The following is a 72,089-nucleotide window of genomic DNA, read 5'->3' on the forward strand; positions in this document are numbered from 1 at the left end:
TAAGCTATGCTAATTAAATATATCGCCATGAAAGTAGCGCCCTTGAGTTGTATAAGCAGTTAAACCTATCTCCCGCAGAATTACTTTATCTTATCAGGTATATTTCATGTCCCCCGAGAAGGACTGTCTGACACATTGGCGACGTGATACTTCACTATACTGCGACTTGGTATATGTCCAGTCGAAACCCGTTATCTCGAATCTCTGGGAGCCTTGTTGATATTTCGAGATGTTCGAACATTTGAGATAACAGAAGGTCATCATGTAGACTCACAATGACATGAACATGTGGTAGATGCATGGCAGCAAGGTTGCATGAAAGTGTGGTAGATGCATGACAGCAAGGTTGCATGAACGTGTGGTAGATGCATGACAGCAAGGTTGCATGAAAGTGTGGTAGATGCATGACAGCAAGGTTGCATGAACGTGTGGTAGATGCATGACAGCAAGGTTGCATGAACGTGTGGTAGATGCATGGCAGTACGAGTGCATGAACAATATAGTGAAGAGCCAACGCCTTAAAGCAATTACAAATTGAAAACATTCTGACAGAAATAGCAGTTACTGATTACATTTGTGACAAGGCGTGTAGAGTGTGCATGTCTTATCATAGTATCTGAAGGCAGCAACATTTCTTCACTTCACTTAAGTGATAAGGTGCTATTTTCTTGTTATGTTTTTCAGTTGTCTTTTCACCCTGGTTACATGTCATCGGATTCAGATTTTTAACTCAAATTCGAAACACAAACAATCAGATACGATAGACGCATATCTATTGATATACATTCCTCAAAAAGCATCACGTGTTTTCATGGTAATATTGTTATCAATCTCAATAGCGACGGCATGTGACTGAAACTGTCAATGCAAATATCCAAAGAATACATAACATCTAGTGACTGTCAAATTTATCATGAATATGCTCATGAATATGCTCCACATTTTATAAATGCAGTTTAAAACATAGAATCTTTGAATGACATTTAGAAGTGATACACATAAAGGCAAGGGATTTTTTTATGGATGACAACTTCTTTATTGTGAAGAGTCACGACGTTTCGAAGTAAATTCTTACTTCTTCATCAGGTGAATGAAGCAATGGAGTACAACAAGCTATTTACGTACATGTAGAAACAACAACAATATGACAACGGAAGCCAGTAGCATATAGAATGGCCTGCAAGGTCACCTGATCTTAATCCCACTGAACATGCTTGGGACGTATGTTAAAGTCGTGTTTACGGTGTCCATGTTCACTCCTAGACTCGGATGAGCATGAACTTTCTTTACAGAGAAAATGGAACAACATTTTAAAGGCTCATTTGGTCAATGCAAAGATGTGTAGAAACTTCGTGCTCATGATGGTCATACGTGTTACTGAATACTGCTTCACTGTCAAAAACTGACTTGAACTTTAATGTAATCATTTTACTCCATCAATGTAAAACATTTTGCACGACTGTTTGCTCTGTACCATTTCATTTCATTTTGTAATCATGTGTATATATGTTTCCCATTTCTATTAAATCATTTCACTATTTGCAGTATCAATAATGGAAATGTAATGAGACTAAAAGTGTTGTGTTGCTTAACTTTTTGTGAGGAGTATACATAACGTAAACCGTATTACCAAGCATCTCGCATACGCACAACCCAATGCAATTGTATGCAAAGGTCACTGTCTCTGGCCTACGTTCAGGGCCAAACATCGGGGTCTGTAGGTAGGATGTTTTGCGTCAGTGTTGTTTAATGCGGTGTGCGGCGAAGTCTGTTAAATGTGGGCCTGCAATAACATTCAGGTGATACGCCATCAACAGTGCTAGTTACTGAAACATATATTGCACAGAGTTATGAGGAGCCCCCTTGAAGGCAACGGACGTTGACAATGGATTTACAACATAGAACAGTAGAAACCATAATGCCAAATTGAATGAAAGTCCAAATGAAGTTTCAGAATTATTCAGAATATCAAGATTGTTCTAGTAAACAGACACTGCAAATTCGCTCGTTTTGTCATGAAACTGATGGTTTAATAGATCACTATGATTGTTTGGCTTTCAAAGGGTGGGAACCTGCACGCCTTCCTCTACTTGTCCCCGTATATCTGTCCGTCGGACAATAATGATCTCAATTTCTCAGGATATTCTTGCTCTGAATGATCAAAAAATGATCAAAAGATTTCAGACTGACACCTCCCCACTACACAAAACTAAATCCAGTTTAGTAAAGTTAAATCATATGGCTCAAGACAGAAGTGCATGGAGTTTAAACAATTGCAACATTCGTTCCTTAACGTTGTATGCATTAGAATACCTGTCACAGTTATGTCAAACGTTACGGCTTCTGTACTGTATGTTAGTAGATGATACATACATGTGTATTGTAGATGGCCCTTAAGGGTTACTTCCCCTACCACACAATTCTGATTCTGGCTCCAAATTGCGCGACCGCCAAAATGGCTTTAGTAGATCGGATCACGTGCTTGAGTGACAGTTGTTTTTCCTGCAAATAATACGGGTTCCGTACTGACAACTGACAACCATGAGATCATTCGAAAGGTATGCGTACTTTTCTCTATCTGTATCATTCTGACAACCCATGCTGTTCTCTAACTTTAACTATAGCGACCATGGGCTTCATGCAATGTAGAAAACGTGTATGAACTACTGAGTAATTAACACGAATAGTTTCACAAATACATTCATTTTGAGCAGATCTAATAAAGCGGACGCAATATTTCGTAAACTCTCTGTAGCTTTAATGTAGAATTTTACTCTGTTCAAAATGTAAAGTATGACTAAAATGAGATTCAGGTGTCATAAATTAGCAAACATAGCAAACACGATAACTGGTTTGGTGCATTGACGGGTTGTAGGAAATAGACTTTACTTTGGATAAATGATACGGATTTGTACATGTCAAGTAGCTTTTCTTAGTCCTGTCTGTAAACATGACTCCACAACTAAGTTATCCTGAATATGTGTTTATGGTAAGTTATATATTATTTACACGTGTCACATTCGTACAAGAATAACAATGGTGGCATGACATTACAATTTCTTTGGTCACAACTGTCAGGTATTCCAAACAGAAATATTAAACTCCTCACCATATGTTCTTTGAGCGGCGTGTTTACAAGTTGATGAATCAGATATGGAAAAACATTATGGATGAACAACTTATCTCTACCATAAGCAATGTTCATAATGAAACACTTATTCATGAAACTGTGTAAAGACCAATGGTTTTGTCCAGTGATAAATATTAACTGGTTGTAGAACAAAATTGTTTTACACTTCATACTTGCTGCCTTGTATAATGATGCTCTGTGAACTATGCACTATGACATAGACAACCTTTCAGGATCACACCTATTACTGTGCAGAATCTTGTTCAGTTGTCAAGCACGGATGGTGCAAGAATCTGTACAAGAACGTCGCTCCCACAATATAAAAGAATTTGCTATTCATAAAAGTTGTCATAGTGTATTTCTCAACTTATCTAAAAAATTCTCAAAATCACCTGTGAGTTTCTTTCTTTTCATTTCTTTCCTTTCTTTTTTTTTCTTTTTTTCTTTTCGTTTTCTTTTTTTTAAAGATCGTACAACGTTGTTTGTCTCTCTGGGTGGGCTGGGGAAATGGTTTTCATACATATTCCCATGTGGGGAATCGAACCCGGGTCTTCAGCGTGACGAGCGAACGCCTTAACCACTAGATAAAACTGTTTTGTGATGCGGCTAATTTTGACTCTTCAAGTGGAAAAGAGAATCCAAGCGTTGGCGACCTCCCTGAGGCACTACATCGTTAGCCTGGAGATCTATTTCGCCAAGATAAACTAACACCAGACAAAGATGAATTGATACCAGAAGAGCTTTAACGGATGACGCGTCAGACTTTCATTACCAGTGTCTGAATACATACATATCGCCTGAACAAACACCTATCTAGTAAGTGGTGGGCGCACATAGATCGCATCCCAGTGGTCAGTCCACGTGTGGTCAGATCAAGGGCCCTGCACTCATCGGCAACGAAAGATGTGAACTACTATTTCAAGTGCTGCGGTAGTTTACTAGCATTCCTTATGAAATATTAACTTACTGTTATGTGTTTAAGGCTAAATTTGATTTTTGTTAAGGAGGTGAGAATGTTACTGGCACAGAATTATTCCAAACAACCTTGTTTCTGTTTAATTCAATCATCAGTAAAGATTTTATTGAAGAGCTACATTCCATGGAAAGCAATAGTCAAAATAAATAAATAAATAAATAAATAAATAAATAAATAAATAAATAAATAAATAAATAAATAAATAAATAATGACAATATATGTAACGAAAGCCAAACTAATGCAGTTATATTAACATGATGTTATAACACAATATTAGTATCGATCAGTCTCGGAGGAGGGAGTAAAGCCACTGTCACCTATCGACAAGCCTGTGTAAATTACAGCTGACGGCACGTACATTGCACACACCTGGGGCATTAGAAAATATGTAATTGATTACTACTGGGTGTGATATGCCAGAGGTGTCTTGACGAGATTTGCAATGTGTGACGGATAAGTTATGAATAGATGTCGGTTTCCGTGTATGTTTCGGGTGAAACAGACGCCAGCTGGATAAAAGCATGTAATGACGACATGTATTACATCGCCAACCTTTCAAAGGTCTGTCAGTTAGAAAGTTACAACCGAATATTTCCTCATAAAAGATCACATTATCAGTCAGACTAAGAAATACGAATAAATATAGTAAAAGAAACAAGTAAAGGAACACAGAAAATTCAAGCGTCCCTTTAATTTTTTCCAGTTTTCATCGCCAGCTTTGAATAGCGATTTGTACGAAATCTGTCAATAAATAAAGGAACACTGCCATGGAGTGGTGTTCCCTTATTTGTTTCCCTCAGTATTATGTGGTGAACAGCTTGTCTTTGTTAATGTCACATACAGCAAGCGATGGTTTTAGATCAGATCGTCTTTACTCTTCAAATGGCATTTCTTTGACAATTCTTTGACGGGTCGCGCTTTAATGTGAAGATGGTATAAATAATTAGAATGTGGTCTTATTTTGTGAGGAGTGTTCTGTACCGACAATCAGCATTTAATGCTTTCGTAGTCTTTTATAAAGCATACCTTTTTAGTATCCCTAATCACTGTGCACGGTGTCAACAATCGCTGTACAAAGCATCAACATCCCCCGATCAAGACACAGTTTGCAGTCATTTCGAATGCATTGGTCGTGTATGGTTCGGTAGCGTTTGATATTTTGCTTCAGTGAAGCCCATAGTTCTATTTGTATCTGTTTGTGACTATGCCGGATAGCGTATGTGCTGCTGGAGGAGAACCAGGAGACGGCAATAACAACATCTAATAAGAACGTCTAAAACGCCAATTATGAATAGATAATGGACTCCAACCCGACAGTAAGGACAGACATAGTCACCGGTCTGCGTCTCCAGGCTTGGTCCGTCCACAAGTGGACAACACAGCACATGCACATAATCTGTCTCACAGTCCCTGAACCACAATACATTCCCATGTAGCCTAACCCTCTCTGCAGTGTAGTCTGTCTCACAGTCCCTGAACCACATTACTTTCTCAACTAACCTAACCCTCTCTGCAGTGTAGTCTGTCTCACAGTCCCTGAACCACATTACTTTCTCATCTAACCTAACCCTCTCTGCAGTCTGTCTCACAGTCCCTGAACCACATTACTTTCTCAACTAACCTAACCCTCTCTGCAGTGTAGTCTGTCTCACAGTCCCTGAACCACATTACTTTCTCAACTAACCTAACCCTCTCTGCAGTGTAGTCTGTCTCACAGTCCCTGAACCACATTACTTTCTCAACTAACCTAATCCTCTCTTAAGTGCTGAAGCCCTAATGAAAGCAAGGCTAGATTTCCACAGGTTCTGAATCTCTGGTCCCCCTGGGGCTCATTTTCAATTTAAATGAGTCAGTTTGTTATTATCAAAATTATATACATTGAGACACTGAGCGTTAGTTTAGCATGCTCGGTGCGCCCTCCCTGCACTACGGCCCGACCATTCTAATCTTGATATATGCTTCCTTGACTCTTTTCATCCTTACTTAGATGGCATGGACTCTGTCGTCATGTTTGTTTGTCTGGACCAACTGGCTTGAAAACAAGGAAATGTATATTTTTTCCCCGGCGAATCTTGCTTGTGTTGGCGTCTGCCCTGTCTGCTTTGTGGAATATCTGAAAAAAAGTATACTGTATAGCTCATATTCTATAATTGATAAAAATAGCTCCTATCGATACCACCTTCAAGAATCAATACAAGATAACCAACACACCAAAGTGCATCGAATTCAGAATTTCTTACACTTAGCGAAACTTTGACTGTGGAGGTAAATGTGAGCACCTATTAAGTTGATGCCAATTCTAATCCTATTTTGTATGTTTTCGCGACCCAAATAGCCTGAATAGTACACATAGAAGGGAAAAATGGACACAGTGGTCCTGAAATAACCACGTAAGTGAGCTCCGTTTCATGGGAACTGACAAGAACGGATCAAGGCTAATAGCTCTTCCATCGTGGCATTCTCATTAACATTAATTAGCAGAGCGAGACACAGTCCTAGGTGGATGTGTTTGTTTTCATCCATAATGGTTGTACAGTTGCAGATGATGGGTTGATACATTCTGTCGCCAGAGTTATATACAGCCAGTGGCTATTATTGCTGAGTGCACATTGCGTCCTGCTGTGACGGGCTTGTACAGATAGCTGTGTTTAGCGTATACGTGCTCCGTTCGAGATTCATGGCATATTTGTTCTCACTTATATACAGTGGGTTATCGTGACCCGTATCCAACATTATTCGCTCGGCATGATTCTACTTTTAAATAAAACCCCATATATTTCACTTATGGTACCATTCCAAGTACTTGAACAATCAACTTGACTTCTCAGCCCGCAGTTGGCCTTATCCAAGTATCTGACACATTTTTATTCAATTACATGCCGTTGGTGAAGTTAATGTGATGTTTGCCACAGCATAGTATTTACGTATTCTTCTCATCACCTGGTTGTAGGCACTTTTAGCTTGATAACGATTTAAAAACCTACATCTGTGCAATAAAAAAGGTGTCGTTCATAAGCGTGTATGCGTCATACCTTGACAGTCACCTAACGCACAGGAATGCAGAGTAAGGATTTGTGCTAAACATCATTCGTTCCAGCCCCAGCTTTAGTAATGTGTCTATGTTTGTCAGCACATCAACAAGGCGGACAGAGAGACAGACAGATGATATATTTTCACCTCATATATGTAGTAAAAGTAAATAAAATAGGTAAACAATAACAACATGAGGAATATATGAGGTACGAGAGACTTGTATATATACAAGCTAAAACGATTGTAAGTCTACTTCAGTACCCGTGGGCTTGCACCGCACAATACCCCCAATATATACCACACAATACCCCTAATATACTGCACAATACTGCCCAATACCCCCAGTATGCCGCCCAATACTCCCAATATACCGCCAGTACTCCCAATATACCGCTCAATACCCCCAACTTAGCGCCCAGTACTGGATATTTGACCTTAAATATAAAATGTTTTATCCCATGTAGTCTTGTGATCACCAAACCTTGCAGGCAAACGACTACCTTCTGCAACGAATGTTCTGAATTAGTGAGATGTAACTAACTCAAACATACTGTTCATTAAGCAAACAGTCACAACGACCATGCTTATGTAACTGTTTATATTGTCAACAACTTTCACTTAGCAGATATTTATCCTATATTTCCTGTGAAACAAAAACAAAGTCTTTGAATAAATTAAGCTTCATGTCTGAATAAAATAAACCCAGAATTCAAACAAAAAGTATCCTGAAGCCAAATGAGTAAGTGAGGGACTATTCTGGCAAAGCCATGCGAGAAAAACAAAATGGCTAAGTTCATTGAGCAATTGGGAGCCTGAGCATACTAAAGAAGATATAACCTAGCTCCCATTTTCTGAAGATGTCGGCGTAAACATCCCTAGATCCCAAGTAACAAACGAGCGTCTACCGCCATCACAATTAGATTTTCTACAAGCAGTAACTGACCATTAGGTCAAATAGCGATAAAACTAATTTTCTTCATCTAGTTGAACTCTCTAGTACTGGTCCTTGTTCAAAGCGGTCGATCACTACAAGGCGGGGAAGTGTGTTGTTGTCCTCTCCCGAACTCTTACTGCCTCCAGAATGTTGAAAGGGGGTAATTTGTAGATCGGCACGGCCTCCACCTCTGGAAGTGATACAACCTGATGATGGGAGTGCCGTCGAGGTCGCCCACGCCGTTTGAACAGGACGTAGGGGAAAATTACAAGTCAGTCACAGAGCGTGGATAACTGAGAGCATTAAACAAAATCAGTTATTCTCCTGCACGAATTGGTGTAAATGTTCCACTCATCTCAACAATGTATCGCCAAATCTGCTCGGAATTCATAGTGAAGACACAGACACTTGAGGGGAAAATAATGGCATGTCGTCATTCAGTGCACATATCTGTACCGCTCTCTGTACTGTCCACATCCTCCCATGTTGGATAGCATGAGGAGTAGGTAGATCCTTATCATTAGTTCCACCCATCCAATCCTCCATTGATCTGTCTCGTCATTCGACCCGTGAAGGGTAGAATAGGTCTTCAGCAACCCATGCTTGCTATGAAAGGCGACTATGCTCGTCGTAAGAGGCGACTAACGGGAATGGGTGTTCAGGCTCGCTGACTTCGTTGGCACATGTCATCGGTTTCCAGTTGCGCAGATCGATGTTCATGTTGTTGATCACTGGATTGTCTGGTCCAGACTCGATTATTTACAGACCGCTGCCATACCTGGAATATTGCTGAATGCGGCGTAAAACTATTCTCACTTACTCACCATCTTGTCATTCAATGCACATATCTAAACCGCTCTCTGTACTGCCTAGATCCCCCCATGTTACCGTAACAGCGGAATGCCGCAATCACACTTCCGTGCAGCCGTCAGTCTGACAAGGCTGCATCCACGAAAAAAAGCAGCAGTACACCCCACATTACTCCCCAGCACGCCCTCATATTCCATCAAACTGACTGCATTTGTGTACATGTTAGTGAACAGCATTTCTTTCATTTGTCTTTAAGAGTCAAACATATCTAAAATAGGCACTCGTACAAGATATTGACACAAACATCCCCGAATAGTTCATGCACGGTATATCATGACAATGCACGTGTGAACGTAACTTTGCTTCTTTTATCAACCAGATGTTACGCACTGCATTATAGCAGGTATTGTAGCTTTGAACATTTGGAAATATCGTTATGCGTACTATATAATGCATCATGCGAATTATCCCTCCATCTTATGTGTACCTATCTGTATATTTGTACGTCATATGTCGACTATCGAACATACCACATGCAACACACATACATGTCCACATGCAACACATATACCTGGCCACATGCAACACACATATATGTCCACATGCGACAAACATACATGTCCACATGCAATACACATACATGGCCACATGCAACACACATACATGTCCACATGCAACACACATACATGTCCACATGCAACACACATACATGTCCACATGCAACACATATACCTGGCCACATGCAACACACATATATGTCCACATGCGACAAACATACAAGTCCACATGCAACACACATACATGTCCACATGCAACACACATACATGTCCACATGCAACACATATACATGTCCACATGCAACACACATACATGTCCACATGCAATACACATATATGTTCACATGCAACACACATACCTGTCATATGCAACACACATACTTGTGCACATGCAACACACATACTTGTCCATATCAAACACACATACATGTCCACATGCAATACACATATATGTCCACATGCAACACACATACCTGTCATATGCAACACACATACTTGTCCACATGCAACACACATACTTGTCTATATGCAACACACATACATGTCCACATGCAACACACATACATGTCCACATGCAACACACATACATGTGCACATGCAATACACATATATGTCCACATGCAACACACATACCTGTCATATGCAACACACATACTTGTCCACATACAACACACATACCTGTCATATCAAACACACATACCTGTCATATGCGACAAACATACATGTCCACATGCAACACACATACATGTCCACATGCAACACACATACATGTCCACATGCAACACATATACATGTCCACATGCAACACACATACATGTCCACATGCAATACACATATATGTCCACATGCAACACACATACCTGTCATATGCAACACACATACTTGTCCACATGCAACACACATACTTGTCCATATCAAACACACATACATGTCCACATGCAATACACATATATGTCCACATGCAACACACATACCTGTCCACATGCAACACACATACTTGTCCACATGCAACACACATACCTGTCCACATGCAACACACATATATGTCCACATGCAACACACATACCTGTCCACATGCAACACACATACTTGTCCACATGCAATACACATATATGTCCACATGCAACACACATACATGTCCACATGCAACACACATACTTGTCCACATGCAACACACATGCATGTCCACATGCAATACACATATATGTCCACATGCAACACACATACATGTCCACATGCAACACACATGCCTGTCCACATGCAATACACATGCATGTCCACATGCAACACACATACCTGTCATATGCAACACACATACTTGTCCACATGCAAGACACATACATGTCCACATGCAACACACATACCTGTCCACATGCAATACACATACATGTCCACATGCAACACACATTTATGGCCACATGCAACACACATACATGTCCACAACACACATACCAGTCCACATGCAACACACATGCCTGTCCACATGCAACACACGTCCACGTCCACATATTACACACATACATGTTCACATACAACACACATACATGTCCACATGAAACACACATACCTGTACACATGTAACACACATACATGTCCACATGCAACACACATACCTGTACACATGCAACACATATACATGTCCACATGCAACACACATGCACGCCCACATACTACACACATACATGTTCACATACAACACACATACATGTCCACATGCAACACACATACCTGTCATATGCAACACACATACCTGTACACATGCAACACACATACATGTCCACATGTAACACACATACATGTCCACATGCAACACACATGCCTGTCCACATGCAACACACATACATGTCCACATGTACTGGTCTCTGTTTCGTCTATCATATGATGAATAATGATCTGATTTGGTCTCATTCCCTGTGTCAATCTTTCTTTTCGTCGTCCTCTGCTGTGATGTTTCAATGGAAGACTATTCTGCCTCAACACTAGGAAACTCGTATGGATGGATGTGTATAAGCTGCATGTGGACATGTCATGATCCGTGGGAGGTATCTATGACTCACCACATTTTTTCTTAAAACCAAGGACATTTACTTGATAAATGAATGAAGTAGTCATGTTGGGCAGACATGAAGGTGACATCAAGTAGCAAACATTTTTATGGCGTGGGAGTAACTGGGCCAGGCACACATGAAGTATTTCCTAAACAATATATCGATTTCCACATATATCTGGCAGCTCTTCACCCACTGAAGATCGAGAGAGCCCACCGCCGGACATCGGCATTGACCACCCACACCTCTTCACGCTAACAACAAGGCAGTCGATGCCTATTGCGCAGGCAGGGTCTCAGCTGGAGATCAGGATTTATCACTGTTGATAGAAACTCCAGACAGCGTCATTAGCGAGAAGAAAATGGTCTATTTTGTCCCGGATCTGAAGAGGTGTCCTCCAGCGCTTCTCCAGTCGTCATTGTGACCACTACAGAGAATCCACTCACCTCACAGGGGCATCTGAAACAGCCTTGAGCTGTATCTCAGGGGCTGGCCAATTATTTCGATTGCTGTCCGATTCGTATTGACTGAATGCTCAAAGCAACGTGAAATGACAGGGATGCGTTTCGACAAGGTTTACCTTCATGACTCAGACTTAAAAAGCATTCTAGCTTGAAGACACAGATAGCTATTTAGCTATTTTCAGCTATTCCTCTCCGGTGAGTCTGATGGGAACTCTGGTTGTGCCTGGTACATAATAATGACACTGTATTCATCATACTACATTTTGTGTTTACGGTGTGTCTTAATGGCAACAATTAGCGCGGAGGCGGAAAATGTAAAAGTAAGAAGAGCTGCCGGTTAATCAGTCTTTTCATGTATAAATGTAAAGATGAGTATGCATGTTCAAAATGTTCTTACGGTGCAAAGTCTCCTAATCAATGCGAATAAGGAATCGAATGTTGAAAACGAAATACTCTATCAGGGCCGAGTTTCACAAACCCATCAAAGCGCTACGAATGTCATACCTAGATAGACTCCCGACAATCGTAGCGCTACGAATGTCATACGTAGATAGACTCCCGACAATCGTAGCGCTACGAATGTCACACCTAGATAGACTCCCGACAATCGTAGCGCTACGAATGTCATACGTAGATAGACTCCCGACAATCGTAGCGCTACGAATGTCATACCTAGATAGACTCCCGGCAATCGTAGCGCTACGAACGTCACACCTAGATAGACTCCCGACAATCGTAGCGCTACGAATGTCACACCTAGATAGACTCCCGACAATCGTAGCGCTACGAATGTCATACCTAGATAGACTCCCGACAATCGTAGCGCTACGAATGTCATACCTAGATAGACTCCCGACAATCGTAGCGCTACGAATGTCATACCTAGATAGACTCCCGACAATCGTAGCGCTACGATAGCTTTGTGAAAAGGAGTCCTCGGCGTGGATTTTCGAACCTCTATGAGCGCTAAGATTGTCGTAAGTGCCATACATTAACATTAACTTACGACTATCTCAGCTCTAAGAGAGCTTCGAAAACCTACAAGCTTAGCCAGCTCTTGTGTCAAACGATACTCGAACTATGTGACGGAGGCCTGTAAATGCGTACGTCTGGACTAGACGATCTGGTGGTTGATACAAAGAGCAAGACTCAGTCGGGGTACGCTGACACCGTCATCAGTTACCATCCAGTTCTCTAAGGGGTCTGAAAGGACTAGCATATCCCTAAATGAGAACGTCGTGACTACTTCTAGTAAGTATATTAAACTGTAGTAAAACGTAGTACTACAAGCACGAACATGAATATTAAAGGACTAAAATTAAAATTCAAAGCAAGGGCAACTCATATTACCACAGTTGAATGTAGAAACTTGGGCTTATGTTACTCGCTCATGATAGTCCCGTGGTGTCTTTCGTGAGTACGAAACACAAAACCACTTGGTATAACATCTCCAGTTGAAGGGCCCCTGTAAATTATTGGACTGATGATATACATGTCTATTCGCTCTTCACGTTGTATGAAAACGCTGAATAATCAATTCAAACATGTATACTTGTGTATATTTTATGAATATGTTTCAGGAGTTTTGTATTTTGACACCTCAAATAAATACTTAATACTCAAATGTGACCGGTGTGCTACTGATGAACACCCTAGACTACAGGAGACGGAACACTGCTAAAGGTGGAGCAAAAACCGGTCATTCATACAAATATACTTATACCCCTGAATACCAACAACAGGCATGTCACCGGTCAGGACGTGTACACCTAAACACTGTACTGGCTTCCATGTTCGCCTAGTACATTTATGGTTTCGACGTGCGGAGATTGTTTGTTCTCTCAAGATCAAGAAGATCCTATTGTTGTTGAATCCTGTATAAATTATGGCGGGCTTCCGCTAATCGTCAATTGCATCTCAGATAATATCTCAGATCTCACACGTCACCTAAAGTTGGAGATAGTTTCCATGGGATTCATTGGTGGCCTTGGTTACATGTTTAAACCTTAACACGTCAATGAGTTATGAGTTAGTGTTCAGAAAGTGGGCTCATGTTGTATGTCTAAACGTAACAGAACAGAAAAAGCACCAGAAAATCAGGGTGCATCCGAAACGGCAACATGCAATTGCCATATTCTGAAAAAGCTTCCAATGACAACCTTAAAACATAAAACCATATACCTCCTACTTTCCGTGGCAGCTGTTGTAAGTAACACACTATTCATCTATGTATTCGTGTGTTGCGGTGCTATTGACGTTCGGACGTCAGGCAGTACATCAACCTACAACAATCCCAACCTGAAAGAAAAACATCTTCTACGGGATGCTTCCTTCGTGTGATGCTACATAGAAGATTGCGGTTAAGCCAAAGAGCTCCAACTGACGTGGTAGTAAAGCAACGTGGTCCTTTACCGCCGTCCATGACGTCATTGCTGATTTGAAGATCGATCCCCTATCCACCAGCCAAGAAGGAATCTGTGATAACCGCTAAACCCCTCATTGATCGCAATGTTCGACAACGGGCGCTCAGGGGCTTTTGATGTGCCCCGGTTGTTTTGCTATTCGGGCACTGAGACATGTCTGTAGCTGATGATGTTCTCATTATAATGTGTGCTGTTTAATTAACATCTGAAGACGTGCACGCTGCACGTAATGTTTGATCCTGAAAGAAACAAAACATTATTTTTCTGCTGGATTTTCCGAATCATGTGTCAACCATGATTACTACTGAAATTTACTTCTAATAAATGCCAGCTGAGTCGAGCCTCGAATTTATATCTGAAATAAAAAAAAAACATGTTTGAATTTCAGTCCTAAGTTTTGACCCTATCTTACCTGCAGCTGTTTTGGGCACATCATGCAGCAACAGGATTACCGCTGATTCCGTACACTGTTCATCTCCACATCGACATGCTGCAACCCTGGTAGCTTGCTGACACTCCTATGTATTGGACCCTAATAAAAGCAGTATTACTTGTGCAATGCGTATTTAAACTCAATTTTGAACTAAAGGTAGAGGGTCTCTCTGGATCTGACTTGCCGCATTCCAATATCTCGCATGAAGGAGAGGGACGCTGTAGAGCTCCGCTGATCACCCACACGCCGTTGGTCGATTACCCCCAAATCAGAAGACGCTGGCTCGCTCCCAAATAAACTAGATTAACTCGAATCAGTTTATCCTTTCCCTGTTTGGTGTGTAGGTGTGAGTAAACAATTTGTTCTTGGATGGTTTAAGTACGTTGTGTTCGTATTTTCAAGGTGGACTGGTACTGTTTGTAAACGTGTTGTTTTCATCGGAACTGTGGTAGTCTTTGTAATTCTTTGTAACCAAACCAAACAATAACATTTTAGTGGCAGTGACATGAGGTCCTTAACAAGGTTGTAATTGTAAAGGATTGTGTTTGCTAACGTTCTATAGATGGAAAAACGTAAGATACAGTTTAGTGAGCGAGTTTAATTTACGTCAATTATTTCATCACACACGTCATTGCTATCGCCAGTGCTCGATCGATTGTATTTCAAACTGTCATTGTGATTGTATTACAATTGTCTTTTGTATCAGCCCTCTGTAATGCCTTATTAGACCCTTATATTGAAGTTTTATAATACAAACGTTAATTGTACAACAAGCCTTAATAATTTGATGTTGCTACACGTCGGGCGCACGTTTAGAGGGACGGGTAAGAATCCTGCCTCCTCTGAATATGATGTACTGCTCATCAGAGTACGTTGTATAGTATTACTCTGGTGCCCCCGCCACTCACAAGTGGAATATTGACGCTAGCTGTGTAAACCTGAACGTACACACTACATCCCTCTGTCAAACGGCCTGTGATACTGCCTCCGTGAATAGCAGCATCTGGGCGTGTTAACCTGCTGAGTACTGTACTTATTGTTCTGATTGTGCGACATGTGCTATTCATGCATTGTGTGTAATATGTTTCATACGAGTGAGACAACAGTGCCGATGAGAAACTGGTACACCAGACCCAGCTACAGATATGAATGTTATTACACCGTCATGCTTCCGTTCTCAAACCTCCAGGAGGATCTTATTAGTGCGTTTCATTTTCGTGTAATGAGCTAATCCTTCGCACTACGATATTTTGGCAAGGCGAGGGATCGAAACGTTGTGTTCACTCCTCTAGCACTCTAGCTAGTTTACCGTCTGTGTTCTATGATTAACAGCTGAACAAATATTTCGATATCGACCATATTCCCCGGAATCGTATGCATGCGTGCATTCGGTTGTATATTAACGATGTTTCGAATGTATCGCAGAACATGATTATCAATGAAAACGTGATCCTACGTAAAGGTGCCATGGTAAGCTTGTGACCTCTACTTTACATCGGTGGTATCACTCTTGTCTTTGCTGCAGTCATCCCGATGTATGTATTCTGTCATGATGGTCTTGGATATTAGTGATTACCGTTCTGTCAGCAACCCACTATTTGCTTGAAAAAAATTGTCTACCATCAATTTTGGTGACAAAGAAAAACACTTGAAAGACTTCAAGAAAATCCGCAAGTTATTACACAAGTTTAACCTGTAAGCCGTAAAACAGTCAGAAGGTGTTTGTCCCTACCCTATTTGTCCTATTATAAATCCTTACGTGGCTGTGTGTCCTAGACTGTTCAACAATGTCCCCAAATCAATCATTACGTGGCTGTGTGTCCTAGACTGTTCAACAATGTCCCCAAATCAATCATTACGTGGCTGTGTGTCCTAGACTGTTCAACAATGTCCTCAGATCAATCATTATGTGGCTGCGTGTCCTAGACCTTCAACACTGTCCCAGAATCAATCATTATGTGGCTACGTGTCCTAGACCGTTCAACAATGTCCTCAAATTAATCATTACCTGTCAGCGTAGCTTGATCCACCTAGCATTCGTCCAGCATCATTCACGACGCGTAAATGTGCCCACTGGCACTGATGTCTCACCGCCAGTCATTACGTGTCTACGTGTCGAGGGACAGTCAGTAATGTCCAAACATTAACCAGTCAGTGTCTGTGTGTCCAGTGCAGTCCACCAATATCTCAACATCAATCATTATATGTCTGGGTGTCAAGAACCGCTCAACATTAATAATACATCAGTCATTACGTGTTCAAGTGTCTACAGCTGCACGACAGTGTCCCGTCATCAAACATTACACGTCTATGTCTCAAGCGAACTACGATGGCATCACAACAGCGCATGTATCCCTGACATGCTGCTTCCGTACATCCGATACTGTAACCTTCCAAGGAGAGAATTCCTGCTTTTATTCGTAGCAATGCCCAAGGCTTTTCAAGCCCTGTCAACACACCATAGCACGTGTTCTGGGCTGCTGGTTCTGGCTGTAGCAGACAGCAGGAAACTGGAATGTCAATGTGACGGAAACATCTTTCAGTCCAGTTGAATGTTTGCTGGACACGAATGGTGTGTCCCTCGCTGGAGAACTGCAGAAATATCCCTCTTCTTACAAGCGATATTTAAGCTTATCATCACTACTGATCAACCCATTCAGTTCTGCTTCGACTGAAGGTCTCATCGGACGGACTTTAATTCTATTTGTGTTCGTTGTGCCCCAACGTACGGTTTGGCGCCGGGATTGGCGATAAGTACATCACTCCTTTCTGAATCCCATAGTTTTCTGCGCAATAACTGCTATTATATTAGCGCCAAAGGTAAACCTGAAAGTGATGTACCTTTGATGAATTATTAACGCGATTTTCACGTCTTCTAAATTTCCATTCAGAGTAAGCGATTAAAGGCCATAACTTCACCTTTACTCAGATGTGTTTTGAGTAACAACCATTTTATGAGAGAGAGGAGATGCTTTCCTCAACACATCAACGCGCCACCGAGCCCTAATGAGGTTTACAGATGGCCAAGAGCCATCCAAAATACAGGTTTAGCCAAGACCGTCATCACGGATGATTAATGTGTGCTGAAAGCGTACTTTATACGGCACCATTTGTAGATATCAATGACTCCCCGTCGATTAACAACAACTATGCATGATTTCAGAATATTTTACATTGCGTCGCACAATACATCTCAACATTCGCTCATACAAACAATACACATATTGCACATATTGAATTAACATAAGGACACGAGTATGTATGCTCAAAGAGTGGCTTTGCATATCGTATAAATGCAAATTTAAGTTGTCCAGATTGCATCAAGGACGTTTATTGCTCTTGTACCGGGGACGCATAGAGGGACTTTGGCTTCAACAGCATATTACAAGACATACTAGAGGGACTGTGTCACTTCTACAGCATCATTTGAACAATAGGCAACACTGTATGAAACTTTCCACTTCAACTTTATGTACAGTTCATGGACTAGTAAAACGCACCTACTATCGTTAGTATAGTTACGTATAAAACATGGTTTTAAAAATGGCAGCAAGATTTGGACGACTTGTTGAATAAAATTCATTTGAGGTCATTGTGATCCTTCGAGGCACCAAGTTCTTTTGGAAGATGGTCGACAAAATACGGATGTAAAGTATCGCAAAATTCCAAATCGAAAACGTGAACGTGGAGGACTGAAGTGAACATTTCACTTGGGTGGGAGATATTTTCCTCATTTACTAATAAGTGATCTTAATCCTTGAAATGCTTGGTAAAGTAAGCATTCGGTTGTTTTCATTAACTACAATTATGTCATAGAAACATATGATAATACTCATCACAACGTGTTCATGGTTGAATGTTTGACATGTGAATTATGAATATTTGTTCCCAAACCTTCATTAGGAAGAACAGAATTAATGGCGTGTTCTGTCTTGGACTTCTCTTGGCAGTAAACCTACACCCAGACAATAGAAGTAACAGTATCACAATACACAATGATGATGGCCATGAACACCGCTCCGCCCAGCAGCAGAACTAGCGGGAGGAACACATGTCTCAGGATATAAAACGTTGCTGACGTTACATTGCACAGTATGGTTCGTGGTGAGAAGGTTCCTCGATCTAGTCATAATGCTAGTAGCCATTCAGAAATCCTTCTCTCTCGAAGTCTTTTATCCACTTTAGTTTCAATACCATGGTCCTGGAGAAGATGGCTGAGTTCTTCCATGTGGTCCGTGTCCGAGCTGCACTCACCCTCATCCTCGCTACTTGGACCTGCTCGAGCTGGGATCATCCACTCGTCACTCACGTATTTAAATATCTCCTTCACAGAGCACCGACGCTCAGGCTTAATGTCCAGTATTTTGCGGAAGAATCTGAGGAGACGGGGAGTAAATCGTCTCCACTGGGATGGAATTTTTGTCGTTTTTCGTCTCTGCCACAAGACGAACTCGTTGAAGTACATGTCTCCAATATCTGCATTTTCCCATGGAAAGTTACCAGTCAACATACAAAATAACAGAACACCGAAGGCCCAGACATCTCCACTGCTGCTGACTTTAATGCTTTCGTTTCTGACCGCTTCGCATATTTCGGGAGGCGTGTAGGGGATGCTACCGTTCGTCTTACGTATGACCGTACCATCCTTCCGTGTCATCCCAAAGTCCATCAGTTTCACTTTACTAAAGTCTCGGTTAAAGAGGAGAACATTTTCAGGTTTAATGTCTCGATGGACTAGTTGTTTGCTGTGCATGAAATCCAAGGCAGAAGCGACTTGCTTAATGATACATTTCGAGGCACCATCATCCATCCCTATTTGCGGAGGTATAGCATCAAACAGGTCGCCCAGGGGGGCGTATTCCTGCGCGAAAACGTAGGATGTTCTTGTTTCAAATGCAACATTGTATGTGTCGACGATGTTGCTATGAGGGGAGAGGAAGTAGCTGAAGTGGAACTCTCTCTGGAAATCACGCAACTTTGTGCTACACTTTGGAAGTATTTTCAGGGAAACTTTGGTGTCGGTTTCCCGACATTTAGCAAGGACAACCTTTCCGTACGTGCCGCGACCCAACTCACGGAGAATCTCGTAATGCTCCTTCAGACTGAGTTGCTGGAGGTTATCGGAGGTGCTGCTGCGAGGGGACCTCTCCATCTTGTCTAAAGTTTCCATGGCACATGGGACGCCGAGCCGCTCACACCAGAATCATCTTCACTTTGTGTCTGGACTCCATAATCCGATGCTGAAACAAAGAGGGAACATCGTTATCATCATCATATCTGATTTGAGTGAGTGAGTGAGTGAGAGTGAGTGAGTGAGTAAATATTTAACGTCACATCGGCAATATTTCAGTCATATCATTTAACACTGAAATGGAAGATATGTGAATTATAAAAAGGACAGTAAAACAACTAGAATATCACAATTAGCATTAAAACTAGCGTAGAAAGTTAAAACTAATATAATTATATGTGCAATACAGTATAAAAGAACAGGCTAAAGATCGCCAGTAATTGAAGGTAGATCACCACACAAGGCACCATGGGAACATACATATCTGATTTGACCGTTAATGTAGGTGGCCTGACGATAACTACTCCCAGGTTAGACCACTGGCTATGAATAGTGGTCACTGTTTTACGTCTAACGTCGATGACTACTTTAAACATTCTACCGTCCCAGATTCGCTACATGTTAGACGGTTAGACATTAGAAGTACTGTTTCACATAATTCATTTCATGGGCAACAGGCACTGTCCTTCCTTTCCAACAACTGTCTCCCATCAGACAATTCCTGCTTATCAGTGTTGTCGTATTGCTTCCGCTTATATATCCATAAACCCTCTGCCACGACTCCCCGTCTTCCGTCAGGGGAAACATAACGCTTTACTTGTTAATTCCGGTAAACGAATGACGACGAAAAGTTGTAAAAAGCTTAGTACATACGTGGAAAAAGGCAATAATAGACAGTACAGACAGACTAAATCTACCTGCTTCCATCGACCACCTCCGTGAAATAACAAATTAATCTGGAGTGACGACAATAATTGTAGTGGGAAATGAGTTATTTTGACTGACGTCCTCTGATTCGTTCACCGGTTGCATTCAGCGGACATCTCCCACACTTGTATGTTTGTAATGACTTGCTAGCCTCATGTGTAGGTGGAAGGATGGTTCTTCAGGCACATACCGCAACCTTCACGATACATGGTGGCTGGGACATTCATGTTTGTCTAAAGTATCGGATAACGATACGCATTTTCAAAATGTCATTAGAAAACTATTTTCAGATATGTATTTCTATACCTGTATATTGATCAGCTTCATTATTCATGCTTCTATTTCTAAACTCAGATTGACAAAAATGGGTTTAATATATTTGTCTGAAACTACACCAGGATTCCTTGATGCCAATAAAGTCCTTGTGCGTTATATTTAAAGGCCATTGATTATTCTTGCCTTATAGCATAAATAAAGAACGATTATTACAGTCTAGGGAAACGTTCATACTGATGAAGAGACGTATCTTCCGACATCACTGACGTCATGCATGTTCTCAATGTTTAAACATAAGACGAAGACATGAGTCCTACGCCGAATGGCGTTACGCCGTTTTTCTCACAAAAGACGTCTAATCTGCATTCTCATTTGGTGGTTTAGTAGGATTGGTGGGATGGCTGATACTGTTACCACACTCTCTTATAGTTTCAGATGCATACATACTCTTGGCACTAAGGTAAAGACAACATCAGTTCGGTTAATATCGTTAGCTTACCTTTGTGGATTTGTATTCTGTAAGTTTCAGTTTACCCTATGCGTGATGACGTATGCCATAACGCTATATACTTGTCATGCAGGTAACAGTCATTTGAGACAAACCTTAGTGCGACTAGTAAGATGATGATTGCCACAGCGTCAAGGAAAATACAGTAAGATCCATACACGTGTAGTCGATATTCTACTGACGATACCTGTTATCCTCGGTTCGAATATCAGGAGATAAAAGGGCCAGGATTGACACACCTGTCGCGAGACAGAAACAACGGTCAACATGTACATGTACCAGTTCTAACAATACAGTACTAAGGTCCCTCAAGCGGCACCGTTGTTAAACTCCATACAAAGGTAACGATATATAGTCAATCGGCTTCATGTAAATGTAAAGGTCTGATTTATTTACACCCTAAAACATAAATGACTTCAATGGACAAAACGAAAGATGTAGGTACCAAGCCTGGGATATTACCCACTCCATCAAAAACAGATTACTAAAACCAACCTCGACAAAATAACATTACATAATCTAATTGTTCATTTTTATCTATGCTGTATTCATGATGTCAAACAAGTAGTTGACATCGCACACTGGGTCGTTGTTTGCCGTATCCCCAGAGGGTATTTACATGTATTACAACCACGTCACGGTGTTGGAAACGTGGCAGTCAACTTCACATTGTATCTGTCACAGGTATCTCACGGTTATTGCATATGTTTGCTCATACCAAATCCCCCAAACAACGTACTTACTCACAACCAGAGGAACAAGTATGACAGTGACGCTTTCCTTACGTGCTGTGTACCAACTGAGCACAACTGACTCGAGTAGAATAATGTATTGATCTGTGTTGCTAGCTCCGGACACGAGGCGTGTTGCGAGTTCAGCCCCACATGTTACACTGCACAGATGACAACATCTCGACCATACGTAGCCCTGTCACTCCCCTCACCTGTCAATCTGCATAACGTTACAAATAAACGCTAAAACGATGGTCGTCTGAGGTAACACTAAATAACGGGTACCCTCTTCCAAAACCAATCTATAACAGCGAGTCTGTTTAGAACATTACGTACATAACATTACGTTCTTTCCTCAGCTAGCATTATTCTAGGCGAAAAATATAAAGCACAAACACAACCGCATCATATTATGTGCTTTGACGTTAAATGTACACATTTATTACTATTGTAATGAAAATGCATAATAAACAAACACTGAAAAGTGGATCACTTGAGGCAATATCATATATGATGCCAGGCTACATGCTGTCATCCTACAACAGGACATTATATTGCACATATACCACACCAAAAAAAAATAATAATAATAAATAAAATAAAATAAAAACACCAATAAAATAGCATATTGCTTGGCCGGAATAACATGGACTTTATCGTTTTAAAGGCATCTGTATGGAAATGAACGGATGCAGTTCACCTAATGCAACAGTATTCTAGAATATCAGGTCATTAATACCTCAAACGAAGCAGACTGTGCGGCATGAACATATTGCTTTATGGGATATAATCCATACACAGTGAGGATTCTGAATGGCAGCACTACACATAGATTCATTGTAACATTCTATGCATCATGTTTATCCAAGCTGCGTTTCCAATGGGGCGTATACCATTGACAACAGCCTACTGAAGGTGTCATGATATGTTACACGCAAATATCCGTTCCTACGTGAAGGCAAGCATGAAACAAGAAATGGTTAACTCGTGGCGTCCTACCTAACACAGGTATCTTTGGTATATGTCTTTGGACCCTAAGCTGGCCTATATTCTATTCACTTTGCCTTGCAGTTTCTGATATGATAAGCAGTGAGGTAGCTGAGCGGTAAAAGCGCGGGCTTGTCGCGCAATAGGGCTAGGCTCGTTCACGGGCATTCTTCAACGAGAGACATAAAAGACGTCTGTTGAGACTGGACAAAGAAGATTGGTTCAGGGATCTAAGAAATGACAAAGATAGTGTAAACTGACACAAGCTCAGGACTTACATATTATTTATATAAAATCGACACCAAGAGATATACTTAAAGACTATAGTGAACAGAAACACAAGACGAAATCTCACCACATAATGCTGCGCTAACCTTGCTCTCAATGTCGAAATGCAATAGTGGAAGGAATGACTTCCACAACATTTTAATTAAATTTGTACGACCTATTACGGCCCGATAGACTATATAACGTTATATATACGTTTGTGAACACTTCGTTAACAATCAGCTATTGATGGTGTTATTTCCACGTTTCATTCCAACACCACATGCAAAGTATAATATTCGACATTGAGGTCGTACTGCCGAGAGCCGTGCCTAGAACCGCGATATGACAAGAAACGCATGAAAGCTGTCAGTTTCACAAATCCTTTGAAAAGAAATATTTCTTTTTTGGACGGCAAAACACCAACAACATCCTCTCACGTAACATATACCTCCTCTTCGCCGTTGACGTAGAGGTCAAGGGTACTACGTAAGAAGTGTCCTTCGTGCAACGCACAGTAACGTCTGAAAGGTACCACGCGAATGTTGTCCGCCGACTAAGCTGAAACGTAACAGCCTTGTCACACTAAATAACTGCCTTAAAACCAAGCAGGATTCCTTGCTTAAGTTGACGTGTATTACTGAAGAAAGGTTCGACGAGTTTTCCCGCTAACACGATAAAGTAAGCTCCTTATGACGAACGTCCACACAGTCTAGCGTCCCGCCTGCAGATATAGGTCTTCAGAGACGATCACGTAAACACGGCACTAACATCTAAACGCCTGCAGGCAAGCTAAAGAAACTATTTCCTGACATTAAAAATGATCTGACCTATAGACAGCCCCAGTTAGCAAAGAGATTGTTGGTAAAGAGAGAGTGTAGCATTATACTCCTGAAATACACTTGGAATTAAACATTTAAGGTAATTGTTACAGCAACGGAAGGCATACTTGTCGATATTGAGGCAGACAGACAGACAGCCACACACACACACACACAGACACACACACACGCAGACACAATATTTATGGCCACGTTTACAAACGCTCTCGTCCCCAAACACTGAGACATAATAAGTCCTGTTCTATCACATGATGTGGTATGATTGCGGCAATAAAGAATATCAAAAATGCTGATTTACCAGCGTTTCAATCTCAACTGTACCAAACCTGTTACATACACAATGGAATTTCATAACATATGCCATGTTGGTTTCGATAACGGGCGGAATAGGTTAAGATCCGTAACGCTGAAGTTGGAAGTTTAAACAACACACACTGCAGCATTTCGTTTCTCATAAAGGCTACCAAGTTCAGTCATCACAATACCGTTGTGCTGTAAACATCGGCACAACACAAACTGATCATGTGCATACACTAGGTGTACTTCTAAATGTAGAAAATACTGAAGGTAAGTGGTAAAGCATTTGTAAATTGCTACAACCTCATCTTCATCATCATCATCATCATCATCATCGTGTAAACTCAAATGGTAACCCTTACGAGTAAAGTTCCACCATTCCATGTTGATACTCAGTACGGTAGACTATTGCCATAATTGATAAACGTTCAGAGCTGACTGTTAAAAGGGTTTACCTTATAGACATGGAGAAAGGTGCTCCAACCTCCGTATCCTAGCAAGTATAATGAGCATGTTTCTCGCCAAGGTAATGCTTTACAACCAGAAACCATGGAATACAACCCATTTAGGTTATCATCGTACGTGAGACAGGCTCGACAGCCTTACACAGGTATTGGTGCTGTAGGCAGACAAGCCAACGCCAGTCACGTCTCTCATCCTCTTTGGCTTCATGCCAGACCAACCAATGGTTCGCCAGCTTTCTTCCCTAAGCTGTTTAGATCGCTCGCAAGTTCGGCGCATGCGGTGCTATTATTAGAAGGTGTTTACGTCAGGTTATGCGGGAGAAATAAATCTTTATTTTCCTGGGGTTTCTTTTCGTCTTTATACTGGTGTGTGGAGTGTATTTGGAATCGATGCCAAATAAACCGTTCAGGGCAGTGGGATATGGAAGTAACACACTAACTATAACCAGCATTCATCGTCGACAGGTAAACATTCCACAACACAGTAGAGGAGCGATTAATATTTGATGTTGCAAACCACTGATTCAGATTTCCAAGTTGGCCTTTGTGACTTGGCGTGAGAAATCAGTTGTTATAGTGTTTATCTGGCTCGCTGAGTCTAACAGTATGTATCAGATGGCATCTGACGTTTCTGCTCTGATAACTTACAGTCTTTGGATAGCCGTCGTTGTTGTTCCCGTTCTCTCCCCGCCGTAATGACACGGTATCCCGACCAATATACACACCACATGGTGCTATGACTGCCGGGCTTCCTTGTATTTCAAACAAGATATGTGTCGTTATATAATTATTGAAAATGCCACTGAACTTTGGCAAATGTTTTGGAATTCTTTCAATAGCATTGGCCACTGTATGATACAGCGATATCGGTATGTAACGTTTTTAAACGGTTTTGAAACGGGATTCTTACTCTTTAGTATTTTATAAGCCTATTTGTTCCATCTACCTTGAAACTGTGCCAACAGGAGGAATGAAAATACTTCCACCCTTCTCTCTTATTCTTTTTTATTTATGTTCAAGAAGTTAATGAGTGAAGAAGCCTGGGCACATGGAGGCCAACGTTTGGTTTATTACGTTGCCAATATAGCTTTTTTGCATCGAAACTAGAGGACAAAGCTGGAATCATAACATACGGAAAAAAATGGCACACTTGGAAATGCAACACTTTGGCAGGGACACTCTTGCAGTGTTGATATCGGGAACCTGCATGATAAAGTCCTTAAAACATACATCTTATCACTTCTCAAATACAATGTATACAGTCATAATACTTTATTAGTTTAAACATAAAAATAACTAATTCTAAGTATTCTGTGCTCAGATTGTGATAGGATTTTGTTCGTAAGAAAAGCATGTGTTTACAATTCACGATATGGTGTGGTGGAACGAGGTATGGAGAGGTAGGTTGTACAGGTAAACATTCCACATTACAGGAGGTAACACGTCTACAACATGTGATGTTCCTTACAGGAAACTACATCATCCAGCTCGTGCACGTCTTTGACCTGAGTCACACCTCCAGCATCAGGGGCCCCTACAGTGACGTATCAGAATTACTATTTAAGCCAGACTCCTACATCGATATATTGTATAGAAACCAGCAGTTCATTATATGATAAAAATGGCACAGGCGATAAAAATACAAGACATCCATATTCATGGACTTTGGTGACGTACGACTTCAAGATATGAACTGGGTCTAGCATCATCATGCTATGATACACACGTATAAACATAAGTGGCAAACGTATTTCCCCTCTCTAACGTGTGATAGTGGATATTCATCACGGCAAAATGACAGGTTTCCTTCCTTGCTTTGCTATTGATTTCCGTGTTCCTCATAACATTGCGGCATTTCCCTGTCTGTCGCTGTAATGAGCTCAGAAATCTCGTCATCACAGGTCCTCATTAAATGAATCTGACTGTCATTAAAGTGAAACAGACCTACAGTCACCCACCATCAGCTGTACAGCATCGATTCCATTATAGAGACATTGCTACGCCCTACTGGGGTGCTCGTGATAATGCAATGTTGACGTAGTCGCAAACACACTATTTATGATGAAAATATTTATGAAAAACACAATATCTCCGATGCATACATAGATACAGATATAAGAAAACTCTCCAGATATTCGGATGTAGGCAGGCTCGACCGATACAGTGCCCTGGGCAGTGTCTGCCAAGTGAATCGTGAATCAAGTGGGCCTTTGTTTGACACATTACCGTGTGGTCAGGCGAATATTTACAGGATAACAATTAGAGTCTTGAGTTAAGCATTAATTACATAAAACATTATCGTTGCATGAATGATAGGCACAAGGAATGATGCACGCCTATAATGGTCGCTGCACACACATATCAACACCTGGGGTGGCAGCATACCTACTTGCACACAGCATGTACCTCACCTCGGTCCCACTGAGAAGACCTTCCGACAAAAACATTGTCACCAACTCGTTAGTATCAGTGATTCTTTATAGTTATCCTCTCTAACCCCGTGACCCTTAGTTAAAGTAAAACTTTTATAATATTAAGTGATTGGTTCAAGCATGTTTACGTGTTAACGGTGCATGGCGTATACATGAACCAATATTCTGAAGAAGCTGGACATTTTCCCTTAAGGTCGGTACACAGAATGTTTAAAATGTGGGACAGGACATCTACTCAAGTGGGACATTTGGCTCCTTAGACCTGCATACTGTGGACAGATCAGAAGAACATGATTTTCATCTTGAATTTATCGCTGTTACAGATTTCGCAGGATTGGTTCTCAGTAACTCGACGTGATTTTCAAAAATACGTGAGATCATAATAACCACATCGAAACTGTAGCTCCTCTTACTTTTCTTACAGCCGTAACATCTTAAACTCCATGTCCTGTCCATGTATATCTAAGATCCAGTTGGCACAATGTTTTTTTGGTTTTTTTTTTAATGTACGTTGACAATTTGTTTATTTCCAGCATCAACAAAATGCATTAACATCTCATAGGTTTTTGATGAATAGCAGCGCGGACACATTTAGATGAGCATCAACCAATATACATAAAATGTTAGAACGTTTCAGAGCCAAGATATAGATTGCGTATCTTCCACATTCATCTAGTATAGTATCGCTAGTTGTGGATCTGCGGATGAAAACATTTACGTTTACTATTCAAAATATTCGTTACAACAGTTGAGATGCAATCAGAATGTAACTTTATAATGTATGTGATGACAATGGCATCGGTAGTTAAACAACGGAGATATTCCGTGCTGGGTAGCTAGACTTTACAAATCCTGCATAGGTCCTTGGTAGTTTGACTGGCACGTAGCGTGACATCACATGTATTTGACCAATGGTGCCTGACTGTTTAGAACCAAAGCATGGCTTGACATGCAGATGAAGAAAGGTGCCTGGTTTTTTAGAACCAAAGCATGATGTGACATGTAGATGAAGAAAGGTGCCTGGTTTTTTAGAACCAAAGCATGATGTGACATGTAGATGAAGAAAGGTGCCTGGTTGTTTAGAAACAAAGCATGATGTGACATGTAGATGAAGAAAGGTGCCTGGTTGTTTAGAAACAAAGCATGATGTGACATGTAGATGAAGAAAGGTGTCTGGTTGGACTGGTGACATTGTTTGAAGTATGTCCTCGTTCTCACGGCAGTGAAAGGGTACCCGGTAGGATATTAAAGGTCGTGCGGCCATTGTGATAGATATCATAGTATTCCGACCTAGAGAATAATCATCAAGAGCACATGGATCCACTCATCATATTAATGATAGTTAATATTACAATGGGTATAGTACAATATGCCTGCCATCACGCTAGTGTGGAGTCAGCGGCTGTTTAGAACCAAAGGATCATCACAACACGTTCACGGTGCGTTCATCTGAATTCTTTAAGTTTCACTGGGAACATCGTGGGGACTACAGCATACAGACGCCACCTGAATGGGCGATATTACTGGGAACATCGTGGGGACTACAGCATACAGACGCCTCCTGAATGGGCGATATTACTGGGAACATCGTGGGGACTACTGCATACAGACGCCACCTGAATGGGCGATATTACTGGGAACATCGTGGGGACTACAGCATACAGACGCCACCTGAATGGGCGATATTACTGGGAACATCGTGGGGACTACAGCATACAGACGCCACCTGAATGGGCGATATTACTGGGAACATCGAAGGGACTACTGCATACAGACGCCACCTGAATGGGCGATATTACTGGGAACATCGTGGGGACTACAGCATACAGACGCCACCTGAATGGGCGATATTACTGGGAACATCGTGGGGACTACTGCATACAGACGCCACCTGAATGGGCGATATTACTGGGAACATCGTGGGGACTACAGCATACAGACACCACCTGAATGGGCGATATTACTGGGAACATCGTGGGGACTACAGCATACAGACACCACCTGAATGGGCGATATTACTGGGAACATCGTGGGGACTACAGCATACAGACGCCACCTGAATGGGCGATATTACTGGGAACATCGTGGGGACTACTGCATACAGACGCCACCTGAATGGGCGATATTACTGGGAACATCGTGGGGACTACTGCATACAGACGCCACCTGAATGGGCGATATTACTGGGAACATCGTGGGGACTACAGCATACAGACACCACCTGAATGGGCGATATTACTGGGAACATCGTGGGGACTACTGCATACAGACACCACCTGAATGGGCGATATTACTGGGAACATCGTGGGGACTACAGCATACAGACGCCACCTGAATGGGCGATATTACTGGGAACATCGTGGGGACTACTGCATACAGACGCCACCTGAATGGGCGATATTACTGGGAACATCGTGGGGACTACTGCATACAGACGCCACCTGAATGGGCGATATTACTGGGAACATCGTGGGGACTACTGCATACAGACACCACCTGAATGGGCGATATTACTGGGAACATCGAAGGGACTACTGCATACAGACACCACCTGAATGGGCGATATTACTGGGAACATCGTGGGGACTACAGCATACAGACGCCACCTGAATGGGCGATATTACTGGGAACATCGTGGGGACTACTGCATACAGACGCCACCTGAATGGGCGATATTACTGGGAACATCGTGGGGACTACTGCATACAGACGCCACCTGAATGGGCGATATTACTGGGAACATCGAAGGGACTACTGCATACAGACGCCCTCTGAATGGGCGATATTACTGGGAACATCGAAGGGACTACTGCATACAGACGCCCTCTGAATGGGCGATATTACTGGGAACATCGTGGGGACTACTGCATACAGACGCCACCTGAATGGGCGATATTACTGAAATACCCATACAGCTTCCTAACATCAGCCTTGCATGTCAACATCAACTGGATCATAGGGAGAGCTGGTTCTGCTTCATAGGCGGAAGTACTCAGTATTCATTATATATATGCTGTTTAACTGGTTAAACGATTTGTTTACGGTATCAACACATTGGGAGCGTTAGTGGGTGTTCAGACAATTTTAAGAATAATCAAATAATATCATTGCAAGATTAGAAATGAAACATGCTGGTTACTACACTGAGGATCTTTTCCATCCCCATGTCCCGCTGACCCGACACAGAGAAGATGTGCAATTTCACCATGTACTCAACTACAACCGATCCCTCCATTTACAAAAACGCCAGTATTCGGTTGAACACAAGTCATCGAACCACCGTACAATTTGCTATGGTCGGAAGAACTTGATTCCCACGACTATCGATTACCCTGGTCAGATCAGCATCCCTCCACCTAAACTAGGCCTCCATCCTCATCCGCAGCCAAATTTTTAATTTCCCAGTGATCAAATTTCGACTGATATTGTTCCTGGTGTATAACCAAAATGTCAAACGATGCTGGGTATTGATTATGGCTGAACCCGTCAGTTTTGGGACGCGGAGACGCGAAGATAGCCTACTCCTCCAAACTTTTCAGAGCAACACGTGCTCGACAGGCTACTACGCCATCAGTCTCCAATGTTCCACCGACGAGTACTTCATGACAAGAACCTGGGCGGAGGACGTGATGGCACACCTTTGTTATTAATCTAATATTTCTCTGATGGGATGCAGTAGTAATCGCTGGGTAGGTAATACATTCCTCAACAGTAGGATGTCGGAACACATATAACAGGCCTTTCGTAAATACACACGGTCGAATGGGTCAGTAATACTCCAGATTGTCTGACAGACATTATAATAACTGGCAGCAGTAGGTGGCCATAGGGGGAAAATAAAGATGCCTTAAAATGATCGATGCAAGGGGTGGGTGTGCACGGCTGATGGTGACGATTTAAACTCTCTATACGGATATATCAAGGTGTCCCTTTTGATGTCTCCAAACCTGACACCGCCACTGAAGTCTTGATACATCACTGAATTGCCGAAATACTGATGTGATGCCATCTAGTCAGGATGGTCTTGTGTGCATCCACGATGACCCCGCCACTCAGGAAGACTACCTCAGAGCGGAAACGGAATCCAGTCAACAGATCACATGCAAATGGCACATTGTGGAATGGCTGAAATATTGGAGATAAACATTCTCCTCACTCACTCTTTAGTATAGATCCAAGCGGTTAACTGAAACCTTTACAAACGCGAATTTTCTTAACATGAAATTCGCGTATATAGTATTCTTACAGCGCTTAATAAACAAGGCTTTCTAATTATATTTTATGAATAAAATAGCGACTTTCTACCAATTCTAATGTTTCTATGAATATAGCTATAGATGCACATGGTTTAGATGTGCTACCTAAATGTGCTATCAAAGGAATACTGAAGAATTACCTGATACAGTAGTTAGGTGCTTATGGAAATACATCCATGTTGAGAGTACGTATTTGTTTATGCGCTGAACTATATTTAACATTAAGTATACGCGCATCTGTCGGCGCTATGTGTAGGGCATATATCCAGACAACAGCTTGTCTACTAATGATTTCCTTCAGGCTTCAGTCCAACTTTTCTTCGAACATTCAGGTATCGAACTCAACTCATGTGTGCACGTGTGTGTGTGCATGTGTGTGTGCATGTGTGTGTGCATGTGTGTGTGCGTGTGTGTGTGTGTGTGTGTGTGTGTGTGTGTGTGTGTGTGTGTGTGTGTGTGTGTGTGTGTGTGCGTGTGTGTGTGCGTGTGAGTGGGAAATATCGGCCCATCTGATCAAGCATTACGAGAAGAAGGAAACACATCCTTCTATGAAATACCATAAGTAAATGACGATGCTTGCACAAGCTATATTTAGATCAGATGTACGTTGCGGCGACATGAATACCATATAAATAGGTATGCGAAGTCACTTCTACAAACTATACCGATATGAACAACATTTATTGGACCCATTTAGTCTCTGAAATGCATTTGAACATATTGTACGACATTCTGTTCAAAACTCCTAATTATTGTTCATGTATAGAAAATGGGCAAAGGATTCTCTTCAGGACTTGTAGACAATGAACCTTGTCAGCATGCAGTAGACGTCTGGTATAGACCAAAGAATGTCTTCACGATGTGTAGACAATGAACCTTGTCAATATACAGTAGACGTGCTTTATAGGTAAAGGAATCTCTGGCTCAGAGACATACATATGTGTTTTGTGTCTGTCTGACAGGCTACATGCAATTACTGATCCTAGAGCATATGTGTATATATTTAATAGACCGGCGCACAACCTTCGCTCGCTACGTTACACACAGGAGGAACCACGACTATGAGACGTCACTAGACATTGTGAACCCTTAGAGTTGGGAACACCCCTCGGACACTTCGGTCCGATGTTCGGGATGTCGGGATGTTCCTGACTCTAAGGCTCACTATGTCTAGTAAACCCGAATAGGAGTGGCTTCTCCGACTATCAACCGTTTTTGCGTAAAATATCTCTTAAAATAATATATAACGATCAACATCAATACGCCCCAAGAAGAGCAACATCGATGACACAAACCGCAAATGATGGAACAGCCGGTGACAACCGGGATGCAGATTGGCAGCCAACACGTTGCCTTGTACGTGCAATGCACCCGTGTCCTGCATGTGCGCTGCCCGTCTTGTGAGGTACACATGGTTCAGACCGACAAACGATCTCATTCTTCACTGCGATCCTTCGTAGCCTAGTGTTAGAGCAGAGGATTGCAGGTTCGAAAACATTTATCGCCATTATACATTGGACGTTTTAAAAAATGTGATATTTTGTGATCATTGATAGTAAAACAAAGGTGTATCAATCATGAATAATATCCTTGGTTCAAAAATGACCAGTGGAACGTCACAACAGATGTCTACCTGATACTGGAAGGAAGCCACTTTACAATTCACATCCCACGGATTTAAAATACACATTCCTGCGTATATGGTGTAACCAAATGATACGATCATGAAAAGACTGTCTGAGATGACAGGTTGATAATGGCATATAGTTGTAACAGTTAATAAACGAGCAAGAACGGACCGGCTCACCTGTATGCATGCCGACCCTGGCCCGCCCAGCAGTAGGCGCTAGGAGCTAGGGTATCCAGCCTCTACACGTTGTGAGGGCACGGGTTCGCCAGCAGTGATGTTCATGTGGTGATGCATGTATATACTACTGGGGCGGTGTGTGGCGTTCATTCGTCATGCCGAAGACATGGGTACAGTGTGTGAAGACCATCTCTCGGGGGGGGGGGGGGGGGGGGGGGGGGGGGACACAAGAGATGGTCTTCACACATTGTACCCATGTGGGTGCAGTGTGTGAACACCCCCTTTTTAAACTCTGTTACAACATGTAAGTGTTTTATACACAAATATACTGTTTCCGCCATCTACGGGCCAGTAGCAGATTAGATGCCATCATGTAAATACCTTATAATATATTGTGATTTGACTCCTGTTTCATCACGGAAATGGTACCAAGTGTTAGCCAAGGCGTACAGCAAAATTACATTTACATACTGTCTCGCTTAGCTAGCTGTGATTGTTTCCATACATACGCCAAACTGGGACCCGCATACCTGCACGTAGATACCGAACCAAACGTTACTTCAGGAAAACAACGGAAGGCAGCTAGTAGTAACTGTTACCATTCCTGAAGGTCGTGAAGTTGAGCTATTGGAAAATGCATGCCCCACTCCCGAATTTGACTGATATACCTCGCTATTGTGCGCTGGCTCCTTACAACTGTATCGTTGTATCGTTTTAGATATATCATGGTTCTCCTGATCATCCATGACTTTAGAAAGCAAGATGTTATCCAATGTACCGGAAATGGTACAAAGCGTGTTAACAATAGCAGACATCCTGAACCAGATTTTCTTCCCTCGTCGTCTTTCCAGCTGTCTACAACTCTAATGATTAGTCTCTGAATATATATAGTTTTGACAGTAACAAATACACCGATGTAAACTGAAAAGAAGCCCCAAGGAGACTAGATATTCAGAACCTGGGGAAATCTAGACTTGCTTTATTTAGGGCATTAGCGTTGCTAGGAGGGAGGGAGGACTAGGGTACAGGGGAAATAATATAATTCACGGACTGTGAGGCAGACTAACTGTCTACCTATTAGTCTTGTGCACCCAGCACCTAGAAAAAACCCACAGACATCACAACTACTATATCTCTTTTAAAAGACGACTGTGCTCCATAAATCATCGTGGTAGAAGAAATAACGGCTGTCAGGAATCAACGGAACTTTAGGCAACACAGCTGCCTGGGGTGCAAATCACAGTTACAATGCATCTTACTGCCCACCTGGACATTGACAGAGTATGTGCGTCTCAGCTATAACTGCTCTATGAGGAGTGAGCAATAGAGATGAGAACAAAGATGTGTTCAATACACATACAAATACACGCACACGCACACGCGGATAAAAATGCGGCTGAAGGAATCTGTAACTGAGCTGCATCACATTAACCTTATCGTGTGTCATCGATTATTTCATTAGCACTATGTACAAATTAAATATCTAAGAGGCACACAACATACACATCCGTGAGATGATTATAGTGCAAACAGTGTGTTCTTCAGTGAGAGCCGTGATTACTCGTCTTGAACCCTTAATATCATCCCAAGTTAAAGCGATGTTCTAGCACTGTTTAAATGTTTCATCACACAATAGAGCATTGTTATTGTCTGTGTTGTTGGTGTACGCTTTCTGCATTGGTTTAAGGCAGTCATACCATCTGGGCTGACACATGTTTCAAAGGTGAACTGAGGTTGCTTATAAATCGACTGTGATAATCGTATTTAACCAGTCAACCCAGGGGGACCATTTTCTGCTATAACAGGTCTAATTAACGAAGTCTGTGCTGCGTGGAGCAGATGTCCCAGTTCGATGACCGATCTATGTTATATCGTGGTTCTTAAATGCACCCCGCTGTAATATTACACGGGTGTTGCAAACAAGACCTGGTATGTGGTTAGTGCTATGTACAACTGTATAGCTGTACCGACCCCTTGTAACTGCGGTAAGTATCATCAGGTACATACACAAATTAACTGTCTGAGCCCGCCTGCAAGATATGCATGTATACATTGCCGCAGTTATGGATCGACGGAAGAAGATACATTGTCGATATGAATAATTAGTTAGCCTCGGGTCATATATCATGTTCCGTGGAATGTACAAGAACCTGTTCCCTAGTTATCGCATGTGCCGTACTCCACGACCATTGCGAGGAAGCCATAGGGATTCTTCACATTCCAACATCCAGCAGGTCTTGACAGGTAGCTCTACCATGTGTCCAGACTCTTGACCAAATGTGTCGGACAGTAGCTGGTGATACCTCGTGTGTAGATCATTGTTACAAGGCCTCATTCATTACTCGTCACTGTGCTAGACAGCAGTAGTACGGACAGCTTAACTGACAATCGAGTCATTCGTGACGTAAACATAAACATGACAAGAACCTTGAACCTGTTTCATCCAAAATCATTATTTTTATCGCAAACATGTATTGATATTGTACGAGGGAAATGTTTCAAAACTGTCAGTCAATGTATGAGAAAAAATGTAGCCACTGCAGGAAAAAAGTTGTTGATTTCGACTCACCAACATGTCCGTGCCAAGTTTGGCATTCCCTCTCACGCCGTCGGTAGCCGAATCAAATGTTCCCAAGTTGTATATTTTAACCCCACCAGTCACCCCAGTGTTCAGATGGGGAACACATGGAAGCTTTTACATTCAAAACTGTCGTTGGACCCGAAATCTTCACCCCTTATGGCCGGGCTCTGTCCCTTCTTCAACAACCCCTCGCGCTCAGTATCCCGGGGGTGACGTGATTGTGACTCCGCGTGTTGTGTTATGCTGGTTCCAACCCCCACCGTATCGATCGTGCTATTTTTAGATCCCTAGAGCTATTTACGTCACAGCGTCTCTTCTTGGGCGGAGGAAGAGCCTTGGAATACCTTGGTAGTCATGGGAACCTACACGCACATTTCACCGCAAAGTTCCATGATATGGTCGGAATAACCATACCCTGATAGTGTTGGTTTACAGTCAAAATGTGTTGTTTCCGACAAACTCTAACATACACAAAATTGAAATACTTTTGGCAGTGTGAGTGAGTGCGTGGAACGCTCAGGGAATTGGGTGTACGTGTGCTTGCTCCAATATATACTACGTTGCAAGCACCCAGGGGTTACCGTGTGAAAACTCGATGTTTTAGTGAAATGCGTAAAGTATAGACAGACCGCATGATGCTGTACCAAGCCATCCACACCAGTTCCAGGGAGAGTTATACCAATACATCATCATACAGTCTTCCTAAATAGTGCGGTGGGTAAGCCTAATGCTTAATGCGTTCGCGCGTCACGTTGAAGACCCGGTTTGATTCCCCAAATGCGTACAATAGGTGAAATGCATTTCAGGTGTTCCCCGCAGTGTAATTGCTGGAATATTGCCAAATGTCTCTTTTGACTTTATACGCACTCTCGCAAACAGATAAAATGAAACACACAGGCGTTTCAAAGTGTTCATTTTGATAATATTTTGAGAGCAATCGTCACTGAATCAGTTTCTATGCTGTAATCCCGTTGATAATGTAGTGGTTGTAGTGTAGTGCGCGCAAATGCATCACAAAATGTGTTAATACACGTTTGTCTTAAAGACGAATACGATACATTTCAAGTGCATGCAGATTTTACTCCACGTAATGCACGTGCAATGTGTCGGAAAACATGAGAAGAGACATCGACTGCAAAAGGCCAAACCAAATTTATCCTGTGCTGACGACATCGACGACATGTCCAATGGTCCAACAGGGTACAGGCATGTAACCTGACGAACTGACGGTACGTTTGGTTCAGCGATGAATCGCGTTTAGACGTGCAACAGTTGGCTGGGAGATTGGCGTGTCTATCGACGTCGACTACACCTCCTTGCGCCGAACTGGTTCGACAGGTGGACAGATTTTGTAGAGATGGTGTTATAGTGTAAGGGTGCATGTCCTACACGGGTATATCAGAGCTAGTGGCGGTTCAAATCAGTCTTACAGCAAATCGTTACATGGACCAAATCCACGTCACTTTTTAACCGCCAGAGGGAGCTGTTTCACCACGACTACACTGGGCCACCACACAGCTCGTGTACCCGGTGCCTATCTCGCCAGTATCAACATTAATGTCCTTCCAAGACATACACACAGCTCGTGTAGCCGGTGCCTATCTCGCCAGTGCCAACATCAATGTCCTTCCAAGACATACACACAGGTTTCAATTGTCTATCACTAAAGGAAACAGGTACGGAGATGTTGTGAGGTTGTCTAAAGCAGGGTTATGAGTATGGAGAGTGGAATGTTGTTAGGTCTCTTGACGACGATCCCATCTGGAAGGTCTTGTAAAAACAATGTTTGTATTGTAGGTTGTTCAAAGATCTGTTCCGGAGATGACACATATAAGTGTACAAATCAGTGATACAAAACAGATTCCGGCTAATGACAAGGCAAATCTACTGTCTATTCAGTTATTCCAAAGCCAAGAAATCACAATCTTGAGTACCAGCAAAAGAATACAGTTGGCTGTTTTAGTGTATTTTACTAATATCCCGAGAACATGTGTATGTTTGACAACACATTTGAGTTGCTAGCCATTCAAAACAAAAGCCTATCTCTATTAACAAAGACAGAAGTAGGAAAAAGCATAAGTTATGTGTGCATGCTGCGAGGTACATACAAAAACGAAATATAGAGGCCGTAAACAATATCCTTGGTTTGTGGGTTCATTAGAGCATAAACCACCCTAGCTTGAAGGCCAAACATACAGTCTTAGGTCTATAGGTAGGGCGACTGACAAAATGAAAGTCCTTATGTAACAGTTCTGTATTTTAACCTGGTGCAACTTCGTAATCACAGTTTGGCGTCTGAGGGTAATCACAGTTTGGCGTCTTAGAGTAATCACAGTTTGGCGTCTTAGAGTAATCACAGTTTTGCGTCTGAGAGTAACCGAGTCAATTTGTCACCTAGCGAATGCTTCTTTGGGTACCTTCTGCTCAATACAAACACCACTCCATTGGCAATTACCGTTAACTTAATCTCTGGTCTGAGAGGAATAAGAGCGGCAGCCCCAGCCATAATGGCTTGATGAGGTAATGGGTTTGCCACGATGAGGTCGTACCGGCTACACGATGGCACGACGTGCATGACCTCACTGTAATGTATCTGCAATTACCGTGCACGTCAGTCTGAGGCTGCACCAACGCGGGAGCCGTTGTGGAAAAATATGTACTAAACGAAAATATGTGTGGAGCTATTGGAAACATGCTGACAGCAGTGTACGGTCCCTGTCTTGCAGAATACTCGGGCATACGTCACGCTGACCGCACATAGAGAAAAATAATATAATACAGAAATAAGACTAAAGCATAACTCGGTTATTTGTATATTAACTGTTATAGGTGTCGTCAAGAGCAAGAAAACTAATACAGTATAGTATTTTCTTGATGATCTGTTGTAGGATAACAACAATAGAGATGAACTCACTGTGTCGCCTTGAAACCTTTAGCCCCACTTGTTATAGACCGTTCTTCCTTAGGCAACAGTGAACTCTGTCTAATCTTGAAGGAGTACGTGAAGAAAAAATCATAGGAAAACAGTGTTTTAACCTATTTACCTAAGCCAGTTTCCGCTTTTAGCACTTACATTTGCTTTTAACAAACGTTGCTAACTGTACACGTTATTGTCGTAAAAGACGCGTGTGGGGGTAGAACGTGTATGTTGAAGCAATCGGTGATCACAGGGAAGACCAGGTTATGATGACATGCATGTGTACATTATGTGAAGCCCATCACTGGTTTCCCCGCAGTGATATTGCTGGAAAAGTGTTAAGATTTGTGGAAAACCCGATTCACTCAATTCAATTATCCATATCTTCAGCCGGCGGCTCCTTATATAGCATCCTTAATGGAATTTAAATGACGAAACATGACACTTTGTGCTGATGAATTAAGTACGTTGTATTTAAATTTCAAAGGTGCGACCGCTTGCATGCCTGTTGCCTTATCGTTTCCTTGGAGACCAATCTCATCAACATCAGCATTGTGAGAGGTAAACCATTTCCACCTTTCACGTAGGTACACGTAATATAATGCTGTAATATAAGCACTGTTTCTGCAGTCGTCTCATACAGTGTAACAAGCAATTTGTGTTTTTGACACACATCTTCGTCTCGCCGAATCCCTAGTTCCATTTGACACATGGATCCAGTATGTGAATCCCATTTTTGGTGTTTTCCGCCCTGATATTGGTGGGATATTGCTAAAAGCGGCGTAAAACTAAACTCACACAGTCATATCCGGATCTTTCAGTGTCATTCAGAAGTGAACTCATAAAGGAGAGTTTTGTGGATTTCAGCTTCTCTACTATGAGGAACACAGTTCCGGGGTATAGAAACACTCCTCCATCAGGTGAATGAATGTTATAAGGCAGTGAGCATATACTCGGCGTCATTAATAGATGGTCAAGCTGTGGTAATACCATTTCTAAAAATTCGTAAGATCTTCGTTTTGCTTGAAATAGATATAACTCAATGTTTTACAAACTTTCTGAAACGTATGGTAAACACATCAGGCCGCTGAACTGTCACTACTATGTTCGATACATCCCATACATTCTATTTCAAATGGCATATTATTCATTCAAATAACTAATAGGGAAATTCACCTGCCACATAATGTCGATAAATTAATTAATTTGCGCCTGCAAATCGCTCTATCCTTGCACAGAGGAAGAGAATACACATACATTGATGCTTTTTCACTGCCTTTCATTGTTCAGAAAGCTCTTTGAAATCACAGCTTAAAATCAGACGTTTTTTGACACTTGTTCAGAGGGGTTAGGCCATACAGGCCTTTGGACTTTGGTTAAACTCAGCGGCAGGTTGCTGTCCGCTTTACTGTGATTCAGTGCTATTGGTAGATTGTGGAAGTGATTTCAAGCCAATGGGTCAGTGGCATGCGCACAATAATCAGGTCATCCGTAACGCAACTGATCTTCAGACAGAACACTTCCATGTTGACAATGTAAGGATATCCTGGAGCGCCATTCGTCGATGTTTATGGGCAGATGGATATCCCTGCAGTTTGTCAACCACTATCACTACGTCGCAGACAGGCGCGTTTGAGATGGACATCGTGGCGGCTGAAATCAACGTCATTCGTCTGGTTTGCAGTTCACAGATGAAAGCAGATTCAATTTGTCATCCCATGATGGATGGCAGAGGCTTTATCGTCGCAATAGAGAGCGAATCACAGATGCAACTGTGACCACGCATAATCAGTTTGACTGGGGCTCGACCATAGTTTGGGTAGGAATAAGTCCTACTGGACGACCTCCACTGCATGTGGTCGACGGTAGTCTTATCGGACAGAGCTATCGGGACGAGTACCATTCCTGCAAGCTACGATACGCCCCATTGTCACGGAATTCTTTAGGTATCTGAGTGCAGAGCGGGTGGAGCCGCCATCATGCTCGCCAGACCTCTACCTAATTCGCATGCCTGATATGAACTGTACACACGTCACCCACCATCAGCAGATCTCCAAGGACTCCGCAGGGCCCTAGTAGAGGAATGGAAGGAGATTCCACAAGCTTTCTGTGTGTACTTGATGAGAAACACGAGAAGAAGATGCACCTGTGTCTTAGAAGATACACAATATATTGAATGTCCGAGTGCTTTGTGTTTGTCTTTTTGTTGATGGGAGGCTGGTCTATACAGTTGATATTCGCTGGTCCTGTTTGAGATTTTTGTCTGTATGTCACGATGTGTCACGTTTGTCAACACATTATGTTATTGTGTTATGATAACACTCTATGTTCTATTATTTCTGGGAAACGTTTCTTTACATGTGCTATATGTCAACCTACCCTTGATTAATGAAGCCTAGTAATATGTAAAATGTAATATGACAACAAAGGTGGAGACTAACATTGGACACCAACAGTTACCAACAATGTGTGATGGTAATGGACAATGGTCAACCGGGACATAATTATAGGCAATGGACAACCAGTCATTCACCTGATTATTCTAGTTGGGTTGTTGTTTAACGCCCTACTCAACAATATCCCAGTGGTATGTACATAATCGTGTCTGGAGCAAACAATCCAGTGGTCAACAGCATGAGCATCGGTCTACGCATCTGGGATACCCATTTAGCAAGCCAGACCACCCGATCCCGTATGTTGCCTCTCACGATAGTGAGTGAGTGAGTGAACTTAGTTTTACGCCACTCAGGAATATCCCAGCTATATGGCGGCAGCCTGTAAATAATCGAGTCTGGACCAGACAATCCAGTGATCAACAACAAGAGCATCGATCTGGGTAACTGGGAACATGACATGTGTTAACCAAGTCAGCGAGCCTGACCACCCGATCCCGTTAGTCGCCTCTTACCTCACGACAGTGATGAAGACGTAAGCACATACTCTGGAACGTTGTGTTCTCCATACGTCGTATGTTGTTTTACATTCACAAAACTATTAAAAACTGATTATGTGGTCATGCATCCAGATGGCTAATAGTACAATATTAACTATCGAGTATTCACAGAATATGTGGAGACAGCGATTTTATGGACACCTCTCTAGATAAGATTCTCGTTCTTGTCTCGCAAGGAAAGATAAGTTATTTCCCTTAAATCGCCCCACCTCATACTCTATCGTCTATATGCCAGTTGTTTAATATCCCAGCTGTACGACGGCTTTCTGACGACAGTGATTAAACGTCACTTGCATTAAACGCAGTTTTGATCTATATTTCAGTCGCGTAACAGCGTACACGTTTAACGAGCATGACAGACACGCTATGTCATGAGGCATTGGAACATGTATTTTACACAATAGTGGTTTCTGTGGCAGACAGCAGACATATATGATTACAGTGATTTCCCAACAACACTAGTTTATTTAGCTAAAAAGCTAACAGCTTCAAACTAACACGTTCCCGTCAACATCACACCTTGACTGAGCAATGATAATACCATTACATTACCGCTGATGGCACTGAGCCAGGTGTTGACGGATCATTCTGGACGTGCACTGTAACAAGCTTATCGTTAACAATGACCCTTAATTAGATGAATAATCAGCTACGTATGCGCAGATGCAATTAATGCGCTCTCAGGAGACGTTCTGGTGCAAGGTCTAGCATGGCTTCGTGTAAGGTTGAGTCATTTTACAGTTGAACCTGACATATCCATAATTAAGTGTCTTTCTATTACATTTTTAATAACATGGGGAAAATACAGTACAGATAAACAACCGTGATATGGAAGACCGCCAACTGCTTGAAGACTGTTGATAAAGAACCGTCACCATCCGGGTATACGTCTTAGTGTTCACATTCTGCAAAGAGAAATATTATGTAATATGTTATATTTGGGACTACACTTTCCCAGTAACGTACAAATTTCAGTGGGTGAGACCCATAAAAACCTCTTGTACGCAACAAAAAAGTGTAATCCTAAACATAACGTTACTTTTGACCACTTCCTAAATAGCAATGTGAAATCAGAGAAATATTAATTTTGTTAGAAGAAATATAAACGCAGCGTTCTGGGTGGTCAGTAGCTGGTTCTTGTATACAGAAAATACTGACAGAATGTGATAAATTGGTGTGAAATACTGTAAAGGTTTATTCAAGCTTCCTTTCCTAACTTTGCTAAGAAATGGTATATAACCTGTCGGTCGTTCTTGCTGTAGCAGTTTGAGGACGTCAGATAACTATTAGAGCACGTAAGGCAGTGGCTGTAGCAATGCCACATGGCATTAGATTGGTACAGATAAAAGTATGAATACTTAAAGGTAAACAAAGCCAATCTTCGAAACTTCGAAATGTGGATCGTATTTTCCTTCGCCGAATGTGTTCAGGGCTATTCCCGCTGCCCAGTAGTGGGAGAGACCGTAACAGTAAGTCAGGCAGTGGTACAGGTGGTAACAGCTGGGTAATGACAGCAGTGGGAGACACCGTAACAGTAAGTCAGGCAGTGGTACAGGTGGTAACAGCTGGGTACTGACAGCAGTGGGAGACACCGTAACAGTAAGTCAGGCAGAGGTAACAGCTGGGGTACTGACAGTAGTGGGAGACACCGTAACATTAGGTCAGGCAGTGGTACAGGTGGTAACAGCTAGGGTACTGACAGCAGTGGGAGAGACCGTAACAGTAAGTCAGGCAGTGGTACAGGTGGTAACAGCTGGGGTAGATGATAGTTTGAGGCAGCGAGTGAGTGTAGTTTCCGACGATTGTGCCAATGTCCCCACGATAAGGTTGACTTGTGGCAGAAGAGGTAAGGTTATGGTACAAGTGAAATACACCGCTTATCTTACCCGGTGTAACGGTTCTGAGCGGGTTGCATTTCCACCCCACTGGTCCTGGGCAGTTTTGCGTCCTCCCGTAGGCGGCTGACGACATTATCATTTCCCCCATCTTGTAGCACTTCGTATCTCGAGGGTCGAAAGGGTTGGGACATCCGGTAGCTGAAATACATTCCAGTACCATTATTAATGTATCCACCTCCATGCCCAAAATACACTCATACACACAAACATACCAGTCATCCAAAGGTCATCAGGAACAGACAGTGGGAGACATAGCAACGCCATTAACCAACCCATAGTCATCAGCACCAACTGCATGTCAGCATAAACAAAACTTTACCATTGTTATGTTATCAGCACCATCGATATGTCACATGACAATTATAACACTGTCGTGGTTATCAGCATCAGCATTATGTTACCATAACAACTGCAACATTGTTATGTTATCAGAACCAGCTGTGTTACCATAACAACTGCAACATTGTTATGTTATCAGAACCAGCTGTGATACCATAACAACTGCAACATTGTTATGTTATCAGAACCAGCTGTGTTACCACACCAACTCCAACATTGTTATGTTATCAGAACCAGCTGTGTTACCATAACAACTTCAACATTGTTATGTTATCAGAACCAGCTGTGTTACCACAACAACTCCAACATTGTTATGTTATCAGAACCAGCTGTGTTACCATAACAACTCCAACATTGTCATGTTATCAGAACCAGCTGTGATACCATAACAACTCCAACATTGTTATGTTATCAGAACCAGCTGTGTTACCATAACAACTGCAACATTGTTATGTTATCAGAACCATCTGTGATACCATAACAACTACAACATTGTTATGTTATCAGAACCAGCTGTGATACCATAACAACTGCAACATTGTTATGTTATCAGAACCAGCTGTGTTACCATAACAACTCCAACATTGTTATGTTATCAGAACCAGCTGTGATACCATAACAACTGCAACATTGTTATGTTATCAGAACCAGCTGTGATACCATAACAACTGCAACATTGTTATGTTATCAGAACCAGCTGTTACCATAACAACTCCAACATTGTTATGTTATCAGAACCATCTGTGTTACCATAACAACTGCAACATTGTTATGTTATCAGAACCAGCTGTGATACCATAACAACTCCAACATTGTTATGTTATCAGAACCAGCTGTGTTACCATAACAACTGCAACATTGTTATGTTATCAGAACCAGCTGTGTTACCATAACAACTCCAACATTGTTATGTTATCAGAACCAGCTGTGTTACCATAACAACTGCAACATTGTTATGTTATCAGAACCAGCTGTGATACCACAACAACTCCAACATTGTTATGTTATCAGAACCAGCTGTGTTACCATAACAACTCCAACATTGTTATGTTATCAGAACCAGCTGTGTTACCATAACAACTGCAACATTGTTATGTTTTCAGAACCAGCTGTGTTACCATAACAACTCCAACAGTGTTATGTTATCAGAACCAGCTGTGTTACCATAACAACTGCAACATTGTTATGTTATCAGAACCAGCTGTGTTACCATAACAACAGCAACATTGTTATGTTATCAGAACCAGCTGTGTTACCATAACAACTACAACATTGTTATGTTATCAGAACCAGCTGTGTTACCATAACAACTGCAACATTGTAATGTTATCAGAACCAGCTGTGATACCATAACAACTGCAACATTGTTATGTTATCAGAACCAGCTGTGTTACCATAACAACTGCAACATTGTTATGTTATCAGAACCATCTGTGATACCATAACAACTCCAACATTGTTATGTTATCACAACCAGCTGTGTTACCATAACAACTACAACATTGTTATGTTATCAGAACCAGCTGTGTTACCATAACAACTACAACATTGTTATGTTATCAGAACCAGCTGTGCTACCATAACGACCACAACATTGTTATGTTGTCAGAACCATCTGTGTTACCATAACAACTGCAACATTGTTATGTTATCAGAACCATCTGTGTTACCATAATGACTACAACATTGTTATGTTATCAGCACCATCTGTGCTACCACAACAACTACAACATTGTTATGTTATCAGAACCAGCTGTGTTACCATAACAACTGCAACATTGTTATGTTATCAGAACCAGCTGTGATACCATAACAACTGCAACATTGTTATGTTATCAGAACCAGCTGTGATACCACAACAACTCCAACATTGTTATGTTATCAGAACCAGCTGTTACCATAACAACTCCAACATTGTTATGTTATCAGAACCAGCTGTGTTACCATACCAACTGCAACATTGTTATGTTATCAGAACCAGCTGTGATACCATAACAACTCCAACATTGTTATGTTATCAGAACCAGCTGTGTTACCATAACAACTGCAACATTGTTATGTTATCAGAACCAGCTGTGTTACCATAACAACTGCAACATTATTATGTTATCAGAACCAGCTGTGTTACCATAACAACTGCAACATTGTTATGTTATCAGAACCAGCTGTGATACCACAACAACTCCAACATTGTTATGTTATCAGAACCAGCTGTGTTACCATTACAACTGCAACATTGTTATGTTATCAGAACCAGCTGTGTTACCATAACAACTACAACATTGTAATGGTATCAGAACCAGCTGTGTTACCATAACAACTCCAACATTGTTATGTTATCAGAACCAGTTGTGTTACCATAACAACTCCAACATTGTTATGTTATCAGAACCAGCTGTGTTACCATAACAACTGCAACATTGTTATGTTATCAGAACCATCTGTGATACCATAACAACTGCAACATTGTTTTGTTATCAGAACCAGCTGTGTTACCATAACAACTACAACATTGTTGTGTTATCAGAACCAGCTGTGTTACCATAACAACTACAACATTGTTATAATATCAGAACCAGCTGTGTTACCATAACAACTGCAACATTGTTATGTTATCAGAACCAGCTGTGTTACCATAACAACTGCAACATTGTTATGTTTTCAGAACCAGCTGTGTTACCATAACAGCTACAACATTGTTATGTTATCAGAACCATCTGTGTTACCATAACAACTACAACATTGTTATGTTATCAGAACCAGCTGTGTTACCATAACAACTACAACATTGTTATGTTATCAGAACCATCTGTGTTACCATAACAACTGCAACATTGTTATGTTATCAGAACCAGCTGTGTTACCATAACAACTACAACATTGTTATGTTATCAGAACCAGCTGTGTTACCATAACAACTCCAACATTGTTATGTTATCAGAACCATCTGTGATGCCATAACAACTGCAACATTGTTATGTTATCAGAACCAGCTGTGTTACCATAACAACTGCAACATTGTTATGTTATCAGAACCAGCTGTGATACCACAACAACTCCAACATTGTTATGTTATCAGAACCAGCTGTGTTACCATTACAACTGCAACATTGTTATGTTATCAGAACCAGCTGTGTTACCATAACAACTACAACATTGTAATGGTATCAGAACCAGCTGTGTTACCATAACAACTCCAACATTGTTATGTTATCAGAACCAGTTGTGTTACCATAACAACTCCAACATTGTTATGTTATCAGAACCAGCTGTGTTACCATAACAACTGCAACATTGTTATGTTATCAGAACCATCTGTGATACCATAACAACTGCAACATTGTTTTGTTATCAGAACCAGCTGTGTTACCATAACAACTACAACATTGTTGTGTTATCAGAACCAGCTGTGTTACCATAACAACTACAACATTGTTATAATATCAGAACCAGCTGTGTTACCATAACAACTGCAACATTGTTATGTTATCAGAACCAGCTGTGTTACCATAACAACTGCAACATTGTTATGTTTTCAGAACCAGCTGTGTTACCATAACAGCTACAACATTGTTATGTTATCAGAACCATCTGTGTTACCATAACAACTACAACATTGTTATGTTATCAGAACCAGCTGTGTTACCATAACAACTACAACATTGTTATGTTATCAGAACCATCTGTGTTACCATAACAACTGCAACATTGTTATGTTATCAGAACCAGCTGTGTTACCATAACAACTACAACATTGTTATGTTATCAGAACCAGCTGTGTTACCATAACAACTCCAACATTGTTATGTTATCAGAACCATCTGTGATGCCATAACAACTGCAACATTGTTATGTTATCAGAACCAGCTGTGTTACCATAGCAACTACAACATTGTTATGTTATCAGAACCAGCTGTGTTACCATAACGACTACAACATTGTTATGTTATCAGAACCAGCTGTGTTTCCATAACAACTACAACATTGTTATGTTATCAGAACTATCTGTGCTACCATAACAACTGCAACATTGTTATGTTATCAGAACCATCTGTGATACCATAACAACTACAACATTGTTATGTTATCAGAACCATCTGTGTTACCATAACAACTGCAACATTGTTATGTTATCAGAACCAGCTGTGTTACCATAACAACTACAACATTGTTATGTTATCAGAACCAGCTGTGTTACCATAACAACTGCAACATTGTTATGTTATCAGAACCATCTGTGATGCCATAACAACTGCAACATTGTTATGTTATCAGAACCAGCTGTGTTACCATAGCAACTCCAACATTGTTATGTTATCAGAACCAGTTGTGTTACCATAACAGCTCCAACATTGTTATGTTATCAGAACCAGCTGTGTTACCATAACAACTGCAACATTGTTATGTTATCAGAACCATCTGTGATACCATAACAACTGCAACATTGTTTTGTTATCAGAACCAGCTGTGTTACCATAACAACTACAACATTGTTGTGTTATCAGAACCAGCTGTGTTACCATAACAACTACAACATTGTTATAATATCAGAACCAGCTGTGTTACCATAACAACTGCAACATTGTTATGTTATCAGAACCAGCTGTGTTACCATAACAACTGCAACATTGTTATGTTATCAGAACCAGCTGTGTTACCATAACAGCTACAACATTGTTATGTTATCAGAACCAGCTGTGTTACCATAACAACTACAACATTGTTATGTTATCAGAACTATCTGTGTTACCATAACAACTACAACATTGTTATGTTATCAGAACCATCTGTGTTACCATAACAACTGCAACATTGTTATGTTATCAGAACCAGCTGCGTTACCATAACAACTCCAACATTGTTATGTTATCAGAACCAGCTGTGTTACCATAACAACTGCAACATTGTTATGTTATCAGGACCATCTGTGATGCCATAACAACTGCAACATTGTTATGTTATCAGAACCAGCTGTGTTACCATAGCAACTACAACATTGTTATGTTATCAGAACCATCTGTGTTACCATAATGACTACAACATTGTTATGTTATCAGAACCATCTGTGTTACCATAACAACTACAACATTGTTATGTTATCAGAACTATCTGTGTTACCATAACAACTGCAACATTGTTATGTTATCAGAACCCGCTGTGATACCATAACAACTGCAACATTGTTTTGTAATCAGAACCAGCTGTGATACCATAACAACTGCAACATTGTTATGTTATCAGAACCAGCTGTGTTACCATAACAACTGCAACATTGTTATGTTATCAGAACCATCTGTGTTGCCATAACAACTGCAACATTGTTATGTTATCAGAACCATCTGTGATACCATAACAACTACAACATTGTTATGTTATCAGAACTGTCTGTGTTACCATAACAACTACAACATTGTTTTGTTATCAGAACCATCTGTGTTACCATAACAACTACAACATTGTTGTGTTATCAGAACCATCTGTGTTACCATAACGACTACAACATTGTTTTGTTATCAGAACCAGCTGTGTTACCATAATGACTACAACATTAATATTGCTATGTTATCAGCATCAGCTGTATGTTACCATAACAACTGTAACCTTGGCATGGTTACTAGCACCAGCTGTATGTGACCATAACACCTACAATATTGGCATGGTTTCGAGCACCAGGTGTAGGGTACAAGGGCACACACGAACCATTTATGACCCACTCGAGCGTTATGTCACTAGCTACTTACCTCTCCTTGTAACAAAGTAGTATGCTATGGAGTTTCCATCTCTCTTCTTCTCGCACGTGTGTGTTTCACAGCGTTCTCCATACCCTTCGCCCACGTCGATACAACCGGTGTCATGGATGCAGCCTGAACACACACAGCCGCCAGTTAGCATCACTGTTAGATTATCTGGTTTGTTGTCTAATAACACATCATGAACATCGCATAAGATGCGAGTCTGCTAGCCACACCACCCAATCTTAATCGTCGCGTCTTACGACATGCTTGGGTTGCTAACGCTTATCCCGCTTCACGGGTCCATGAGTGTTAAAACGATGTTTTCAAAGGTCCGATTGAAATGTCCTCTAATATATTCAGAATTCAACAACACGAGTACAGATATCACAGAAATGTTCTAAAACGTCATCGAGTCTGGAACAATCAACCAGTGGTAGACGCTATAAGCAAGTGTGGACATGGACCACACAGACCGAGTGAGTGAGTGAGTGAGTTTTGTTCAATAACATACTGACCTTCTCTGTCGACCTGCAGTGTAAACTTGCTGCCCGACTGCATGCACTTGAGGTATACACACTCTGAGGCCTGGTAGCTAGCGTTCACATTCACACAGCCACCCGTATGCTTCACACAACCTGGACACACAAAGTAGTGAGTGAGAGTAGGTGTTTCATGTTAATGAGAAAACATGCTTCTAAGGGTTTGGTTTAAAATGTAATTATTGGAGAGAAGGGAAAGCTAGAGTGTTTTCCCCAACATCCAGCGTTTGTATGAAACATGCCACTTAGCTGTGATTTTATGAATCAGCCACACAATACATAGCCCCTCGGAATCGGAATCGCACGTAAAATATCTCTCGCTGGTCAACGCTGGTGTACTGCAATGGTGATCCTTCTTAGCATTGTTGTTCGTCAGTGCTAGTATAGTGTTGTTATTTCCAGCCAAAATGCAGTTTGAAATTTTGCCATTTCTTCTTATAGATGTAGTACTGCTATGTATGTAGTAGTCAGATGAAATATACATAGTTAACAATATCAAGACAGGCTAACTTCCAATATCATTTACCAGGGACATCTAGTAGGACAATCCACTGCACAGGTGACCTAGAATAGCACAGGTCAGTAGAACTGTCGAAGACCCCGGACATTTGCGATAAGAAGCAAGTTTCATGTTCAAACGGCTCTATCAGTAAGGCATATTCACACAAAAAACAAACAAACCCAAATCAACCCTGGGGAAAGTGTTATCTTGAGGTAAAAAGCATTAAAATGAGAGGAAAGTTTTAATAAAAAGGCACATCGATGAGTAATGCTTAACATGTATAACATGCAAGTTCAAAATAGCGAGAGGCGCCTGTATAGGTAATGATTAACATGTGTGGTGAAACTAGCATGTACCTTTTACGACAAAACCATCAAACACATTTGGCACTAAGTCGTGCTTCCATGGAAACAGGAAAAACAAAATTCTGAAAAAAAACTTCAGAATACCAAAAGGTACATCTACGGGTAATGATTAACATGTGTGTGAAATTTGGTGAGCATAGCATGTAAATGTTAAGATATATGCTCCGGACAAAGTTTCATGACGGACGCAATGACGGGCGCAATGACGGAATAAACGCTATATGTACCCTCTTACTTTGTAGCGTGGCTACAATTAAAGAAAATCGTTTCTTGGCGTGCTGTTCCCTTATACATTATATATTTTTTTATTTCCCAGTGAGTGACTCTGGAATATCGGTTCCAATGGTGATAAGATTTTCAACGTTAATACGACCATCGCTTATGAGACCACTATCAATGTTATGCAGCCGTGACACGTCTTCACTCTGGAATGGATTGTCACTCCTTAGATACCTGAGAATAGTGACCATGCCCTCATCGTCCTGTTTCAGTCTCCCTGCATTTAGTTCACTGTGCCCCATGTGAAGATGGACTTGGTCAAGAGTCTCAGAGCACAACTGTACTGGACCATCACATGAACCGACAGTAGCTACTTTGCCCTTGCTGCATCTAAGCGACATTTATAAGCTCTCCTAGTCTTTCTAGATCTCATGAGTGTCCGCTCAATTATCATGTCACCCCATGTACGTGTACCAATCCAAAATTGTTCCTTGTTTCGGCAAATGGTGAAAAGCCCATTATGAATACATTTTTGAAGATTGAGGCACGCACTTTTTTAATCCGGAAGATGAAGCCCACAATACATAACACACTTGTTGTGGAAAGTGGCTGCAAACCATGTCAACATATCTTGAAAAGCCTTTAAATGCAGATGCCAGTATCCAGTCCTTTCAGCTCATATGAACATACAAATTACTGAGGTAAAAGCCCATGAAAAGCAGCCAAAGCTTTGCTGTTCTTGATTTGCATAGCTTCTTTAATAGTTCAGAGAAGCTAGTCTGCCTTGATCTTGTATGCCTTAGCATAGAGTGCTTCAACAAACGTGAACAGGCCGCAGCGCTGTCCCACTTTCTTTCTCTATCTGCTAACAACACAAACAACATGGTACGATTAAACCATTTGTCGGAAGGTTCAAAGGAATCATTGGATGGTACACAGTGGCAGAACGTAATGAGTCACTTCTGCCATTAAGCTCTGACAGCTTGGTAATACTTGAAAACGTGCATTTGAAAGCATCCACCTGGTGTCCTGTTTCGTGTATCTCAAACAAAGACACACATATAGGTTCAGTTTCCTCAAACACAACCTTTGACATCATACTTTCCTTAGATAATGTCCCCCAAATCACAAGCACTAGTAATATCCTCGGCGGTTTTCTTCTGTTGTTTAATTACCAGTGTATGCTCTGAAGGTGGGGTTTGGCATGCAGTGACGCCTGTGAAATGCGTTGATCCTTCTCCTGTGAGAGTGTCCTCATGATAAAAATTATCTGCAATCCATTGACCTGTGCCACCTGTGTCATTGGAGGAGATTCCAACAGGAAGGTCATCTATAGTTTCATCACTGGAAACAGCTGACTTTTAAAAATCCATAACATGGGCATAGGATACGGTGAGTACAAAAGCAGACAGAACATTCAGTAGGATCTTTGACCTTGTAATTGGATGAACAAAAAGACCATGATAGAAAGAAGCAGGGGTAACAAATAAGGCTTTAGACCTGAAGCTGGCATAAGCACATGCCACAATGAAACAATTTCAAGGTGTTGTTTTTCTGCAGTAGAATTTGAGTTTGTTTTTCCCATCATACTTTTTACAAAATTGAAGAGGACTGTAGGGATGTCTGTTTTAATTTCAGATATGTGGGGATGAACAAAAACCATCTGATGATATAATTATTTCTATTGACGTCCTGACATGACGTCTCAATCTTTGTGCTTGATATCATCATCCAAAGTATTATCTTCCAAACTTTATGAATCCTGTAAGAAAGATGATGCATTTTTCACAAGTGTCACAACACAAGCTTGGCCATTTCTTTCTGATATTACCAGACCTCCGCCATAATATTCAAGAAGTGGACACTTGAGATGTTTGACGCTGTAAGGCTGCACATTATCAAAAAGGCACAAACTGACTTTGACGATTCCTTGACAACTAGTCTCAAGCTGGAATACATTGCAGTTTACTGTGTCATTATTTTTAGTAATGGACTTTCCTCCACCTCTTCCTGCGAGACACCGCTGCACACAGTGTGTGTTGTACGTGACTTCACATACGGGAGATAAAACATTATTGCCTTAATTTGCAAAGCATATTCATCAAGTCTCTTTTCGCAAGTTTCAAGTATCGTTTTTTAAGCTTGCTCTTTTTCTCAATTGAGCTTACTATCTCAATACAGCTTATCGCAGAACATCTATCTGGGAGGCACTTCAATCCATCACAGTCACTTTGCTGTGCATAAATCAAGCAGTGGGTTTTAACGTCGATGTTAGAGTACAGAGTCCTCAAAACAGGTGAGGCTGAATGAGTCACATATTTACAAACAACATTTTGGACATTTTTTGAAACAGTATATCCTTTCTAACATTTCTCATGCATAAACTATATTTTCTCTTGCAATAACCTTTCATGTAAATCATCTTCCCTCTCTCCCGAAGCAGCAATAAGAGATGAAATTCCCTTTTGTCAAAGCTTGACATTTCCTTTCTCCTGGTTACAGATCACATCTGCCTGTGCAGATCATGATCTGTCTGTGCTTTCTGGAAAGCAAGAAGAAAGAATGTAGTGTTTTGATGCTTAATCAGCTATATATTTGAAAAACATTTGTGTATTTCAGACGATTCCTGCATAGGGTCTTTGACACATATAATTCGCCTGTGGGAAAGAAGTATGACGCCTTCTCTAGCAGACGATGTAGTGAAAAAATTTTTTTTGAAAATAACTGCAATCTTTTTTCTATTACTGCAATTTTATTAAGTGAGCAGATCATATTATTATGTTTCTCACTTACAAATAGCATCAACAAGATAAAGCTTAGTTGAACAGTTCCAACTAGACTGAAAAAATACATTACATCACATGTACAGGTCCGTCTCCTATTCTCGCGGTAAACACGTCTTCTGCCGAGATTGACAATGAACGATACTTAGCGGTTGTTTACATCACTGACCAGTTACTAGAAAATGGCCCACATCTGTTTTTGACCGAGCTCAAGAGTGGCAATACACCTGATGGATCAAATAGGTGGTAGATACAGGTGGTAAAACAGCAATCATTCACACGATAAGAACTGTTTGTATTATTCTTTTATCCGATATCCGTAAGTACCGCGAGAATAGGAAACGACAGTATATAAGTAGTCTAATGCACACAGTACAGACCTTGCCTTTTATAATGCTAGAATTATACCTAAAGATGATATTTTGTCTTTATACTATATAATAAATGTGTGTACACAGTTTACAGTTACCTGTAATGCAGCTGTCAGTTGAAGACATTTCCTTTGGAAATCACAGTGGCATCAAATGCCCTTGAGTGATGAGGTAGCACCAGGGGACTGACATCTTTGTTGTGATCGGAAACGGTACTAGTTTGCCTGACAACTACATACAGGTCAAACATACACACGGAGCTCAAATAACAATTTCTTAATGTCAAATGTAACGCATTTCCCCCAGTTTGATTTTGGTTGGGTTTTTATTACAGACACACTGGATCATGGTAATCATTTCTGTTAACAAACTGGTTTGTTATCGCAAATTTCTAGACTAAATAAAAAAATAAAACAGGGAACAGGGAGGCTCAACTAGAATGTCCTGAAAGAGTATACTCTATGCAAAATTATGTAGAATGTCCTGAAGCAAGTGTAATCTTCCGTGGAATATCACTGGAGCACATGACCTAGGATCTCTATAGATGACGTCACTAGATTGTTTCGTATAACGTCAGAGTTTTTGTACCCATGGTGGGAATCGAACCTGGACTCGTGCTACAATCTTTACCCAGGCTGTCAGGATGAAGTATGACATGATATATCGATCGCCTACTGAGATATCACTCTTGAATTGTAATGTAAATTCAGTATTTATAACATTACATTTTATTTACATGACTCATTTAATGTGGTATAAGGGGAATTCATTTACACAGACAGTCCTCACCTTCAATTATTGGGTCCAGCTCCGCCACAGCGTGGAACCGGAATTCAAACACTTTGTTCTTCATGCCTTGAGTGATTTTCACGCTGGCCTTACATGTATGTTGAAGACACTGGCCAAATGTAAGCACTGTACCGTTCTCATAGCACTTGTCCCCTATTATGCACCCTGTGAACAAATTAACTTACATCAGAATATGCTTAAAGAGCAAAGTGTGCATGGTACTACCCCACACCGACACACCACGCACTCCTAAGGGAGCTAGGATGAGCGTTTTGGATGATATGCACAGGGGGATAGTCGTTCTCGTTAGGCTGTCTTGGTATATAAGGTGTTCTTGGTCCACATAACGATGTTTCGTCCATGTCACGTCCGACTGAAAGTTGTGAATGAACCAGACTGGCTGTTTTGAACAACAATTAAAACTTTCCAGGAAGACAACAACAATGCATGAGTTGGTAGCATACGTGGCATCGATGTTTGCACATAAAGGTGTACATTATGTAAACAAATATAAAAATTCTTGAATGTGTAGCCTAAAGTACCTGCGGAAGTCGGTCTCCACAGAGGTTTTCGCATCCACCGCCTGTGTCGGGGAATGACGTCACAGACTGCTGTCGTGCAGTTCTCGGGGAAGTGGACCACGTCACCGTAGGAGTAGCAGGTGCCGTCGTAGTGACAATGGGCTTGCTGGAAAAATGAAGCAGAGTAAGGTATCTGACATTACATCTGATCTGTCATCTATTCTTGTCCAGACGTATAACCGTCTTGTTAAGACGTATAACCACACCAAAAACTATACCAACCACCCAGAGACGGTGGTCGCAAAACTACGTCCATTTTTAAAAAGACCCGCTTCCTGTCCGTCTTGAATTTGAGAATCCCAGGGGCGTTTCTACCATTATAAAAAAGCCCGGGCTTGCATAAAAGGCTAGGCAAACCCTCACTAATATCTGAATACATAGCTTTGTAACATAACCTATCGGATTTACACGACAAAATGGCTTGCTACGCGTCTGGCTAGCTATTCCCGAAACGTTCGTAGCCCTACGAACTTCTTAAGCCCATTCTTAACACATCGAGTAGGATCAAAGTTAAGAATTTTTAGGGCTACGAACGTTTCGATAATAAGGGCCCTGCTGATTAAAGAGTCTCCGAGTATGTTTGGATTGAGATTGCACATCAGTTTTCCACACAGACAGATTTCTTTATTTATTTACCTTTATAGGTGAGACCATGCCATACTGGAGGATTCCTCTGGCCCAGTGAATGCGGCACAGCCTCTCGTCACACAGTACCCCCGTCTTCTCCACATCCGGGTGGTAGGGGTTCCAGAGGATGCAGCGACCCTCAAATAGACAACCTGGCAGGTGAACGAGGCTCAGGGTAAGCAAGATGTATTCCTTACTATCACATTTTCATTTTTATGGGATTGCGACAAACAGACACAGGACAGACGACTCGAACGACTATGGGGTGCCTTTTAAACCTGTCACCTCGGGGCTCATGCCTCTACATACAGCTGAGACAGCGATGAGACTTCTTTTCCCCGCCAAGAGAACCCAGCAAGAACACGAAAGTGTTCCCGGACGCAAAAAGGTGGGCACTCCGCCAATGTCAGTCAGTGGATTAGGATTGACTGGTTAGTTTCTTGTTTAGCATCGCACTCAGTAATGTTTAAATTCCGTTTAGAAAGTGGTAAAATGTAACATGTATAATTATATTTGGTGAAATACAGATTCTAGTTCTTTTGTTGGGCCGCATCCGCGACTCGAACCAACACCGACATTGTGAGGTACCTCATCGCCAGTGCTCAAAGTCGCCAACCTAACACGCTCAGTCACCGTGGCTTCCACAACAATGGAAGTCAGACTACAGGTAGTCTTGACTGTGGACTTTGTGTATCCCTCTGATTAGTGTAAATGGCATTATGAAAATAATGAAAATAATGTAAAGGGTTAATACTGAAGAACAATTTTACCCTGGAGTTTCACGCAGTAGATTAGGACGCAAACCTAATCTGGACATGCCAGAGTGGCATTTCGTTAGCTATTCCTTATGTTGCTGTTGAAGAATTATGAGGCGAGGATTGTGCCGGTATTACTCACCACTTTTATACCTGAGTAGTCCTATTCTTCCTGATCGGTAACACTTCCATTTAATACATGGCGTTCTGGGGTCCGTAAAGATTGTGTTAAGTTTCTTTGGAGTTTTCGTTTTGTTGAAAGCAAACTCGCAGTGATCACGCCTTGGTGCACCTTTGATGGAATAAAAAAACTCGTAAACCATGGTACGATGTTTACATTCCAAACATATGTTTATTGCATAGTGTGCCAATATGATGCCACTTGTTCATGCCCAGGTTGCCATGATATTGTTAACTCACCTCGTTTAAATCGGCTCAGTTGGGGCACAGGTAGTCTCAGGTAGTCTTGGTTTAACTGATGGGTGTGGTAAGAGGATACCAGAACAGCACATGTTGCCAGTACCAATACTGTGAGTGAGAATAGTAAATGGGGGAACTTTAGCATCTGCATCTGTCACGTAACATCGCGTCAGTGTGGAGGCAATGGATTTGAAGACATTTACAAATTTGTAGAAACCCTTGAATGGTGGTGTCACACTTATGATGACAATCAGATTGATCCGGGTTAAAACTCCACAGCCACCGCACCCTACAGCGGGCGTCAATTATCACCCGTTTTTTTTCTAAATGTACCAAGCCAGAAAGCGTTATGTTTACTGTTACATTAGCAATATCGGTTTCCCAAGATCATTGAAACTTTATACACTTCTTATTAGTGTCTTGTACATATTGTCTGCTGAACACACTCACACACACACACACACACTCTCTCTCTCTCTCTCGCTCTCTCTGTCTCTCTCTCTCTCTCTCTCTCTCTCTCTCACACACACACACACACACTTTGATACTTACCTGTTATGGTGCAACACAACCCCATGTCTTGAAAAGAGCCGGATCCAACGTTAACGTCGAATGAAACAAAGATGTGAAGGTAGGCAACTGGTCGGGCGGTTCATGGCTCACATTCCGATGTGGAGACCATCAATATCCCCCGCGTTTTATGTCACGCTAACCATCGACGTCTTCAGTGGCACGTCACAAGTACAGATTGTATCGAATTACACACGCCATGAATATGTGTCCCTCGTTATATGTTTATGTCATATTGATTTCAGATATGTGCACTGTCTTCTTGGACAGATAGGGAAGTGAATCGACCAGAATCGATGGCAGCATCTGCCGTTATGTTTTATTGTTGATGGGTAGGGTTGGTATGCTCCTTTCAGCAGGCGGAGCGTGTAGCACATGTTTATATATACCTGCATAGTTTAAGTACTGGAGATTATTTCGTGAAAATGGATCAACAAGTTAATCAAAACAACCCAATTCTTTTATTAGTACTCATACAGTCACAAAACATATGACGATATCATTTACATAATGCTGTACTTACGCCCTCAAATACTTCACGTGTGTGTGTGTGTGTGTGTGTGTGTGTGTGTGTATATATATATATGTGTGTGTGTGTGTGTGTGTGCGTGCGTATGGATGAACTACAGTAAGCTTGTGACATTTTCTGAACACCTTTCAGTTCGGAGATACCTACTGAATGCATAGAGAGAGAGAGAGAGAGAGAGAGAGAGAAAGAAAGAGAGAGAGAGAGAGAGAGAGAGAGGGGACACGTCACATACTTTCCTTCTTTGCGTCTTCGGGGTGTCGGGGACGCCTTCTGGTTAACTCTACTCGTCACGCTGAAGGCCCGGGTTCGATTCCCCACATCTCTGCTGCCCCCTGCCGTGGTATTGCGGGAATATTGCTAACAGCTACGTGAGACCATACTCACTCACTCACTCTTCGCGTCTCCATTTCTGATATTAAGAGCCCAATTAATGCTCATTAACAACTAGTGGATCACCCCTTGCACATTTACTTGAGAGTACTTGCCCGTAATGATACTTAAGATATGTACTATAATGCTACAATATACGCTAACAACGGGAAGAAGTGTGTCTCATGAGGGCTAATGTCCAAAACAATGTTTAATATGAAGGAGCACATTGAGCAAGTTGAATGTACATAATCGTCACCTTTATTGGGAGGTTGAAACAGACGCAAGTGACTTTCAACTGACGGCGTGGTCTGACGTCCCATGTGTTTACAGAGCAGTTGTTCGGCTTAACCCAGTTGAAGTTGAAGCTAAATACACCCCCCGTGAATAGGCACAGAACAAAGAGACTGAACAATTTCTGAAGTTGAAGGCAACGACACTTGGCATAGAATGTGAAGTGCAAGGCGCGGGATTTTGATAGGACGAGATCACTGAGTTTGATTGACACCGGTATAACCGATCGACCAGCCATATTGTAAATTAATGTTTCATTATTTTATGTTCGAAATATACTCAACTAAACAACATTGTTTTATTAACAATAAACTTACAAGCGAAACTCGGGGTGACGTCGTTAGCTAGTGAAGTATGGTAAAATTTCACGATGAAAAAAGGAGTTCCCTTCAAAATCGAGGCTGGACGTGGTATGAAAAATATGAATCCTGATCTGTTTGCGCAGGTAGGTAATAAACATGCATATCACACACCTTCTAATAGATGTGTTGTGGGTACGGTAAGAAACCTCACGAGAGTTATTCTTTCTATACAACATGTGATATTATCTGAGTACAGAAGAAACTTTAGTTAGTGTAGTGAATCTCACATTTGTCAGACAGTGTCATTTGGTGCATAGAATGAATAACAATGGTACTTGCACTTTTTTTAAGATGTCTCTCTAACTGATAAAGCGGACGAATAGAACTTCAAACATTTTCTTCAGAGCAAAGCCATAACATAATGAAAAGGATAAGACACAAATGTATTTGTAAATGATACAGAAGCCGTATCAAAGCTGATCTGCATATTAAAATCTCCGATTTATATCGAGTCAGGTATATCAATGAAGTGTCATCAGCTGGCCGTTTCAGCTAGTTCCCGTGGTATCATCTGGAACTTCTCATTTGACATGTCATTCCGACCTTACGTCACGATATCATTTAAATGACGTCACCACTGCTGACGACGCAACACTACAGTTGTAGGAAATTTAAGTCCCGTGAAGGTATCGCGGTAGAACAGGCCTTAAGTAACCCATGCTTGCTACCAAAGGCGACTATGCTTGTCGTAAGAGGCGACTAACGGGATCTGGTGGTCAGGCTCGCTGACTTGGTTGACACATGTCATTGATTCCCAAATGCGCAGATCGATGCTTTTGTTGTTGATCACTGGATTGTCTGGTCCAAACTCGATTATTTGCCGACGGCGACATGTACATGGAATATTGCTGAGTGCGGCGTAAAATTAAATTCACTCACTAGGAAACTTTCGCGCATATATATTTTCGTGTGGTCGGATCGTAAATATTACTGGATGCCAATCCTAAATCGCCACAGGCAATAAAGATGCGAGAATTGCTTCCATTCAAATACCTCCTGAAGATTCGACTTTTGTTTTTTTTTCTTTTTTTAATGAAATATAATATATGTTGAACTCACATTTTATTTTGTTTTGTAGTGAAGCATTTCTTCAGTGGGCGTTGTACAACTGGAAATGGTTGGCAGAAAATGTACTTTTTATTGTGTGGGCAAGTGGGACCTTTACTGGGGGCGGGAGATGAGAAAGACGGAATTAACTATGGACGCCCCAATAGTGTCCTCATTGGAGTTCCTCAGTCCCAAACATACAAGTGCAGCGAGTTCAGAACACCGCAGCCAGAATCATCTTAGAAAGTCACAGACGAGACCAAGTACCACTAATTCTATTGGGGGCACGCTAGCTTACTATACCACAGGATTACATTCAAAGTCCTCTACCCATCTTGCAAGTGATTGAACAATATAGCTCCTTCGCTATCTTTCGGACTTTTCCCCACCCATTAACTATGTCTGAACCCATTTTCAAAGGTCATTTGCCTTTGTCGCTACCTCATGTTGGAACTCTCGTCCTCAGATGATTAGTTTTTCAGAATCACTATCATCCTTCAAAACAAGCTTTAAACCCCATATCATCAGAGGGACGTATCTCCCCTGAATCTGCTCGCTATTGTGCGTTTAGCGCATGCTTTGAGCATGGAATCAGCGCGGGCTGATATGTTGTCTTAAAAAGTAGTCCAGAACCTTGAACAAACCGAATTTGTGATAAATGCGTATGTTTAAGTGTAATTGTATATATGTGTGCCCAGCATGTATATGACTGTACATGTTCATTTAACTATATTTGTTTAGATGTTTATACAAACTTTCAAGAAAAATAATGTCTTCATGTCGCCAAATATGTGTACAATTTGACCGTTATCTTGGAGAGTACTATCTATTTTTGTCGCAAAGAAACTTTTCCTTTGTCACCATGGTGGTTCTTTTGAGAAATCAGTGGATGGACTTGGCCTGGTTAATCTACGAAATTGATGTATGGTTAACTATATAGACAAATTACAACTGTAATAACTCACACTTGTGAACCTGTAATACCATTCCCAGTGCATCTCTGTCATTTGGTTATTCTTATAGCAATACCTTTACGTACAAGTATACGTTCACAAATATATACACATCTCTATCAAGGCTGAACACATTCAGGGGTAATGTAGTATATGACCATTGACTACGGCAAAAGACACATACATGTAGGTTCATATGTTCAGCTCCCAGCAACAGTAATCCAGCTTGGAATAAAAGACATAAATTGCTGGTCTTCTTCTGACCTGACAGATAAACTAACACTGGAGCCAAGAGCTAACTCTTGAGCCGTGAGCTAAATATACCTCTTTAAGGTAGGTGATTTTGGAATGAATCCCATCTATAAATACAATGTCAAAATATAGCCCACCACACTGTCCCAACTAAATCCTCAACTCCAAAGTGTATCTGATGAAACCTTGCTGCACAACGCATCACAAAGCTACCAATTAAGAATCCGATGTCTTCGACTACTTGACCATTACCCATTTTCTGATGTATAGATCAGGAGATACCACTATATATATGTGCCATATTTTGTCACGTAAATACAGCAAACAAACAAACCCAACAGATTTTCTGTTATTCCATAAATAATTCCATAAATTCCATAAATTCTAAACTCAAAATGACCACCTTCATTAAAAGCTGGTCTGTTTCTGTTTGAAAGAGGATACGTTCATGTATTTCTTTATCATATTTCACTTCGATTAGTTCTTTGTAGATGTTTATAACGTACTGCGTGTGGCAGCGTTCTGATATAGGTGCTGCGTATAACTGTGTTGGTGTGTTGGTTTGCAGAGATGGTGCCAACAAAAGATGGCCATACACATCAACGATCTCGTCATCCATTGGGATTGCGTTAAGATATTCTTCATAATATATGGACTTATGTCTTCAGCATGTCGTGTAAAAGAGTGAGTGCATCAAACACAGATTCGATAAACAGATACAATTATTATAAGTGACTTGTAAGATTTGAGGCCGCCTGTGGGTGAAGCCGAAAGTAACCGAAGTCACAGACTTTCAGGACTGTGGAGAAACGGTGTTGAGCGACTCAGGATAACACTCCGAGAAACTCTGCCATCCATGCCAGACACTGAAGACAATGATGACTATCATCGTATCATTTCACACGAACGTTTATCGGACTAAAAACAAGACTATGAGTTTGCTCGCAATTCAAAAATTTTATTAATGAAAAACAACACACGCCACTCATATTGTGGAAGAGAAAGCGACAAGTCACGTGACGCAACAAACATCGTATAAAAAGACGAAGCAGTGATGACATCACAGAAACATTAAGCATCATTATGACACCTAAATGACGTAACAATATCACACAGAACTGTGATCATGGTTCATACAAATAATAATATAACACATGACGAAAGTAATAATACCACATGAAACTTTAGATCACAGAGAGCTCAAGTAAAAATATCGCAGAGCAAGGTTGCTCGAATAGTACAGATCACAACTCAAATAAAAGCACTCCCAGATAACTGAAGAAACAATATAACAGAAAACGAAACTAAGAGTACCACAGATGACTGACGAGAGCTCATCAAAAATAACACTATCACGATGACTAAATTGAGCATATTACAGAAACTATATCACAGATACTTGATGTAACAATACCACAGATGACTGGTGTAACAATATCACAGATAACTGGTGTAACAATATCACAGATACTTGATGTAACAATATCACAGATACTTGATGTAACAATATCACAGATACTTGATGTAACAATATCACAGATGACTGGTGTAAAATGATCACAGATGAACGTTAACGATGTAACAATATCACCAAGGGCCAATGTAATAATGTCACAGATGCCTAAAGAAACAATGTCACCTTTGAAAGATGTAACAATATCACCAAGGGCCAATGCAATAATGTCACAGATGCCTAAAGAAACAATGTCACCTTTGAAAGATGTAACAATATCACAGATAATTGATGTAACAATATCACAGATAACTGATGTAGCAATACCACAGGTAAAAAAGGAACAATATCACAGATAGCTGATGTAACAATATCACAGATAATTGATGTAACAATATCACAGATAACTGATGTAACAATATCACAGATAATTGATGTAACAATATCACAGATAATTGATGTAACAATATCACAGATAGCTGATGTAATAATACCACCAATGTCTGAATTAACAATGTCACAGATGAGCAGTGTAACAATATCACAGATGCCTAACATAACAATATCCTAGATAACTAAATAAACAAATCACAGGTGACTGATGTAACAATATCACGGATGACTAACGTAAGAGTATCACAGATGACTGGTGCAACAATGTCATGGATGACTGGATTAACACTATCACCGATGTCCTGAAGTAACAATATCACAGAAAGCTGTTGTAACAATATCATAGAGAGCAGATGTAACAATATCACAGATAACAAAACTAACAATATTGCGGATGATTGAAGTAAATGTGAACAGTGAAGAGATGATTGATGTAACAATATCACAGGTGACTAATATAACAATGTCACATCTTCCTGACGTAACAACATCAGAGATGACTGACGTAACAATATCACAGATGACTGACGTAACAATTGCACAGATGACTGACGTAGCAATATCACAGAAGGTTAAAGTAACAATATCACAGATAACTGATGTGAAAATGTCACAGATGATCGAAGTAACAATATCACAGATGTCTGGTGTAAGAATATCACCTGTCTCTGAAGTAACAGTATCACGGATGGCTGAAGTTACAATATCACCGATAAATGACGGAACAATACAATAGATAACTATAGTAACAATATCACAGATGCTTGATGTAAAAATATCAGAGATAGCTGGTGTAACAATGTCACAGATGCTTGATGTAAAAATATCAGAGATGGCTGGTGTAACAATGTCACAGATGCTTGATGTAAAAATATCAGAGATGGCTGGTGTTACAATGTCACAGATGCTTGATGTAAAAATATCAGAGATGGCTGGTGTAACAATGTCACAGATGCTTGATGTAAAAATATCAGAGATGGCTGGTGTAACAATGTCACAGATGGTTGGTGTGACAATGTCATAGGTGATGCAATAGTTTCATAGATAGTGGGTGTAAGATGTCACTTATAAACGGTGAGTCAATGCCACAGATAATTGAAATAACAACATATTTGATAGGTGACATACAAATATAATATTGTCACCGAAATAGTAAATATCCCAGATGACTGAAGTAATCATGCACATCTCAGATAACGAAAGCATTGATATCTAATGAGTGATTAAAAAAGATATGTTCTGACAATATTACATATGGCTGGATTAACAAGATAACTGATGCGGCAATATCACAGATGATGGATGGGGCAATATGACAGAGTTAACGACGAGACAATATCCTAGATAACTGAAATAATGGCATCAGGTTAAGGATGGCATCTGATGTGCCATAGTTATCAATGCTGACGTGAATTGACGTGAGTTGTAATGTGTTCTTAGTACTTGCAATCACCACCGCCACTGCCACTACCATTTGTTATATAGTCTCCGTACTGATCAATCAACATATTACCCTTCTGTCGCTGTAACTTTTATAGGGGTCAGGAGAATAGTGTTCAACAAGAAGCTAAGTTATTTGTAAACTGTCCCCAGAAGATCACACTTCTTGTTTATTTTCCAAATGCCTGATGCATCACAGTCACTATGCATCATGGTGCACTATGGGCGTGCCGGGATAATAAGATCGTGTGTCCGAAGGAGTCTCGTGTGTCTTGTAGCGCCATTTGTAGCGACCAGCGAGTAACAAAGGCTCACTAACCTCCATCTTGCTTTCTACTAACATCACACAAATGTGTTGCAATATTTCAAAAAATCTGTTTAAATCGGTCCTTATAACGAAGACTTGGTGCTTTTATCGGCATCATAGTGAGACACCTGAAACAAAATAAAGATAATAACTCAGCCGCTGTTCACGTTTGATTGGAAACATCTTGCGTTCGTGGAAGAAACTAATCTATTTGACAACTGGTCACTTTCGGCTGCACAGAACTAGCATATCCATTCTACATGCCACACTAGAAGTTGATTAACAGGTAAGTAACAATGTTGCATACATAAGAAAAACTTTTTTGCATTTATATTCAATACAAGATAGCATACATTCAACATCATTTTGATCACACAGAGTTACGATACGAATAACTGTATGGCATGGAAATATTCAAATTTGGATGCGCAACAATATGCATCACGATCATGCATATACTATTCTTATCTTCAAATCGACAGAGGAAACGGTCTAGTACAAGTACAAATGCAGTCTGCACGAGTTCAAATAGCAAGTGTCCTATACAAATACACTATGAGCTGATAACTTACGATAAGATTGTAGAGTTTGGGTTTCCCTTCTGCACAGGCTGTGGTGTGGTCTCAACCTTGACATGGCAGATTTATATCTACACACCATGGGTTTACTATGTTTCCATAGTTACCGTTGCTGCTGAAACATCAAACATTCAAATTACACAATAAGTCAATATTGCTCATTATCGACCAATCACCTAATGACGCTAATTGGCTGTTTACTAAGCCTAACGATGTATCAATGCAATCCCATCAAACGGCGACTGTGACATATTAGCAGGCATTGTTGGCAGGCTCCTGTGATTGATACTTGCTTAAGATCAACACGATTAGTTAGTAGTCCAAATTGACACCATTGTAACCTATTCTTCACGAATTTGTAATTCTTGAGGTTTTGTATTACAGGTTGATAACAGTAAATGTTGTATCAGCACAAACTATTGGTGATCAAAGACAATGATGTAAGACCGGTTACACGCCACTTTAAGCTGCCGAATTATCCAGACCAACAGACGAGCCACGAATGTTCAGAGTAATCTCCTTTCTCACCTTTTCCCTGTGGTAGATTAACTGATTTCAATACTGTAAAAACTATACACTCTATGATAGGCAACTTAAGAAATTTAGTATCAACAAAGCAGTAATTGTATGCATTACTCGTCTATACATGACGATCCTGAAACCTATGTGAAGCTCAATTATGGCGACGATTCGGGATAGATTTTAACGAAGTGGTAATCCATATTGTCAAAACACCATCATGATATCAAAATATCACATTTGGGAGTACTGGAAACTGATGGAAAGAGTAACAATTTGTTTTTTTTCATATCCACAAGTGATGATTCAAAAGGTTTCACATCTCTTCAGGAGGGGGTCTCTGTCCAGTGTCAGCAAGCTGTTGATAATGTGCGATTTTAAGGAATTGTTATAGACGATTATATTATGACAAGAAGAATGAACATGGAAAGAGAACTCTGCAAACAATAAGTTCTAAAATACTGACTCTAAACCCTTCTGGAAAGAAGTAAAATCAGTTTACAACATGCACAGGACCACAAATGTGTCAGCTGACGACTGTATTTTGAAACTATTCTAAATCTGACAAATGCTGTTGTTGTCCGTATGTCAGCAATCATGAGATGCTAACGTGTGATGTTAGCGATGACAAAGATATAAGCAACAATTTTAACCATGATATAAGCGACGATGGAATTAATAATGATATGAAAAGTTTCGAAAAGTGAAAATCAGCTGCACTTGACGGAAATTTTCCAGAAATGCTGAAATGCTGCCAAGATATATCTCATAGTTTGTATTAGAAATTTTAGCCCGTGATCATTTCTGGAGAAATTGTTGACTAGTACTATACGACCTATGCATTAGAAAGGATCATTAGAAAAATACTGTGGACAATTATAGAGGGATTACTTTAATGGACATAGTTGGTAAACTATCCACCTTGAATAATCGTATACAAACATATTGCAAGATTTAAGATTGGCTTCCAGAGTGAAAAGGCGTAGTTTGTCCAGGATACAATATATTCTACCTCCAGGCACTTGTACGGAAATATCTTTCAAAGCGTTATGGAATGTTCTATTGTCTATTCCTTGACTTCCAAACAGCGTTTGATTGCGCTGACGGACAACTTTTAATGGTTCTCTATATTATATTCTCTATACTATTGTACTTACACGTCTTTTATGTGATGTATTTTAACGCTTTAGCGCTCTTAAAAACTTGTTATTGTAATTTAGTGTTGTAAGGGATAACAATCAAGGCGCCGGCTGGCACACAAAACATTTATTTACGACGACTGGACAAGACAGAAGACAAGACGAGACTGATGCACACATGTAGCACGGACGACCCGCTTACAGTACTCTCCTCTGATTGGCTCACCGTGTCACATGTGATGCACGGGTATCACACTAATTAAAGGGACCGTCCGTCTCATGTTTACATCTCACATTCCTCCCCTCCAGTAGGGTTTAAGATCACAAGATCTTTATTAACCAAAATATTTTTACGTCGCGTATCAGCTGTTTTGGAATTTACACACAGAAAATCACCAAAGATTTTACTCACAACAAAACCTGTCTGAAAATGTTTCTTGCGAGATTTAGGACCAGTTAGAACTTTAACTGCAACGCTATCACCTATTTCAAAGCTTCTCGATTGTCTATCACACGTATCCTCTTGACGTTCCTGTTTGGCTTGAACATGTTTCTTTGAACACAATTCCCACAGACAACTCATGTCTGCTACTTCCTCCCCTCCAGAAGAAACACCACTGTAGAGACGACACACGTCACTTGATCTACCAAACATGGCGAAATAAGGTGATACTCCAGTTGTTCTGTTTGGACAGGAATTGTGAGCTAACACGATTTCAGGTAACACTTTGTCCCAATTCTTTTCACTGGTTGCCGCTTTCACCATGGATGACTTCAAAGTTCTATGTGCCCTTTCCACTGGATTTGCTTGCGGACGAGCTATAGGGGTAAAACTGAGCACAACACCCCAATGATCCATGAAGTCCTTAAATTCAACGGATGTGAAAGTTGAACCATTATCAGTGTGTAATGTATGTGGCGGTCCAAAGATGGAAAACAGTTTTTCAAGCACGTACATTGCTGACGCCGAGGTAGCTGATCGTACGGGAAATGCAAACACCATGCGTGTCAGATCATCCAAACACGTTAACACGTACTCAAAACTTTTCGATGATGTAGGGAGTGGTCCGACAAAGTCACAGTGGATAATTTGCCAAGGTACTGAAGCTGTCCGAGTTTCACCAATGGGACTCCGCGGCACAGCATGAGGACCCTCAATGCATGCTGAACACTGACTGACGTATTCTCGAACTTGTCTCTGTGTAATGGACTTATCAGTCATCCTGGCTAAATTCCATGTGCGTATCACACCAAAATGAGCAAGATCATGAGCACGCTTGATAACAGCATACTGTTTGTCTGTTGATAAGGCACAGATGGGTAATTCCTGCAAATCTTCCACTGGAACTCTTGACAGAATGTCACTTGGAATGTTATCTTTCCCAGGTATATATTCTACATCAAACTGATAATCTGAAAGTTCCAAATACCACCTTGCGCATTTATCAGATTTTGATGACATAATAAATGTCAAAGGTCTGTGGTCTGTTTTAGTAACAAACTTTCTACCATAAATATATTCTCTAAACTTCCGTACTGCCCAGATAAGTGCCAAAGCGTCCCTGTGCACAGTGGAATAATTCCGTTCAGTTTTTGATAACTTTTTTGAAGCATAGCAAACAGGATGATCATTCTGCAGAAGTACCCCTGCTAAACCCGATTTACTGGCGTCTGTCTGAACAACGAATGCGGGAGCATTAGGACTAAAGTCAGGATGTGCTAACACTGGCGCCTTAGTGAGAACAGTCTTAATCCTGTCAAACGCACTCTGTTCACTTTCATGCCAAACATACGCACGAGATTCTACTATGCGACTGAGTGGCAACACCAGATCGGAAAGGTTGGGAATAAATCTAACAAAGTATGTAGCCAATCCAAGAAACGATCTCTCTTGCTCCCATGTACCAGGAACTGGACAATTCCGAACCGCCTCAATACCTTTCTTACCAGGACCAACTCCACTAGCAGAAATTGAGAAACCAAGATATTCTATTGTATCCATAAAGAAATGACACTTAGACGGTTTTAATGTCAAACCAACAGACTTCATTCGCTCAAACACCTCACGTAACACTGACAAATGTTCATCGGCCGTGGACGAATGGACACACACATCGTCCAGATTCACCAAAACATGATCTCTCGACAACCCACTCAGGACAAGATGCATGGTACGCTGAAATGCTAAAGGAGCAGTTTTTAAGCCAAAACACATATGTGAGAATTGCCAGACACCAGACGAAGTCTCAAATGCAGTCAAGGGCCTTGACGTTTCATGTCAAGAACACTGAAATATTTTGAATGTTTAAATCTCAGTGCCTCATTAGGAGTCATTAAAGGAAAACGTTCACCAACACAATTGGTGAAATGATAGTTGATGTACTAGGTTCCACTATACCTTGATCCACCATTGATTTAGTTTGCTCATCAACGATCTTATCTATACGAGGACCAAACCGCTTGCGACGCTGTGCACCAATGCATGACACACACGCACCCAAATCGATGACTCCTTGCGTACTTAGCCTACCAATTTCAACAAGTTTGGATGGTGAAGCAGATGGTCGCACCACATTCACTCTCTTACGACAAAATCGTGCAATGTGACCTCGCATACCACACTGGTAACACTTCCTCTCATCATGCGTACGTCACAGGCCATTTCCGGGCGGACAAGGTTCTGTGAGAATGTGTAGTTTGTATTCTATTAAGAATGTACGTTGTGTGACACCTAAATAAAAATGTTTCTTCTCCTTTTCTTCTGTTATAATAACAGGTATTAATACCAAACTCTTTATCATTCTCAAAGGATTGTATTCAAATATGAAAGCAGACATCGAATGCAAATTTAACGTAATATTTCGCGCATTAAATGAGTGCAGAGAAGGATGTCCTTTAAGCCATCTGTTATATCCATTGTTTATTGCAGAATTGGAAGTCATGCATAGTTCGTGATACAGACCAAAAGGCCAAAAATTCCATGAGATATTCTTTTAATGCTTTACTGCACGCCTCTGACTTATTCATTTCTGATAATAGTTTTATTTTATAGGATTAGAGCAGAAAATAAATATTGTGGAGACATTTTGTACAAAACTGGGTGTAGAAAAATATGGAAAACACGGTACCAAAAAATGTTTAAGAACGGGACGAAATTATCAGAAAATAGAAATGGACGTGAACGTTTCACCTCATTTCAACTATTGAGGCATTTATTTTAACCCGGAGCAAAGCAAAGCAGTTAACAGTTTACATTTGACCGCAAATAATCTTCCGAACATCAACTAAAATACATTTCAGAAAGAGGGAACAGATACTGATTGAGTAAATGTAAAAGAGAACGAATATCGCTGTCTCCGAGAATGATCTGCCTACCACTACTGCCATTACATCTTGCAGTTTAATAAAAGTACTCTGTTATACACTGCTATCATTTGTAAATCAGTTGATGCATGTTAAGTGTACGGCACTAGCTTTTATACAGATACTCTGATCATATTGTAACGGATGGGTTTGATATAGGTACATGTTCTATTTTGACTTTCTGTTTTCAAAGAAATTGTCACATGGTCGAAGGGTAATATTTTTTATAACCACACGTGTTATTTTAGAAAGCGGTCAAATAAGAAAACATGTTCTATGTGGGATCAACTTTCTCTGGGGTCAGGTTTCGAATCCCGTATGGGACTGGATCTAACAAATGTACTAGAATCTGTACTTTACTGAGAGGTGTAATCCCAAATATACCATGTGTTTCAGAAAGGGTGTACTTTAGTTTATACTGACAGACCACTTGGAAGGGAGATGATCTGGAGCTTCAAACTGATATAGATAGC

General features: G+C 40.9%; 3 protein-coding genes across 4 annotated transcripts; 1 reads left to right on the top strand and 2 right to left on the bottom strand.

The window, feature by feature from the left end:
* Positions 1-17,962: 17,962 nt before the first annotated feature.
* On the bottom strand, positions 17,963-36,497 carry LOC137285285 (serine/threonine-protein kinase SBK1-like). 2 transcript variants are annotated; one of them, XM_067817614.1, is made up of 2 exons: positions 36,244-36,497; positions 17,963-20,049 (listed from the first exon to the last, which is right to left on the bottom strand). In XM_067817614.1, the coding sequence occupies exon 2, from the start codon at positions 19,977-19,979 to the stop codon at positions 18,936-18,938; it is 1,044 nt and encodes a 347-aa protein (XP_067673715.1). In that variant the 5' UTR covers positions 19,980-20,049; positions 36,244-36,497; the 3' UTR covers positions 17,963-18,935. The 2 variants fall into 2 exon arrangements, with proteins under 2 accessions (XP_067673715.1, XP_067673716.1); XM_067817615.1 differs by lacking the exon at positions 36,244-36,497 and adding an exon at positions 25,171-25,366.
* A 6,467-nt stretch (positions 36,498-42,964) lies between these two features.
* LOC137284034 (uncharacterized) lies at positions 42,965-58,625 on the bottom strand. The gene is made up of 10 exons (XM_067815691.1): positions 58,601-58,625; positions 58,049-58,156; positions 57,771-57,920; positions 56,883-57,025; positions 56,208-56,352; positions 55,666-55,830; positions 50,613-50,732; positions 50,104-50,226; positions 44,012-44,161; positions 42,965-43,030 (listed from the first exon to the last, which is right to left on the bottom strand). The coding sequence occupies exons 1-10, from the start codon at positions 58,623-58,625 to the stop codon at positions 43,017-43,019; spliced, it is 1,143 nt and encodes a 380-aa protein (XP_067671792.1). The 3' UTR covers positions 42,965-43,016.
* On the top strand, positions 46,037-49,807 carry LOC137283254 (uncharacterized). Its single transcript, XM_067814680.1, has 3 exons — positions 46,037-46,050; positions 47,304-47,387; positions 49,696-49,807. Exons 1-3 carry the CDS (start codon positions 46,037-46,039, stop codon positions 49,805-49,807), a joined length of 210 nt encoding a protein of 69 aa, XP_067670781.1.
* Positions 58,626-72,089: the final 13,464 nt, after the last annotated feature.

The sequence above is a fragment of the Haliotis asinina genome, chromosome 5 (assembly GCF_037392515.1).
Source record: "Haliotis asinina isolate JCU_RB_2024 chromosome 5, JCU_Hal_asi_v2, whole genome shotgun sequence".
NCBI lineage: Eukaryota > Metazoa > Mollusca > Gastropoda > Lepetellida > Haliotidae > Haliotis > Haliotis asinina.

What these genes read in the sequence shown, in the direction of transcription:
- LOC137285285 (XM_067817614.1), bottom strand. Translation starts at nt 19,979, where the DNA reads ATGGAAACTTTAGACAAGATGGAGAGGTCCCCTCGCAGCAGCACCTCC.
- LOC137283254 (XM_067814680.1), top strand. An exon ending in AACAACTGCAACATTGTTAT is followed by an intron (nt 47,388 to 49,695) that starts GTTATCAGAACC and finishes TTATGTTATCAG; the next exon opens with AACCATCTGTGATACCATAA.
- LOC137284034 (XM_067815691.1), bottom strand. Translation starts at nt 58,625, where the DNA reads ATGGGGTTGTGTTGCACCATAACAG. An exon ending in GTGGAGACCGACTTCCGCAG is followed by an intron (nt 55,831 to 56,207) that starts GTACTTTAGGCT and finishes ATTTGTTCACAG; the next exon opens with GGTGCATAATAGGGGACAAG. An exon ending in CTACTTTGTTACAAGGAGAG is followed by an intron (nt 44,162 to 50,103) that starts GTAAGTAGCTAG and finishes AATGTATTTCAG; the next exon opens with CTACCGGATGTCCCAACCCT.